The sequence below is a fragment of the Miscanthus floridulus genome, chromosome 16, assembly GCF_019320115.1.
Source record: "Miscanthus floridulus cultivar M001 chromosome 16, ASM1932011v1, whole genome shotgun sequence".
NCBI lineage: Eukaryota > Viridiplantae > Streptophyta > Magnoliopsida > Poales > Poaceae > Miscanthus > Miscanthus floridulus.
The window spans coordinates 119,382,565-119,452,340 of NC_089595.1; the positions used below are offsets into that span (position 1 = coordinate 119,382,565).

At 46.9% G+C, this 69,776-nt stretch overlaps 5 protein-coding genes, 1 long non-coding RNA gene and 1 pseudogene across 14 annotated transcripts in view; 2 read left to right on the forward strand and 5 right to left on the reverse strand.

The window, feature by feature from the left end:
* The window catches only part of LOC136512361 (protein ANTAGONIST OF LIKE HETEROCHROMATIN PROTEIN 1-like), a 2,876-nt gene extending 1,866 nt beyond the window's left edge, over positions 1-1,010 (reverse strand). The window contains exon 1 of the mRNA XM_066506329.1: positions 1-1,010. This exon is cut by the window's left edge and continues 1,866 nt beyond it. Coding sequence (XP_066362426.1) covers positions 1-499 — 499 coding nt within the window. The 5' untranslated portion in view covers positions 500-1,010.
* A 1,026-nt stretch (positions 1,011-2,036) lies between these two features.
* Positions 2,037-6,044, reverse strand: LOC136511973 (V-type proton ATPase subunit C-like). The gene is made up of 11 exons (XM_066505976.1): positions 5,752-6,044; positions 5,599-5,667; positions 5,360-5,487; positions 5,175-5,274; positions 4,455-4,522; positions 4,133-4,274; positions 3,763-3,879; positions 3,535-3,660; positions 2,734-2,817; positions 2,577-2,656; positions 2,037-2,498 (listed from the first exon to the last, which is right to left on the reverse strand). The coding sequence occupies exons 1-11, from the start codon at positions 5,872-5,874 to the stop codon at positions 2,402-2,404; spliced, it is 1,134 nt and encodes a 377-aa protein (XP_066362073.1). The 5' UTR covers positions 5,875-6,044; the 3' UTR covers positions 2,037-2,401.
* Positions 6,045-22,832: 16,788 nt separating this feature from the next.
* On the reverse strand, positions 22,833-27,371 carry LOC136510035 (uncharacterized; annotated as a pseudogene).
* LOC136510036 (uncharacterized) lies at positions 24,583-27,264 on the forward strand. The gene is made up of 3 exons (XR_010772596.1): positions 24,583-24,705; positions 24,837-26,010; positions 26,670-27,264. It is a non-coding gene; the product is annotated as an uncharacterized lncRNA (long non-coding RNA).
* An 860-nt stretch (positions 27,372-28,231) lies between the features above and the next one.
* On the reverse strand, positions 28,232-29,883 carry LOC136510034 (uncharacterized). The gene is made up of 2 exons (XM_066504613.1): positions 29,692-29,883; positions 28,232-28,735 (listed from the first exon to the last, which is right to left on the reverse strand). Exons 1-2 carry the CDS (start codon positions 29,813-29,815, stop codon positions 28,449-28,451), a joined length of 411 nt encoding a protein of 136 aa, XP_066360710.1. The 5' UTR covers positions 29,816-29,883; the 3' UTR covers positions 28,232-28,448.
* Positions 29,884-31,429: 1,546 nt separating this feature from the next.
* On the reverse strand, positions 31,430-44,449 carry LOC136510032 (chromatin modification-related protein EAF1 B-like). Of its 8 annotated transcripts, none has more exons than XM_066504606.1 (22): positions 44,232-44,449; positions 43,483-43,676; positions 43,311-43,408; positions 41,815-43,222; positions 41,617-41,736; positions 41,239-41,493; positions 40,796-40,978; positions 40,559-40,639; positions 39,266-39,326; positions 38,597-39,189; positions 38,445-38,504; positions 38,295-38,352; positions 37,990-38,162; positions 37,080-37,118; positions 36,919-36,999; positions 36,452-36,589; positions 36,099-36,215; positions 35,135-35,235; positions 34,757-34,975; positions 34,271-34,670; positions 32,097-33,506; positions 31,430-31,889 (listed from the first exon to the last, which is right to left on the reverse strand). In XM_066504606.1, the coding sequence occupies exons 2-21, from the start codon at positions 43,648-43,650 to the stop codon at positions 32,166-32,168; spliced, it is 5,694 nt and encodes a 1,897-aa protein (XP_066360703.1). In that variant the 5' UTR covers positions 43,651-43,676; positions 44,232-44,449; the 3' UTR covers positions 31,430-31,889; positions 32,097-32,165. The 8 variants fall into 8 exon arrangements, with proteins under 8 accessions (XP_066360703.1, XP_066360707.1, XP_066360704.1 ...); XM_066504610.1 differs by having other exon boundaries at positions 38,298-38,352; positions 38,445-38,498; positions 43,483-43,748; XM_066504607.1 differs by having other exon boundaries at positions 38,298-38,352; positions 43,483-43,748.
* Positions 44,450-44,713: 264 nt separating this feature from the next.
* Positions 44,714-49,923, forward strand: LOC136513959 (uncharacterized). 2 transcript variants are annotated; one of them, XM_066507935.1, is made up of 5 exons: positions 44,714-45,235; positions 45,356-46,268; positions 46,348-47,903; positions 47,988-48,194; positions 49,531-49,923. In XM_066507935.1, the coding sequence occupies exons 1-5, from the start codon at positions 45,195-45,197 to the stop codon at positions 49,793-49,795; spliced, it is 2,982 nt and encodes a 993-aa protein (XP_066364032.1). In that variant the 5' UTR covers positions 44,714-45,194; the 3' UTR covers positions 49,796-49,923. The 2 variants fall into 2 exon arrangements, with proteins under 2 accessions (XP_066364032.1, XP_066364031.1); XM_066507934.1 differs by having other exon boundaries at positions 44,715-45,235; positions 49,528-49,922.
* Positions 49,924-69,776: the final 19,853 nt, after the last annotated feature.

A 69,776-nucleotide genomic window follows, 5' to 3' on the forward strand; every position in this document is an offset into this window, starting at 1 on the left:
CGGCGCGGAGCGCCGTGTCCTCCTTGGCCACGGCGGAGCCCAGCGCGTCGCAGAGCATCGCGAAGGTGGCGCGACCCATCCGGAAGGCGGCGCGGAAGTCCGCCTCCGGGTAGTCGGCGCTGCTGCACTGGTCCCACCACGCGCGCGACCGGTCCTTCACCCACAGCCGCCGCTGCTGGTGCGGGCCGTGGCCGTTGCCCGCGGCGGCGGCGGCGGGCGCGGACAACGACGAAGACCCTGGTCCTCCTCCTCCGCCGCGGCCCCCGCCGGTCACCTCCTCCTCCTCCTCCTCTTCTTCGTCGTCGTCCTGTCCCGCCTGCTGGCGAGGCCGGCTGAGCTGGAAGAGGGGGAGCTCCGGGCGCGGGGCGTCGTTGACGTCCAGGGAGGTGAGCACGCTGGTGGCGGGCCTCCTCTTGTTGCTGGCCTGTCCGTCGGCGGCGTCCCCCTCGTCGCCGCCGCGCTTACGGCGCCGGCTCGTCGTCGTCGTCGTCTTGGGCATCGCGGCCTGCTGGAAATTGGAATTCGGAAGGGGGGATGGGATTGGGTTCGGAAGGGAGGAGGAGGTGGAAGTGGTCGGCGTCTCCGCTCCGGACCGCAGCAGGTAACGGGTAGGAAGGAGCTAGGAGGAGCAGGAGTTGGAGAGGAGAGGACCGACCGCGTCTGGCCTGGCTGGGGTCGGAGCGGAGCGGGTTGGGTTAGGTGGGTGTGAGCGCGCGCGAGGAGGAAGAGGAGCAGCAGGCGCACGGGGACATCGCTGTCGGCCCGAGCGAGACTAGTGTGGAAGGGGGGAACTGGGGAAGCTGAGGCTTCCTTGGAGTTGGAGCGTGAGGACGCTTTCTGGTTTTGGAGCGTGCGACGGCGACGGCGACGGCGACGACGAGGGGTGCCCCGTGCCCGTGCGTGCATGGGTGTAAACGCCCGGACGCCGCGGCGGCGCGGCGACGACGGCTGGCAGTGGCATCCAGTGAGTTACTGCTTCCTCCTCTTCTCTTCTCTACTCTTGGAAGAAATCGGGCAATGAATTGAAATTCGGGTTGCGGGCGGCTGAGCTGGAAGAGTATCTTATCCATCAAGTTCTTCCCCAATTTCAGAGGAGACAAGTGGACGGCGTTGCCGGTTTCAACAATTGCACCCCAGCAGTCCTTCTGTCCTTGCCAATGCCAGCTCCTGATGACATCTTCACAATTTATGACCAACAAAACAAAACAAAACAAAGCACACAGAAAATATGTATAAGGTTTGTTTTGTCAATCAGAACCGATCTGGAACACAAAAATTTCACATGAAACCGGCAGAAATCCCATAGAACTTAGGCGGTGTTTAAATTCAGGAAGTAAAGTTTTAGGATGTCACAACGGTGCCACATCGAGTATTCAGATAGTAATAATAAAATAAATTATAGATGTCCTCAGTAATCCGCGAGACAAATTTATTAAACCTAATTAACCCGTCATTAACACATGTTACGATAGCACCACATTGTCAAATTACGGACTAATTAGATTTAAAAAATTAGTCATAATCTGTGCAATTAAATATTTTTTAGTCTATATTTAATACTCCATGTACGTGTCAAACATCCGATGTAATAGTGAGTACGCTTTAGGGAGAGGAACTAAACAACGCCTTAGTTCAGTTTCAGTCATGCGCTCCAAACACGGGCTACGAGCAACTCATAGCCTGTTCAGTTGGCTGGTTCGTATCGTTACTGGTTCGTGAAGAAGTACTGCTGGCTGATTTACATGAGAGAAAAATACTATTCAATTGAAAATTTAAGATCGTTTACGAGAGGCCGCAGCCAAACGAGCCACCCAGTTTCGTGTGGCTTTCATGCGCATCCTTTGGAAACAGGACAAGCAGGCTCTCATTCGCAGCTGTTATTCCAAGGGATGGCCGGTAGGCAGCAGCAAGTCACTCTCCAGAACCAGAATGTTTTAAAACACATTCCAAGGGAAAAAGCGTCTGCGCCACAAACCCAGAGCCTAGCTAGTTCCATATTCCTTTTTTTTTCATCTGAGAAACATACCAGTACTTCGCAATCCAAATTTGAGTTAACTTATTTCACATGGGTTTTATTGTAAATAAATATAAATCCAGTAGCCAACTGCTACAGACACATGTTATCCACAAAGGCTTTTTACAAGGCACTTCCAAGGTGCAATACTGCAAGGAAATAGGTGGTCCAGAGAGCGGAGCCGCCCTTCTTCAGCCATTCCATAGGTTCCTCAAAAACTACATTATTGATCGGCTGATCTCTCTGATGTGAATTACAGGATCACATGAACCGATAAATCAACAAAGAATTGGCGTATCGCAAGTAATATACATGATCATTTCGCTTGGTTTCAACAGCTGCTTCGGAATATTGCCTGGGCCACAGACGGCTAGGCACATACTGGTCTCAGACAAAATTTATGGTGAAAGAGACGTAAGGGTGCGCCTCTGTTTCACCTCCCAGACCGGCGACGCCTACATCGTCTTCGGATTTCCAATAAAGACTGCGTTTCAAATGTTGTGTTAGTGGAAAACATGTGACTCAAAATCCAATGGACCGCAACCCAAAACACTGAATTTACCTATAGGCATTGCCACAGAGCTCCTCTAAGATGCTCCTTACTTTCTTCTCACTCTTTGTAGATGGTGCAAGAACAGCAGACTGATACAAAACATATGATCAGACAAGAAATGGAAGTATAATATTCACCATAATAAACAACCGTCTCAGCGAATTACCAGGAATGATGGAGGGAGACCATATCTAAGGATGCTCTCTACAAAGACACGAACAGCACAGAAGTGCATCCAGGAACTGAATACCTGTACCATAATAATTGCAATTCACAAGCAAGAAATGAGATACGAGTACGAGAGAGAAAGAAGGCAAAACAAATTCAGCAAACCTAACCACACCAAGAAAGCATTTGATTCAAAAATACTACAGTCATGTCTACTGAAGCAACCATCAACGACATGTGCCTGACCAATATTAAAAACCTAGCCAAGGCTCAGTAAAATTAAGAGTTTCACGACCCTAAAAACAACAAAAAGCAGGATAGCAGTTTTTCTGCTTCACTGACTTTCCAAGAATTAGAGTTCCATATCCTGCACAGCTTATAATAACATAATAAGGCCAATTCATAGCTTTAACTAACAAATGGCGATGCATCCTAATCTGACTTAAAACACTGTGATCAATGCGTTACCACCATACGAATTTTTCCATAAATAACAAGGTTGTACCGGTGAAATATTAACATAAAGCAAAAACCAGTTCCAGCATGCCACAGAGTCAGGACTCACAACAAATGTCCTTACTTAAAATTTCAAATAAGAGAAACCTATCAATTCTAATGCAAATGAAGACAATAATGACAGGAAACATTAACGGCATAATGGCTTTCCATAGAAACATGGCCTAAAATTTCCATTCAATATTAGTGACACTTACAGCAGAAACGTAACCAATAGAATCTTTAAGGAAACAAAATACAGTCGTTGTTAGGACCACTAGATTATGTAGGAAAAGACAAGTACCTCGCTGTAGCTGGCATAGCACCATTGAAGAAGAGTGGTCCTCATAGCTTCTTGGTCTTGCAGTAGCTTCTCCATCTCCTGCTTCCGACTTTCCTGTGCTTCAGGACTGTACTCAAAATCACGGACCTGGAATCAAATGACATAAAACTTAGTGGATGACAAAAGACTAAAGCAGGATAACCAGATTTAATGTAAAGTGTAAACAAAAGACTCTCAAGGAAACCTTACCTGAAAACCCTTCTCGCGGGCACGGACCTTAAAGTTGTCAACAACCTTAGCAAATAGTGTCACAGTGTAGAGAGCATATTCGTTATCTTCATAGAGCTTTTTAGATGACCTAGGTACCTATAAAATTATCAGTTAGCTCATATGAATGGGGCAGTCAAATCAAGTATGAATATAACCATATAAGGAAATCAAGGACATAATTTAGACAACCTTGACAGATTTTAATTAAAGTAAAATTCTCCTAAGGATAGTTAAAAACATTATTCAATTCTCTTCAAAAGGAAAGTTATAAGAAAAATATGTCAATTTGGGAGGTTCTAACAAGCAGAAAGCATGATAAATGAAGAACACAGTAAAAATTTAACCTTACCACAAATGTGTCAAATGTCTCATAGCTTGACAACCAGTCTTTTTGGGAGTACTTGGGAACAATCGCAAGAAGGGTCACAAGATGTTCCGAGGTGATCATATCCTCCGGTTTTACCAGATTGGAAAGATCACGAACCGCTAAGCTTTCACACAATAAAAAGACAAACTAATTAGTATAGGAAAAGCAACAGATGAAATGAATATATCATTCAGTTCCGCTCTCCTGTTCCTTTTACAATAAACAAGAAAGAAAATGCGTAATGGTCTTGGCATCAAGCACTTCCTCTAGGGTCTGCACACACAAGTATGACAATGCAATTTACCTCCCACTTTGCTTTCTGTTGATTGCACTAAGCTGGCTCCTTACATTATTATATTCCGCTGCTCGAACCTGGGGAAGAGAGTATTTTTTTTAGAAGTTGTGAATTAAAAATAAAGCATATAAGTTATTGACGAGATGTATCAGTACAATAAAAACGAAAGTCATAGAATTGAGGGCAAAGATAAAACCACAGCCAGAGAACCAAATGGTATTTTAGCTGAGAAACACGATTTTTCTTTGTCCTGAGTCCTGACAAAATCTGGGATCAATGGTTTCTCGTCACTTTGCATCCTAGTGGTTCCGTAATTCTGTATCAGAAGCATGTGACAACTCTATGCTAGGACAAGTGGCAGTAGATCTAATAGTCAAACAAACAGTGGTTAGAACAATGTAGTGATAACGGTAAATTGACATGAAAGCAAGCAAAATCCCCTAGAATGCACTGTCAACTGTACTGAGCTCCTTTGAAATTTACACGTTTGGGAAACAAGTATAAACATGGCATCTTATTACACATATATGAGTATGGTTGTATATATTTCAGTTGTGATGAAGTCTGAAGAGCAACCTTAGCTCCTAAATCCCAACCAACAGTAGTAAATAAACTATCCGCGAGTCTAGCTAATGAATTGACGTTGCTATACCAGCGACAAATTGGGGTAGGCCAGGACAGGACACAAAAAAGGATAAGCAAAGAGGAGACTAAGACGTGCAAACAGACCTTCATATCATCCTCAATCTTGGCAACCTGTGACTGAATGCTGCCGACAATCTCCTTGAGCGGAGACATTGTGGGGTACTTGCCCTCATCCCACACGAACCTGCACGCGCAGCCAACACAGAAGCTTTTAAGCTAAACAGAACATTCATCCGATCGGCTGGGCAGTATATTAGTTTGCAGCAGACCTAGTGAGGTAGGTGTCGACGGGGACGCCATCGACGGTGAGGGTCCCACTCTCGACCCCTCCGGCGCGCTCGAGGTCCTCGATCTGCCTCCGGATCTTGTGCGACACGCCCTCCACGAAGACATTGGACTGCAGGCAGGGTATAGATAGCATTGAATCAGAGGCTAGTGCTCGGGGCAGCATAAGGGAGAGGGAAAAAGAAAGGAGATCGAGATCGTGCGGGAAGCGAAGGCGGGGGACCTTGACGAGGTCGTCGCTGAGGGCGAGGAGCGAGTCAAGGGTGCCGACGCGGAGATCCGGGACGTTGAACTGCGCGGACAGCGGAGACGGTGAGGCGACGCGAGATTAAATTCCGGCGGGAAGAGGGGGGAGGGGTCGGAGAGGATCTCTTACGCGGTAGAGCGGAGTGTCGAAGGAGTGGCGGGAGATAGAGTCCTGGAGGCGCGACCACAGGGAGCTGGCGGTGGCGCCGGGCGACTGCACGGGCAGCGACACGATCCAGTAGCGTGTCGCCATGGGCGCCGGCGGTGAGGATCGGGGGAGGAGGCGGTGGTTTGGTTCGTGTGATCTGGCTGACGCAGGAGCTCGGTTCCGACCCGCGGCTTCGCGATGGAGATGGCTCTGCTGCACCCGCACGGATCAGGATTCAGAGGAGCAGGACAAGTCGGCTTCTGTCATGTGGGGCCCATATGTCGGTCGCTGAAGTAATTTTCTTTTATTTCTCTTGCGAGTAGTGCTACTAGCCAAGATCATTAAAAAAAATCCGTGAGAAAATCTCTCCCGAAATATTTCATCATTAAGAAGAAATATCAATCATAGCGTCAAGAATCCCGGCATGTTCTCAAAATTCGTAATTAGCGCACTTTCTAGGTCACCCGTCTTAAATTCACGTCATCTGGTAAAAAACATTTTACATTACATATGCAACGCCAGCGTCAACATCTGTGTCATCACTCATCAGCCCATCAAGCCACACTTGTCAATGCCTAGATCGCCAAAATTTAGATCAAAACAGTTGTCGGGGATCTAATACCGGGGTACCCCAGAAGGTGGAACCAAAAACCACCGAACGTTAAAAACTTCTGGACGCACAAGAGCACCGTTTCGTCCCTTGTTCGAATGACAGGGGTTTGGTTCCGCCTCGCCCGACGCCTTTTTGAGATAGCTCTGCCTCGCCCGAGGGCTCAGGGTTAGTCTCCGTCTCGCCCGACGCCTTTGAGGTGGCTCGGCCTCGCCCGAGGGCTCAGGGCTAGACTCCGTCTCGCCCGACGCCTTTGAGGTGGCTCTACCTCGCCCGAGGGCTCAGGGCTAGACTCCGTCTCGCCTGACACCTTTGAGGTGGCTCTGCCTCGCCCAAGGGCTCAGGGCTAGTCTCCGTCTCGCCCGACGCCTTTAGGGCAGGCTCGGTCTCGCCCGAGGGCTGAGGGATAGATTCCGCCTCGCCCGACCCCGGAGGGGCAGGGACGGTCTCGCCCTAGAGATGGGGATTGGTCTCCATTTCGCCCGACGACAAGGAACGAGCCTCACCCTGCTCCATATCTAAAGACCGGATTCATCTTACCTGACAACTTCTCCCCGTTCCCTCAAGATGATAGGTACAGGGCAGGACAAGACGTTTGGGTCAACCGTGGCTCCAAGGACCATACCCTGCGCCCTGGTAGGAAAAGTACTGCCAGGGGATGACAGGACATGTGCTTTAGACCCTTCCTGGCGCCGTAGAGCCCGAAAGGTTGTACAGGTGCGTGCTCCTCGCCCTGTAGAGTTGTAGGCGCCGCCTTCAGCCCTGGGACACGGAACCCGACGAAGATATACGACAACCGCTATGCTCCAGAAAAGGATTTACTATCTCCACGCACGACGGACATTCCGTCACCACGCTATGGATCCGAGGGAGCGGCACCCACTTCCCGACCCCTCAGGTCCGCCAAGTCAGAAGGCCTTGACCACAGCGTCGCTCCGGACCCTGACCCCTCGTCCCTCCGACGAAGACTCACAGGAACCAGAAGGCGTGCGGAGCAAGGCTGGGAGAGGCCAATAAGTCAAAATCACTGTACTACAGCCCATACCCTGCGCAGGGCAGCATTCTGTAATCAACCTGACATTCTACAGAGACATCGACAGTATTGTAGGCGCTTATCTTCCTTCGTACTCATCAGAATGAAGGACCAGGCCAGGCAGACGTGAGCCACAAGACTAAATAGAGTATACATCCTAAACCCTCACCCTTGTAAAAGCCAGCCCCTTCCTCTATAAAAGGGGATGCGCTTCCTCCATCAAAGGGGACGGACTTTGAACCGAACAGGAAGACACACATACACATAGTCAAGTTGCTACGAAGCTCTTGACCTCCTTTCAACCCTTCCATCAGAGACTTGGGACCAGTCCCTCTCTCGATCGTTTGTACCCCTTACTACAGACCGTTCACGATGCTAATAACACGAGCAGCAACAAACTAGACGTAGGGACATTCGGCCCGAACCAGTATAAATCTTGTATCCTTTAGCGCACCATCTGAGCCTAACGTGCATTACTATAAATTTACTTGCCGGTACTCGTACAAAACATCGATAGTTGGCGCGCTAAGTAGGGGTGCTTGCGCGTTCTAGAAAAGGCCTCGGATGGCCACCCACGCAATCAGTTGGGCCTCGGGCGCACACGTGCGTTTCGGCGACCAAGATTTCATCATCACACTAGGAGGAGAGCTGGCACTGACTCACACAGCCGCCCCGTCTCTCCCTTCCATCGACCTCAGCCGTCTTAGGCTTGAGGGCCCGTCGGGCAACCCCCTTGGACCCCAGTCATCAAGTGAGGCCTCGCACAACGTCACCCTATGTCCAGAAGGTCCCATACGGAGCGCCTCGACAGCGTTTCTGTTCGGTCTCCGCAACGCTGCGGCAACCGCTGGCCACCATCCGGCACTACGTGCAGTTCAGTCACCCACGGACATCGAGTTCGTGGGGGCGATTGAGCATGATACGCAGACCCTCTACGGGCTCCTCAACGAGGAACCAGGATCGTTCTCCAGCTCGGATTCCAGTAGAGGGAGCCACCACCCTTCCCGGGAATGCTTCATGACGCAGACCCCCAAGGGTCACGTCGAAAGTATCTCCAGGGAAGAGGTTACCCCTACGAACAACCCTGATGGCAGATCCGGGGAAGAGACGACAGCCCCATCTCGCCTAAGGATGGAGCAGCCGAGGACTCGTCAGCAAGAGATCGATGAGGCCGGGCAAGGGCTCGTCCGGGAGTACGCGGACATCAATCGCGAGATTGAACGCCTCAAAGACGGGGGCGCACGTGCGCCACAGCCCGCACCGTACACCAAAGGATCCTCACCGACGATGGGACCCTACCTCACTTTGCCCGAGCCAGCCAGAACATCGCCGCAGCAACCGCCTTGCTGCATGGCCTTCCGGAGGCCGCGACAGCCGAAGATCGCCGGGCCCACAGGGAGATTCGCGTGTTGCTTGAGCGTGCGGCGGCGCAGCAGGCGGAAAGTTTGTTGTCTCGACGACGCGAACCCGACACCAGCCAGCGCACGCCCTCAATGCGTCCCACCAGGGACGCGTCTGTTCACCAAACACCGCCAGCCAGCAGGCAGCCCTCCGCCGTCCCAGTACATCAATGCCTCAGCCATGGCCGCGGTGTACGCAAAATCATTGACGCTCGGAAACGCGCCTATGGCGACGATGGAGAAGCAGCACGCCGTGGCTACCATCCCCGATGTGGCGGACGCTACGATAGCAACGAAGACCGAAGCTCGAGCCCTGGCCTGCCAGGTCCTTAGGCCTTCGGTCGGCACATCCTCAATGCCGCATTCCCCCTAAGGTATCGACCGCCTACCAACATCCCTAAATATTCTGGCAAAACAAATCTTGGGCTTTGGCTCGAAGACTATCGGCTTGCATGTCAGGCCAGTGGGGCGAGTGATGACAATTTCATTATTCGCAATCTCCCGCTGTTCTGGGCCGATTCGGCGCGAGCATGGCTGGAGCACCTACCGTCCAATGCTATTCAGAGTTGGGCGGATCTGGCGGAGATCTTCGTGGGCAACTTCCAGGGCACGTACAAACACCCTAAAAACCCATGGGACCTCAAGAACTACCGCCAGAAGGCCGATGAAACCCTTCGCGGGTACATTCGGCGCTTCTCTTGGTAGTGCAATGAGCTCCCTAACGTCGCCAACGCCGACGTGATAGGAGCCTTTCTGTTCGAAACAACCTGCGAATCCCTAGTCCACAAGCTAGGATGCAGGGGCCCGCAGACTACCAAAGAACTCCTGGACATCGCCACCAGTCACGCCTCTGGGGAGGAGGCGGTCGGAGCCATCTTTGATCGCTCCGACGGAAAGATGAGGCGGGACGAGGACGCCGGTGAAGGCGCTTCCAACCGTCCCGCCAAAAAGAAAAATAAGAAGCAACGGCACGATAACTCGCTCGTGGCCGCTACCGACCGCAAAGGTGGTCGGAAGCCCGCGGAGGGCACTCCGAACCACTTCGAGAAAATGCTCAAGGGGCCATGCCCAAACCACGCCTTCCCAGCCAAGCATCTATACAAGGATTGCAGCCTCATGCGCAAATACTTGGCCGGGGGCCTCAACAAAGGGGAGCAGGGGAAGGAACCTGTTCCCGCCACAGACGATGCAGAGGAGAAGGACGACGCCTTCCCAACACCGACCGGCGCCCTCATGATCTTCGGAGGATCAACGGTCTACGACTCCAAGCATCGCCAGAAGCTCGCATGCCGCAAGGTCTATACAGCCGGACTGGCCACGCCAGCCTTCCTCCGGTGGTCGGAATCCGCCATAACCTTCGACCGGACCGACCATCCGGATGCCGTCCCACATCCGGGAAGGTACCCGCTTGTCGTCGATCCGATCGTCGGACCTAAGCGGCTCACGAAAGTACTGATGGACGGAGGCAGCGGCCTCAACATCATGTACGCCAAGACGCTCGACGAGATGGGCGTCGATCGAATGAACCTCCGCCCCATCCGAGCGCCTTTCCATGGGTCGTGCCTGGTAGGCAGGCCATGCCACTGGGGCAGATTGATCTGCCTGTCACTTTCGGGGATCGGTCCAATTACCGGACCGAGACCCTCACCTTCGACGTAGTGGGGTTCCCGGGAACTTTCCACGCCATCCTGGGACGACCATGCTACGTGAAGTTCATGGCCGTCCCCAATTATACGTACCTTAAGCTAAAGATGCTGGGTCCCCGTGGGGTCATTACCATCGGCACCTCCTTCCAGCGCGCTTACGAGTGCGAAGTCGAATGCTGTGGACACGCATCCGCAGTCATCGCCTCTGAAGAGCTCGCCACCCTCAGGGAAGAGGTCGTTGAAGAGGCACCCGACGCGAAGAAATCAACCGGGTCATTCGAATCGGCAGAAGGCTCCAGGGAGGTCCTCTTGGACCCCAGCAGCTCCGAGGGCAAAAAAGTCCGTATCGGGACTGCGCTCTCCTCCGAATAGGAAAGAGCGCTCGTCGACTTCCTCCGCGACAACAAAGACATCTTTGCGTGGAAACCCTCGGATATGCCAGGCATCTCGAGGGAGGTCACTGAGCATACTCTCCAGATCCTCCCGGGCTCCAAGCCGGTAAAGCAACGCCTACGCCGCTTTGACGAGGAGAAATGCAGGGCCATCGGCGAGGAGATAGCCAAACTGTTGGCCGCAGGATTCATTAAGGAAGTATACCACCCAGAGTGGTTAGCGAATCCCGTCCTTGTGCAAAAAAAGAGTGGAAAATAGAGAATGTGTATCGATTATACCGGCCTCAACAAAGCGTGTCCAAAGGATCCGTTTCCTTTGCCACGAATAGACCAAATAGTCGATTCCACCTCAGGGTGCGAAACCCTCTGCTTCCTTGACGCATACTCCGGTTACCACCAAATCGCGATGAAAGAGTCCAACCAGCTCGCGACATCTTTTATCACCCCCTTCGGATCATTTTGCTACATTTCGATGCCTTTCGGTCTAAAGAATGCTGGGGCAACGTACCAGCATTGTATGCTCAGTTGCTTCAGAGACCTCATCGGGCGAACCGTTGAGGCCTATGTCGACGACGTCGTAGTCAAATCCAAATGAGCTAACCACCATGTCGCCGACCTTGAGCAAACCTTTGCGAAACTCCGGGCAAATGGCATCAAACTCAATCCTAAAAAATGTGTTTTCGGGGTCCCAAGGGGCATGCTGCTCGGTTTTATCGTCTCCGAGCGTGGCATCGAAGCCAACCCGGAGAAAATATCAGCCATCACAAGGATGGGCCCGATTCAAAACATAAAGGGGGTTCAACGGATCACAGGGTGCCTTGCCGCTCTCAGCCGATTCATTTCATGCCTCGGCGAACGAGGACTCCCCCTTTATCGACGCCTAAAGAAATCTGATCGCTTCGAGTGGACAACCGAGGCTCAGGAAGCGCTTGACATGGTTAAACGATTTTTTACTAAACCTCCGGTCCTAGTTCCTCCATGCAACGGAGAATCCCTCCTACTATATATATCGGCCACCACCCAAGTGGTCAGCTGTGCCTTAGTGGTAGAACGAGAGGAGGAGGGGCACGCCTTCAAGGTGCAGCGCCCTGTATATTTCATCAGCGAGGTGTTATCCAACTCCAAAGCTCGCTACTCCCAAATCTAGAAACTCCTCTACACCATCCTCATCACCAAGAGAAAGTTGTGCCACTACTTTGAGTCACACCCCGTGACAGTAGTAACGTCGTTCCCCCTCGGTGAGGTTGTCAGTAGCCATGACGCTATGGGAAGAACCGCAAAGTGGGCACTCGAGCTGATGGATCAGGGCATTTCTTATGCCCCCCGAACAGCGATCAAATCTCAGGTACTGGCTGACTTCATCGCGGAGTGGACCGAGGTCCAGATGCCACCAGCACCCATCGATCAAGAGTACTAGACAATGTACTTCGACGGATCGCTGATGAAGAAGGGCGTCGGAGCAGGACTAGTCTTTATATCTCCCCTCGGGGTCCACATGAGGTACATGGTTCGGTTCCATTTCCCCTCATCAAATAATACTGCAGAATATGAAGCGCTCGTCAACGGCCTACGAATCGCCATCGAGCTGGGCATCCGATGCCTTGACGTTAGAGGTGACTCCCAGCTGGTCGTCAACCAGGTCATGAAGGAGTCAAGCTGCCACGACGCCAAGATGGAGGCATACTGTCAAGAGGTCCGACGGCTGGAGGACAAATTCGATGGCCTTGAACTCAATCACATCCCAAGGCGCCTCAACGAAGTAGCCGACATGCTTGCGAAAGCAGCATCTAGCCGAGAGCCATTCCTGGCAGGCGTCTTTGCCAACGACCAACACAAACCCTTGGTACACTACATGGGGTCAGAACAAGCCGACGATGGCCCATCTAGTTCGACCCCAGGGGCCGATCCTCCAACCGCTCCGCCCGACCCCGAGGTCATGGAGCTCAAAGAGGACCCAGCAGCGGAGTCCGACCCGCCCGATGACTAGAGAACGCTGTACCTTGACTACCTCCTCCACGACATACTACCGGCAGACAAGACAGAAGCCCGACAGCTCACACGACGCACCAAGTCCTTCGTTCTTGTAGAGGGCGACCTCTACAAACGGAGTCACATCGGGATTCTACAACTCTGTATCCCTGGCGAACAGGGAAACTCCTGCTGGGCGACATCCATGGTGGAGTCTGCGGTCATCATGCCACACCAAGAACTTTGGTTGGGAATGCATTCCGACAAGGTTTCTACTGGCCCACCACAGTAGCCGATGTCGAGCAAATTGTATGCACCTACGAGGGGTGCCAGTACTACGCTCGGCAAACACACCTCCCGGCCCAGGCTCTCTAGATGATCCCCATCACGTGGCCCTTCGCGGTCTGGGGGCTCGACCTGGTTGGGCCACTCAAAAAGGCGCTCGGGGGCTTCACCCACCTACTTGTCACCATAGACAAGTTTACAAAATGGATTGAAGCTCGACCAATATCCATGATCAAATCCGAGCAAGCGGTGCTGTTCTTCTTCGACATCACCCATCGCTTTAGAGTACCGAACTCCATCATCACAGACAATGGCACGTAGTTCACCGGTAGGAAATTTGTACGATTCTGTGATGAACAACACATCCAAATCGATTGGGCAGCCGTTGCACACCCCCGAACGAACGGGCAAGTCGAGCGCACAAACGGCATGCTCCTTCAGGGCCTCAAACCTAGAATTTTTAACTGGTTGAACAAGTTCGGCGCGCGCTGGCTCGCTGAGCTCCCGGCCGTGCTCTAGAGCCTAAGGACAACTCCTAGCTGGGCCATCGGCTACACACCCTTCTTCATGGTGTACGGTTCCGAGGCCATTCTTCCAACGGACCTTGACCATGGAGCGCCAAGAATTAGAGCATACGACGAACAAGGAGCCGAGGCATCCCACCAAGACGCCATGGACCAGCTAGAAGAAGCCTGCGACGTCGCCCTCCTCCGTTCGGCTAAGTACCAGCAGGCGTTGCGACGGTACCACAACCGACGGGTGCGGGGTCGAGCCTTCAACGTCGGAGACCTCATCCTCCGTCTTGTGCAGAGCAACAAGGACCGCCACAAACTCTCCCCGCCCTGGGAAGGGCCCTATGTCATCGCGGAAGTACTTCGCCCAGGTGCCTACCGGTTGAAAACCATCAACGGCGAGGTCTTCAACAACGCCTGGAACATCGAGCAGCTACGTCGTTTCTATCCTTAAAATAAGCTTACACTCTTCCTTATCAGATTTTGTCATAACAAAACCCCGATCCTTAGTGACTTCTGACCCCTGCAAATCATGAGGGGTCAGACCTCACTCGGGGGCTGGCATGTCATCATAACATATGACATACGTAATACAAGTATTACGCTTGCAAAAACCTCCTGTGTTATGGTTATAAACATTCTCTAAGTTTTCCATTCCTCTCATAAACGAGTCCTAAGGGCTAAGATTTTGGGAACCAATTCTGAATACGACTGGTAGGACTGCGGGACACCCACGCCCCAGCGGCTGCAACCTCTTTGCTCACCAGCTCAATCAGAATTAGTTCGCCCACGTTCCTAGGTTCTTATGACTTAGACCGTGAGTAGGGTCGGAAAGCACTAGAATCATTTCTACCAAAAGGAGAAAGATAAAAAATTGCTTGCCATAAGCAAAAGATGTAAATTTGTTCATTTTTTGCACAAATTCATCACTTACAAAGCGATTTCATTAAAAAAGGAACAATATACTTGTAAATTCAGAGGACTGTTTACTTGGGGGCTTCCCCACAAAGTTATTCAATTATAGTCTCTACTTAGCTCTACTACGAGTACTACCGCGGTCGCCATGCCACGCTCTCCATCGGCGACGCCCGGGGCATGTACACGGGCCAGCTCATCTACTGCGGTCGCCGCGCCACGCTCTCCATCGGAGACGCTCGGGGCGTGTACACGGGCCAGCTCGTCTACTACGGTCGCCACGCATGCTCTCCATCGGCGACGCTCGGGGCATGTACACAGGCTAGCTCATCTACTACGGTCGCCGTGCCGCGCTCTCCATCAGTGACATCCAGATATCTCGCCGCTTCGCAGGATCCTCGAAGGCGCCACCATCTGCAATGCCTCCGCTGGGGCATCTGGGGACTACGCCATCATCCCCAGCCATAACCCTGACAACGGCGTATGGGCAGGAAACGCCTCCCGCCAAAGGAGGAGCACAGCGGACGACGGCGTAGTCGATGACGTACGACGCCCACCGGCGCCTCTTCTCCTTCGGCAGTAGCGACTCCTCAGCAAGGGCGGCACACACCATCTCATCTACATTGGATAACCTTCGGCTCGACATCACGCTCTAGATTCACGAGCGAATCTGTAAGTTTTCTCTCTCTCTGGCATTACTCTTCCTCACTCAGGAACCACCGCGACACACGGACGCATTCGGCAGAAAGGAAGAAGAAGGAGAGATAGCGGCTCGGAGGCAGAAGAGGAGGTGGGATGAGAACTCCCCTCCCCCTCCCTATTTAAAGAGGAGGCGCTGTAGCTAAGGAAAGGTGAAATGTTGGACAAAAAATCCTCTCTATTCCCCTCTTTAAATACGGAATCAATACTGATTGATACCTGAGGGGGCACGCCGGAACTGATGGGACGCGCCCCGGTCGACGAGGCGTCCCCCTTGGTCAAACTGAACACTGCCTGGGTATGGTCCGCCACTGACCCGCTCCGGACGTGGCAATTAAGGCGCCCACATAGGCAGACAACCCTTCGCCTCCCCATGCAGGACCACGGGACGATCCGACGACAGGACCTTTCGGATCTCCTGGGCCGGCCATCTGGCCTAGAAGAGACGACGAACGAACGCCCAAAGAAAGATAAGCATCTCTGCCTTCTTACTTTACGTGTTAAAAATTCATTCTTGGGCTTCCGACCCCGTCAAACGGTAGGAATACGAACATCAATCGGGGGCTGCGGAGGATGTCTACCAATCTAGACTTCCTCCTCACCTGACCCCCTCCGTACACTTGAAACTAAGAATGCGAAATACGGGCATAAAACTTTGAGTAAAAACTGGACGAACTAGCAGACCCTACGCCTCGGTAGCTATGGTGTTTCTATTCATCAAAAAAATCATGCTCAACGCCCCTCGCGTCTCCAGCTTCAACGTCTGCCTTCTCAAAAAGGGTTCGGAGGGGTCCGCCTATAGAGTCTCTCCCAAAGGAGAAGCTGTCAGGTTGCCCAAGTTAATTAAACGGCTCGGATCACCACCGAGATACAAAAAACAAAGAATAGCGATTCTTATGCAGGTTACTCCAACCTCATCGCAAACATCAGGGTCCGAACCCCGCACGGACACATCTGGTAGGAGCTTTTTGTCACTCATACCACCAAGGTAACGTTACCGAGCCTTCATTTCGATTATATTATACATATGCAAAACATCCCAACGCTTCATGTTGCATCACGAAACGGCCGTCGCCTCATTCGATATAGGCGACCACAGGCCGAGGTTCGAAGGTCGGTCCGTGAAGGGCTCGAGGCCGCCTCATGCCAAACAGAGCTAGGGAGAAATAACCGAGACAAGCCCCAGCGGCCCTGCCCGACTCCGCTCAGAAGCGGACAAGGACATCTCGACCTTTTCTCGTTCGATTCTAACCCCAAGCCAAACCCACAGAATCTCCATCAAGGAGAGGCCATCGGGCCACCTGAGCCTATCGAACGGCTCGGGCATCTGCCAGGAGGCGGGTTAAGAAGTTGTGGAGTGCCACCAGAGGGCTCTGCCGACCCCATCAGCAAATGATGGACCCGGATTCCACACGAATGTACCCGTTAGTGAGCTCGTTGAGCGCGATACTCGAGCCGTCGAGGCAAGTGTCGTTTACTCAGTCCCTTCGATTGCGAAAATCAAGGATGGGGTAACACGCAAATTACGGCCGACCCCTATCAGACCCTGACAAGGCCTGGGGGCTCGAGCTAATCAATACAGGGACACAGGTTCGAAGGTCCCACCTTGTCGAGCCCATAGAATCCCCGGTTGGGGATTTCTGTTGGAAGACAGGGCGGGGAATATTGCAATGTCATCCAAGGACTTCGTCGACCCTGTCACCAAAACCACAGTTCCGATCTCCAGTAACCCCCGACCCCAGCAAATGCAGGGGGTCGGACCTTACTCGGGGGCTGGTTAAGGTATGGCTACCTTCCTTTCTTTCTTTCGAAACAATCTCCTCGCATCATGACCAGCGGCATGATTCGGGGAAACAGATTGGTAAGATCACAAAAAATCAAACAAAACGAAACTACGACGCAAAATCGTGAAACCGTGTCCAGACTCAAAAAATACCGACACTTGTCCACATATTACATATAAGTTGTTCTCAAAATTGTTCGACTAACTACTCCCGCGAAGGGAGAACCATCTCTTTCAGATTATCCGCCAGGTTTTTCACAAGGGGAGCAACCATCTTCTCCATTTCCTCCAGCTCATCATCCTCGTAGGTGGATGGGAAGCCTTCGCTCATCACGTTCAGGTTGATTTCCTTCTCGTAATGAGCATGGACGATGGTGAAGGCCTGGGTGATCCCGGCGTGAAAGGCGCTCTTCTCAAGCTGGCCCACCCGAGCCGTGATACCTGCGGCACGAGCCGCGAGCGGGCTGGTCTCCACCGGCTCCGTCACCTTTAGGGCATTGAGGACCACCCCGACCGTAACTTGCAGAAGATCATGCTCATCGCTCTCAACCTGAAGGGCCCTTCATGCATAGGCAGCCTCTTTTTCTAGCTTGACAGAGACGTTTTCGGCGCTCAACCTTCGGCTCACCGCGTCACTAAGCTCTGCCCGGAGAGAGCGGACCACCTCGACGTCCTCGTCCACCTTCTGCTGAAGGGCCATGGCCCTACTCTCGGCCTTCCACCGGAGGTCCCGCTCCATCTCCAGCTCCTTCAGGACTTCGCCGGCCTTCTCATTAGCCGTAGCATTCCCCTACAGCAGCTCATCTTGCTCCTTTTGGAGCCTGGCGATCTCCTCCCCATCCAGCTTGGACCTCGCCAACAAATCCTCGAACATCCCGTGGGCCTCCTCCGCGTCTTGACGCGCCTGGGCCTCCCACTCCTGGGCAGTAGCAAGCTGTGCGGCCATGTCTGCTCGCAGCCGGGCCTCCTCGGAGAGGCGATCCCACTCCGCCTTCTGCTCACAGAGGAATTGGGATTTATTCTGGCTACGAGCAACAAGAACCTGAAGAGGAAGAAGACTGGAATCAGAAATGCGAAAACACAAAAACATGCGGAGAAAGAAGGAAATCAAGCGAATACCTGGGTAGTAGGAACGACAATTTCACGCAGGGCTCCTCTGGCCTGGTCTAGGGCCTCCAGCATGGTCGAAATTCCGATATCAAGACCCTCCCACTCCATGCTCTCAGAACGATCATCGAGCGAGAACAGAGCTGACGTCGGGTCCTGGGCGGCCATCCACTGAAGCGGTGGCTCCCCCCCGCACAGGGGAGCGACTTCCTCCTGACAAAGGGGCCGGGGGCGGCTCCCTCCTGACCCTGTGTGGCACCACCGCCACACTCGAGGACCCTCCTCCGTCTGGGCCGCTTCGTACGCCACGGGCGGATCCACCTGGGCCCCTGGTGGCGCGGATTGCACTATGCCCTCGAGCGCCACCACGACCGCGCCTGGCTGATCCTGGCTTGGCGTGGTCATGACCACCTCCACCGGTGGTATGCGCCCCTCGGCCGGCTGTTCCATGTCCGCCATGGAGGAGGCCGCCCGCTTAGTAACCTCCGCGGGCATGGGAGCCACCACGGACGCTGTCGGGTCGGCCAACGCGGCCCCGACATCGGCACCACTCCTGTCCGAAATAGGGGTGACTCCAGGTGACGCCATCTGTCCTGCTTGAATGGCGAGGCTCTTCTTGGGTGCCAGCCCTAGGGGGTGACCCGTCCGCAAGAACCTGCACAAAGGTATTAATCATTAGATCAAAATAGAAATGGAAAAAGGATGAAAACAGGGGAATCAGCAGCTCACGTTGACGTCCTCGGCCGGCGGAAGCGTTTTGGGGATGGATCCCCAAATCCCTGCCCCGACTCATCTGGACGGGACCATTTCGAGCCTACCCCCTGCTCCAGGGCAGGGAGGCTTACCTCGTGGGGCACGGCACCAGACCCGCTCCCCTCCATCGTCTCATGGGGCGCGGCACCAGACCCGCTCCCCTCCATCGTCTCATGGGGCGCGACACTAGACCCGCTCCCCTCCATTGTCTCATGGGGCGCGGCACTAGAGCCACTCCCCTCCCCCATCGCTTCGGGGTCGACAGCGGTAGGCCTGCTTTCCTCCACCCACTGGTCCTCGGCCGGCACGCCGTACAAAGCGGCAGACTCGCCAGCCTCCACCGACCTCATCGATTCACTTCCCTCCGTGTGGAAAGGGAAGGGTCCCTACACAGATGGGTGGCCACTTGTCAGCGTGTCCTCGTCCTCCAGGACGTCCCAATCCACGCCGATGGCTACCTCGTCGTCATCATCATCGTCGTCGTCTTCATCCTCACTGCTCACATCCTCTCCCCGATCTCGTGCCTCCTGCTTCAGTCGCTTCACCTTCTTCATCTGCTCTCTTGCTTTCTTGTTCTGCTCAGCCGTGAGTCGATTCACCACCACCACGGCCTTGTCCTTGGGCAGCGGAACCGGACTGTCCTTGAAGACTAGCCCCCTCGACTGGTTCCAACGCCACAAAGGCGAGTATCAAAAAATAGAGATTCAGAAAAAAGAAAAAAGCACGAGAGAAGAAGGCTTACGAATTCGAAGAACCCAGACTCTAGCCGCATTGGGGGATGTCCGGGCACCGGATACACGATGTCGAGGACCCTGCCGGTGGAATCCTTCGTCGGCTCTGTCGCCTCCTTAATGCGCTGCGCCACTTCCGAGTAAGGGAGCGCCTCGTCAACGAGCACCGTCCCTTCGAACGACATCCCGGGCATCATCCGATGTAGGGGAAGCATGCGCGCCATCAGTGGCGCCACCCTCCTCGCATGATAGGCGCCGATAATCCCCATCCCCTTTACACCCCGATCCTTCAGGGCTTGGAGGGCGGAGAGAAGGTCGGAGAGGTGTTTCTTGTCTTTGGACTGGATGCCCTAGCTCCACGACTCCAGAGCATCTACAATAAGGCGTCCAGTGTACCTCGGAAGGGTGGCACTCACATCATCCCTAACATAAAACCACTGCGAGTGCCATCCCTTGTTGGATGTTGCCAGACGCATGTATGGGTAACCCCTCGACCAGGTATGGCGCAGATGAATGCTGGCACATCCCATCGGCGCGTTCACATCTTTCCCCCCAATCTTCCTCTTCGACAAACTAATGTTAAAGAAATATCGCCACAGATCAAAATGGGGATCGATCCCTAGGAAACCCTCGCACAGGGCAACAAACGCTGCCATGTGTTGAATCCCATTGGGAGTTAGATGCTACAGCTCCACCTCGTAATAATCCAGTAGCCCCCGAAGGAATCTATGCGCGGGTACCACGAATCCCCGCTCATGAAAGATGGCGAAAGAGACAACATACCCTTTGGGCGGCACCGGCTCACCCTCGTCGCTAGGTAGCAGCCACTCCTGGACGACGGACAGTGGGCGGAGAAGGCCACGGCGGACGAGGCCCTCCAAACGCCATGAGGTGGTGCTAGATCTGCCCCACAACTCCATTAAAGCAATGAGGGAAGAGGGTAGGCGCAAGCTTGACGGCGGCTGCAACACGAGCGCAAGCTGGTCGATGGTGATGATACGGGCGTAGGAGGCTAGGGCGATTGGCGGCGGATGTTTCAGAACGCAAAGGCAGGGGAGCAAAATACAGAACCTTGGGGGCGAACCCCATGGTTTTATAGGGGGCGACGGACGCGAGAAGGGCAACCGTCCGCCTCGATCACCGGGCCTGCCATGAACGCCACCGCGTCACGTCGTGGGACACGCGCCCGTAGTCCCTATCCTCTCATCCCAAAAATCACGGTGGACGGTTCACCTTCCCCAGGCGAATCCGGACTCTTTACCCACCTGAGAAACGCGAGCCACGAAGGCCCTTTTTTCTCTTTGGCCCACCTAGGGCCCAGAAGCTCGGCGGCCGGCCCAACTAAGGAAGGATCCACGAACGATCCGAAATCAAGGGCAGAAGCACCAATTAGGTCAGCCCTGAATGAGTTCCTCGTGAACGAATGCCACAACCCTCTCGTAAAAACATCCAGTTGACGAAAAACTAAGTCCTTCAGCCTTACCCACGAAGGGACCGATACAACCCCCTGGGCGACTCTACTCGAATCATCCGGGGGCTCGGTGGCTACACCCATCGGGTGCGCTCGCGCGCACCCTTCGGCAAAGTAACTTCGACGAAATCAAAAAACACCCTCTAGGTGGTTCTGCTCGAATCACCTAGAGACTCGGGGGCTACTGTCGGGGACCTAACACCAGGGTACCCTAGAAGGTGGAACCAAAAACCACCGAATGTTAAAAACTTCTGGACGCACAAGAGCGCCGTTTCGTCCCTTGTTCGAATGACAGGGGTTTGGCTCCGCCTCGCCCGATGCCTTTTTGAGATAGCTCTACCTCGCCCGAGGGCTCAGGGTTAGTCTCCGTCTCGCCCGATGCCTTTGAGGTGGCTCGGCCTCGCCCGAGGGCTCAGGGCTAGACTCCGTCTCGCCCGACGCCTTTGAGGTGGCTCTGCCTCGCCCGAGGGCTCAGGGCTAGACCCCGTCTCACCCGACGCCTTTGAGGTGGCTCTGCCTCACCCAAGGGCTCAGGGCTAGTCTCCATCTCGCCCGACGCCTTTAGGGCGGGCTCGGTCTCGCCTGAGGGCTGAGGGATAGATTTTGCCTCGCCCGACCCTGGAGGGGCAGGGACGGTCTCGCCCTAGAGATAGGGATTGGTCTCCGTTTTGCCCGACAGCAAGGAACGAGCCTCACCCTGCTCCATATCTGAAGACCAGATTCATCTTACCTGACAACTTCTCCCCGTTCCCTCAAGATGATAGGTACAGGGCAGGACAAGACGTTTGGGTCAACCGTGGCTCCAAGGACCATACCCTGCGCCCTGGCAGGAAAAGTACTGCCAGGGGATGACGGGACAGGTGCTTTAGACCTTTCCGGGCGCCGCAGAGCCCGAAAGGTTGTACAGGTGCGTGCTCCTCGCCCTGTAGAGTTGTAGGCGCCGCCTTTAGCCCTAGGACACGGAACCCGACGAAGATATACGACAACCGCTACGCTCCAGAAAAGGATTTACTATCTCCACGCACGACGGACATTTCGTCACCACGCTATGGACCCGAGGGAGCGGCACCCACTTCCCGACCCCTCAGGTCCGCCAAGTCAGAAGGCCTTGACCACGACGTCGCTCCGGACCCCGACCCCTCGTCCCTCCGACGAAGACTCACAGGAACCAGAAGACGTGCGGAGCAAGGCTAGGAGAGGCCAATAAGTCAAAATCACTGTACTACAGCCCATACCCTGCGCAGGGCAGCATTCTATAATCAATCTGACATTCTACAGAGACATCGACAGTATTGTAGGCGCTTATCTTCCTTCGTACTCATCAGAATGAAGGACCAGGCCAGGCAGACGTGAGCCACAAGACTAAATAGAGTATACATCCTAAACCCTCACCCTTGTAAAAGCCAGCCCCTTCCTCTATAAAAGGGGATGCGCTTCCTCCATCAAAGGGGACGGACTTTGAACCGAACAGGAAGACACACATACACATAGTCAAGTTGCTACGAAGCTCTTGACCTCCTTTCAACCCTTCCATCAGAGACTTGGGACCAGTCCCTCTCTCAATCGTTTGTACCCCTTACTACAGACCGTTCACGGTGCTAATAACACGAGCAGCAACAAACTGGACGTAGGGACATTCGGCCCGAACCAGTATAAATCTTGTGTCCTTTAGCGCACCATCCGAGCCTAACGCGCATTACTATAAATTTACTTGCCGGTGCTCGTACAAAACACCGACAACAGTAAAACAGTGCGCTTCATTTCTTTGCCAATGTGTTAGCCAAGCATGCGTCCAATAATATAGTTTTCGTTACTGAACTGGAAATCATTTCATTGTTAATAATAAACCGAGAATAATAATAGGAGTTAGCGTTGAGGTGAAAACCACAAATCATTTTCTCTTAACTTCGTGCACGTCGAATAACTAAAAACCTCAACGCTTTGTGCAACCTAACTCAAAAGTCATGACAAACATAATTTGACATTTTAAAAATCGCCACACATAAGTATGTTTTTTTTTACCAAATTAGCGGTACCATTTCCAAAATTTGAATCATGTGTTGCACTCAAAACTTTACAATTATATAGCTAATGTACTAATGTGAGTAGTAATGTGAGCTCTGTATGCAAAATCTGGCCATCGTCCTCCTAGGTATACGCCCTATTCGCTTGGCTTATAAGTCATACTTTTTCATCCAACGAACAGTATTTTTCTCTCACAACAAATCAGCCAACAGTACTTTCAGTCATGGCTTATCAGCCAAACGAACAGGGCAATCGAAATTTGCAGTAAAAAAAAGATAAATTAATGGCAGCGGCACTGCTTGACACAAAGATTTTCATCTGTTGTTGAAGAACATAGCCCCGCAAGCTATCACCACAATTGCAGCACGCACTCCCTGCGCACATCAGATAACATTCATAATGAGTACAAGTTCATCATCTTTTCCTGGCTAAAACTAACAGCAAACTCTATCAGAAACAAACTTCCCAGGACTCGCCTGATTTATCAGCCACCCGTTTATCATCGGGAAACCACCGCTTTGAGTTTGAGCAGCGGCAATGGATTCGTCGCTTTTGTTCTGCTTCACAAATTAGACACCAGGTCACAAAAGTTAGGAGCAAACTTCTCAGTAATAAGTAATAACACTAACATGACAGTTACTTCCATACCTCTTGGATATCTTCCTGTACATGCTGGTTTTTGCCAGTGTGTTGGATATGAGCAAGCGAGTTCAGAAGCTCAAGCTCAAGGAGGTCTTTTAGTTGTTTGCTCGCGCTTGTGACACAAATGTGTGGGTGTATCCAGGTGCTTGATGTTGCAACCAGATAGTTCAAGGGACGCTCAACGTAGTCTCTTGAGTGCATCTGCTCCGCCGAATAGGAGGGACCAATGGAGCGCTGATGCTTTGCTTGGGGTCTCCTCTTAGTTCTGATCAGCTCGTTTTCTCTCAGATTTTGCTTGCTTGCTCCGTCTCGACTACCAGATCTACGGCTTCTTCTGCTTTCAGTTGTTTTTGGCATCCCAGTTTGTACAGGTGCCCTCGTTTTTATACGCTGAGACGAAACGGTTTTTCTAATTTGAAGCTTTATGACCATCATTAAAAGGGATGACTGTTTTGCCTGCCTGCGCGCTGCCTGAGTCGGTGGGTGTGGGTGATACACCAGTTTCAGAACTACGGCTTCTTTTGCTTTCGGTAGTTTTTGGCATCCCAGTTTGTACAGGTGCACTCGTTTTTATATGCTGAGACGAAACGGTTTTCCCTGACCTGTAATTTGAAGCTTTATGATCATCAAAAGGGATGACTGTTTTGCCTGCCTGTGTGCTGCCTGAGTCGGTGGGTGTGGGTGATACATCAGTTTCTGAAATGATACCCTGCAGGTCCAGGGAGGACAGAGTTACCATATACGTATTTCACATCAACCAATCATATTTGGCTAACACTACTAGAGACAACAGATGGCATGTTCCTGATAAATGAAGGTGATTTGTTTTAAAATGTTTGGAGGAAAAACAAACCTGTGGGGTGGTGCCTTCAAAGGTACTTATCATCTTCCTCACCGAACTACTTGATTGCTCTCTGGTATAGTGTTCCCTTTCTTGGAGCCACTGGGATCTTCCAAGCTTAAGGCTCCGTTCGTTTAGAGCAAATCCGGTCCTGGAAGCATTCCGGCTGTGCAATGCTTATATAAACTTTAGTAATGAATCCGGCCAGGAATGTTTCCTGGCGGTCAATCTCCGGGAACCGAACGGGGCCTAAGGTGTCTCTAACACCCCTTTGCAGCAACGAGTCTCTTGAGGCCTTCTTAAACCGTGGATCCACATTTATTCCAGATAACACAGCCCTCTCTTGCAAATCATCCAGTGACAAACTCTTCCGACGCTTAGATCGTTCAGCTCCTTTGCTTTGAATGTTGGAAATCTTCTCTATGAGCCGTTTAGACAATGGGCTGTCTAACAAGTTTGGAAGTTGTCGATACGAACTAGAAAACAGAATTACCAATATTCTCCATATCAACTATGCACTCGATTAGTTACTACATTTAACATTCCATTTATTTGAAGAGTGAGGCATGCACTAACATATTGATGGATCATATGCAAACAGTTAAATGGCTAAACCACTAAGTTTCTAATGAAATCCACACTGACACCACATGTGTGGGCCACTGTTCTACTTGAAGCCTGTGTACAACATCAAGGGAATTCAAAGAAATACTAACAGATGGACCTTATGTTATTAGCCTATTTGGAGACAAATGAACACCATGACACCACATCTAGTCTGATTAGTCTATAACATGAAAGCATATCGTTTGTGCAACAGATCTCCAACTGGTTGCTTGCAACTAACAAAAATGAAAATGTGACCAACCTAGGAGGAACTGGGCGATTTTTCATTATTAACAAAGAAATAAGATACCCAAGTTCGAGTAGAAGAGGACTTGAACCTGCACCCAACCAGTTGAGCTAGGTTCACTTTCTGTTGCTTGCGTCTAACATAAGACACAATTTGAATAAGCAAACATTCACAACCATAATTTTAGACTTTTCCTAGTGAGGTGGGCTTCTCTTAGTGTTTTAGCATTCAAAATTTAGTATAAATTTTCCCTACTAAATGCCTCCTAGTGAGATTCACATGTGCTATGAGTAGTGGTAGGGTTTTATTACTACTTAAAAACACTAGGAGAAGTCCACCATTTTGGTAGTGATTACTAGTTTACCTGGAAAATTGAGTTCATTGCCATCCCCAAGCAGCTCTTGCTGTTTCCTTTTCATTGCAGAATTTCTCTAAATAAATAGTACAAGACAAGTTATATACATTACTTTATATTATTGAAATTATCAAGAAATTTGCCCCTGGAATTTTAACAAGGCATCCCAGAAGGAGCCATCTTACCATTTCTTGGATTCGCTTGCGGTCATCATCATTGAGTAAGAACTGAACCTGAAGAATTATTTTCCCTCTGTTGGGGTTTAGTCCCACATCGTGTAGCGATGGTGGGGGAGCACAACATATAAGGCGGGAGAACCCTCACCTATCAGGCTAGTCTTTTGGGTTGAGTAAGCCCAAGACCTTATATGTTGTAGCTCCGGTGGACCTGGGACCTGTGGGAGCGCAGGCTCGTGGTAACGAGCCGGGCCGGCTGTAAGCCAGCTCCAAGATCGTGAACTCGGTGGTCACCACCGGTTCCAACAATTGGTATCAGAGCCCATGGTCAGAAAAAGCTAAATCCGATAAAAATCTCGAGCATCACATATGGCGGGGGCACCCCGATGTGGGACTAAGGGGGAGATTGTTGGGGTTTAGTCCCACATCGTGTAGCGATGGTGGGGGAGCACAACATATAAGGCGGGAGAACCCTCACCTATCAGGCTAGTCTTTTGGGTTGAGTAAGCCCAAGACCTTATATGTTGTAGCTCCGGTGGACCTGAGACCTGTGGGAGCGCAGGCTCGTGGTAACGAGCCGGGCCGGCTGTAAGCCAGCTCCAAGATCGTGAACTCGGTGGTCACCACCGGTTCCAACACCCTCCACTATCAAGAGTAAATACTGCACCATAGTTCCTGACTCCACAATTGCTTTTGTCTTCAGCTCTGTGGTGATTTTGAAAACATATAAATCAATAGATGTTGGTAAGTACAAAAAGAACGGTGAATAACCAGCTAAAAAAACCTGATTTCGATATCAATTCCTTGCCTGCATTGTACAGCATTATTACCATACTCTCCCGAAGTGATGTAACAGGGCTGCACACCACACATATATTTGGTTGTGATGAAAATAAATGAATGATGCACTAGTCAAATATCAATTAATGGAATATATGAAAATGAGCTTACAAAGATAAATCATCTTGTTCTATGTTCCCACTGTATTCTCTTTTGCCCACAGCGACTGCATCGAAAATGTATTTTACATATAATACAGAAAATTAGCAAATGGAAAGCAAAACGAGGAAAGAAAGTAGAATTCGGAGATTCAAACCTTGCAAGAACAGAGGGGTGATGACTGGTGGTTGAGTGGCTACATAGTAAAAAGGAAAATGGAAAAAGAAAAGGAGCACAATCAGTTCTTGCTTCCAACAGAACAATACGAGAATTTTTTTTAGATTTTCAAGTAAAACATAGTTATGAATGATAGGACAAGAAATTGCCTGATATGTGGACGCTTCCAGGCATTCTTTTCTGAATTCCTGCTTGGTGCTGCACAGAAGCCCTACAATACTAATCTTCTAGAGCATAGAGAAGGAGATACACCAGCTAGTGGATGTTGTTTGGGCAAGCTGGACCTGTGGCTGGCTATCCATAGCCACTGGGTCTATTGGGACCACAGGAAGAGTTAAAGTTTGGCTCCTTCTGTTGCTATCAAAAGACATACACCCAAAAATTGTGAAGAGAACACCACATGGTTTGCATTAAGTGGTTAAGAATATTCTGAATAGGATTGGGGCCCAGTTGCAGTCTCAGCAATATGTTACATGGCATTCGATGGGCTTACTCATCACCTGAGAACCACAGAACATAAATGTCAACAGAACAAATCGCGGATGGAACAAAATAATTTCACACAGAAGTTTTTTTTCTTTTCACACAAAAGCTAAAAGACAAGTTTTATAGGACGGCGATTAGGACGGCGATTAGACCTGCTACGTTGTATGTTGCAGAATGTTGGCCTATGAAAAGACAACATGTTCAATAGATAAGTGTCGCGAAAATACGTATGTTGCGTTGAATTTACGGTCATACGAGAAGGGAAACGATGATATACGTGATAGCTTAGGGGTAGCACCAATTGAAGAAAAAGCTTGTCCAACACTGGTTGAGATGGTTTGGACATGTCTAACGGAGACCTCCAGAGGCACCGGTACGTAGTGGAATCCTAGGTAGAAGAAGACCGAAGTTGACTTGGGTAGAAACAATAAAAAGAGACTTGAAATGATAAAATATACCAAAAGACTTAGCCTTAGATAGGAGTGCTTGAAAAACAGCTATTCACGTGCCTGAACCTTGATTGCTTCAGCTGAGTTTTAACTCTAGCCTACCCCAATTTATTTGAGACTTAAAGGCTTTGTTGGTTTTTTTTTCCTTTTTTAGTCTTGAAGAATCTCTAGAACCAATGCACACAATACTAGTTTGCATCCACACAACCTTTGGATCGAGGAGGCTAAATCATGGAGACAGAAGTTTACAAGATAGCACAGTACTGTGTCTGTTCGGTTGGCTGGTTCGTATCGTTGCTGGTTCGTGAATAAGTACTGCTGACTAGTTTGTGTGAGAGAAAAATACTATTTCGGCTGGAAATTTACGATCGTTTACGACAAGCCACAGCCAAACGAACAGGCTGAAAAGATCCAAAAGACAACCGGTGAGCTCATAAGCTTGGGAGGGATCCTGCTCGGATGAACTCCTTGAGAAGGGCCTTCTCCTCATCAAGTTTCTTCTTCTCGGCAGCATTGCGTGGCTTGATCTTCCGCTTCTCTTCCAGCATCCATTTGTAGAGCTTGCGCTGGTCATCTTCAGGGATTGGTGGGAGCTCCTTTCTGGGCACAGAGACTGGTTCGGCAGGCTTCCCAGCAGTTGCAGCAGATGCAGTAGCAGGATCAGTGGTTGAGTCCTTCTTTCCTGAGTCCTTTTTGTAGCTCCGCACGAGTACATAAGCTACATGTTATAGAAAGAATTCAGTAAACCAACCCATCTAAAGATTTGATTTGAGCAAGCAGCCAAGCACAACCTTCAGAACTGGAAACAACAGCATCCCAGCACTTAAGTCTAGTGCATATTTATCCCTTTGATGAAAGAAACATGCTGGCGTAATCATGAACAAAACATCTGCGCGTTCATAATTGGCGAGTGTAACCCAAGACCTGAGTCATGTTTTTGTCAGATCAATTGAAAGCATTTGAGCCACATTTGGAACACCAGATAACACCACTACGATCAGGTTTCTGTTTGTGGAAAAAAATGGAGTATGATCGGCCCACTATATACGTTGCTATGCTAAACACATCCCCTTCAATTATGGTTGCATCTCATTTTTACAGGTTCTTCATTGCTTTCTACTGTACCATATTGTAAGCAGAAAGAAAGCTCAGCCTACACTGTAGGGGGTAACCAACGCTAACTGCTGATTGATTATGAAGCCAAGTAACTAGAAAAGTGATTCTGGTACATAATTAAGTGGGTGGAGTAGCAACCACATGCGAAAATCGAAGTCGCTAGCAGGAACTTGCTGGGTCAAAACTCAAAATGTAGAATCAGCCACTACAGCCAGCAAGTAGAGCACCAGTCAATAAAAAAAAAGAAACCAGGAGAGCAGCTCGTAATCCATAACGCCTAAGCACGTTGCTGCTTTTCTCACTAGAATTGGATCCAAAATAAGATCTCACAAGCGGATCTTAGATAGAGCAGACTCCGAGGACAATTACGCAGCGGCACTCAAACCTAGTCAGACTGGCACGGGCAAACACCAAACGGGTGGGATTGCTCCTAACACGGCATCTTATGGGTACCAAACAGCGAGAAATCGCGGGATGCAACCCAAATCTAGTGACCCCAAAGCGAAGCGAACTGATGAGCGAGGGAGGGAGGGGGAGGGGGAGTGGAGGCAAGCTGACCTCCGACAAAGAGGTTGGCAGCTAGGAGGAAAGGGAGCATGCGGCGCATGAAGCCCTTCCTCGCCTCGGGCGGCGGCGGAGGTGGGGGCGGTCCGGCGGGCTTGGGCTTGCCGTGGGCGGCCATCCGGTGGAGAGTACACCTTCTGTGTTCGGGGCGAGGGCGACCGCCGAAACCAAAGCAATCTCCCTCTATCAAAATATTCTAAGGAATTATACTTCTACCTCTGTAAAAACAGCTCACTTCGTCTTAAAAAAAAGCAATTCTACTTAAAAAAAGTAATTATACCAAAGCAATTCCAAGGAACTCTCTATGTCCTTCCTTCCTAATTTATAGAAATAGATAGTTTGGTAAAAAAAAACCGTCAAACAACATTTTAAATTGGATCTCTAAATATAGATATCCTCTATTACGGATTTCTCGATATTCAAAGATAGAGAGCAAGGATGACTACGTAGAGTGTGCTCAAAAGTTAGAAAAGTTATTGAAATACAAAGGTATAAAAATCAATTTCTACTCTACCAAATGGTGTTGGGAATTCTCTTCCATGAGTCTTTTTTAAATTAAGTCTCTAGAATTGAGTACAGTTCTACGTGCACTCTTCATTAAAGTATCTAAAATTTGACAGTATTCATGTTTTTGACACTAAAAATAAGTATTACTATAAGATATATCTCTTGAAAAATCTAACAATGCCTATTTGATATTATAAATGTTGATATTTTTTATATATGTTTATATAGTTAATTAAACTTAAGATATTCTAATTTAGCATTGTGCTAGAATTGTATTCTTTTCAAGACGAAGTGTCAACCACATACCAACGGTGTTTTCGAGTCATGCCATGCCATATTATAGATATGATAACTTTAGAAACTATACATACTCCTGGCTACCTATGTAAAAAAAGTATCTGTCATATTTGACTTTGCATGATCTCCTATGTATCGATGAGAGTGAGTGTGCCATTTTTTTCATCCAATCCCAGAAACAAAAAGAGAAAACTTGCGGGCGGCCGCACAGTCTGGGGGTAGCTGCGTGGGCAAGGACCTCCCGGCGGCGCAGGGGCGGCCACGCGAGCACCTCTTGACAGCATGAGCGAGGAGGCCGCCGACAACGCAAGCGATGAGAAACGCGGCCGCTCGAAGCGTCAAAGGAAGAAAAGCCGGAAACCGTAGATTAGGAGGGTTTTTTTATATAAAAGAAAAGATTAACACATGGGTCCCACCAAACAGTGCCTAATAACGGTGTTAAACACAGCGCCCATCATATTTCTTTTCATCCCCTCTACCAAACAGGAAGCATCCTGTCCCTGCAACCAAATAGATAATAGGAACCTGTGCCGAGTCCGACCCAAACTAAGCCCTCGTTTAGTCGGATGAATTTGGATTTTGGGGCTACTGTAGCACGTTCGTTTTTATTTGGCAAATAGTGTTCAAACATGGACTAATTAGGCTCAAAACGTTCGTCTCACAATTTCCCACCAAACTGTACAATTAGTTTTTATTTTCGTCTACATTTAATGCTCCATGCACGGGCCGCAAACATTCGACGTGACAGGTACTATAGCAACTTTTTGGACTTTGGGGTCCAACTAAACAAGGCGTAAAGGGAAGAAGACGTTGGAAGAGGGAAAGCTAAGTAAGGTCACGTAAAGGAGCGGACACTGAGCCGATAGAGTCGTTTGCAGGATTATAAACCAGCAACCGAGCGAAAGAAAAGTGCAAGAACGCACTCAACTGAATGTCAAGGACTACATCCATTCGCTGGAGCCCTGCCTCACTCGTCGCTAGAACGAACTGAGCGCCTGAGCCTCTAATTCTGTTTCGATTAAGAATGAGCAACACCTTACTTGTTATAAAAGCACTAGCACATGCAGCACTATTTATATACATACAATAGATAAAAACAATCCTGACTGACTTGCCGAATCTAGAAGCATGGACCTAATGCCAGAGATATACGAATGGGCTGGGCCCAGTTTCTGGGTTACAAACAATCCAACCACCACCACCACCACCTCCACCTATATATCTTCTACATTCTACTAGACTGCAACCTATCCCAGCTTCAGAAGGTAGGGCCTAAAATGAGACACGAACAATTAATTACCTAATCTACCTGACATTAAGGTGAGTACAGTTAGCTAGCTCCAAGTAAGATTAAGCACTGTCGTCCACAGCTTCCAAGGCACGGACACCTACCACCACCAGATCAAAACATCACAAGATTAGCAAGCAAAATCGCAAGAGTTAGTGACTCAAAATGTGCTCCTAATGGTTTCAAAAGTTTAACCTGCAGCTCCAAACCCTTAATATGCCCTCTTACTGACAAAGAACACTAGTGCTTAATGTGCAAGAAGGTGGATCGAAAATGAAACAAACAAAAAACAATGGAAATCACGTACCTGTACAGTAACTTTACAATGGAAAGAAACCTTACTATCTGAAACCGACAAACCCGAAATAATTAATGATCAGCCAGGCCCAGAATTTGGAGGAGCATATACACTGCCTTGAACAACTGGTCTCTGCTGATGCTGAGACTGCAATTGCTCTCTGGCTTGTTGGTTCCACTGGCCACCAACACCATGAGCCTGTATAGGGAAGCCACCTGAAACTTGCCTTTGCAGCATGTCTTGGCTAGATGATGGCAACAACGTTTCGTACCCAAAAGATGTATCTTGAGGAGAGCTAAGCAGATTAGACGATGAGGTAGCTGAAGTCTGATTGAGTGATGTCTCACGCTTCTGCTGGTTCACAGATGCCAGTACAGGGCTGCACGAATCTGCACTTTGTGGCATGGATGTTGTAACCATCTGATTGTGTCGGACCTGACCAACATGCAAGTCTATCCTACAGTCAGAGTTCATTTGGCGGTTCTGTTGCCCCATTGCTCTCTCAATGCTGTTCTGTGATGGATTAATCTGCCGCTGCTGCAGTTGAGTGGTCAATGGCGATTTGGAATGATGTAGAGGTTGTTGCAAAGCTAACAGGGTCTGACTTGAAGAACCCTGCATTAAGCCTTGGTTACCAAGGTCTGCCACCTTTGGTGACTGAGGCAATGAAGTGACTAGCCTAGGTTGATTCCCAGGTTGAGGCATTGACGGTGTTGGTGCTGTATTAGCAGGGAAAAGTCCTTGGCCATGTTGCACCAGTTTTTCAGACACATGGTTCTTTGACAGAGTACAAGCAGCATTGGATGGTGTGCTGTCAATTGGAGTCTGGGGCATCATGTTTCCTCGTCCTAAGCTCTTCATAAGCTTAGCTTGTTGACTACCATGGTTCCTTTGTGACTGATTTTGTCTAGACTGCTGTTGTCCCTGTTGTTTCTTCTGCTTCTGTTGTGTAGTAGTGGCAGGTTGGTTGGGAGATGAAGAGCTATCCGGCAGATTTTGTGCCGCTTGCTGTTGCTGATGTTGTGGTTTTGAATAAGGGACTGGATTGGCAGACGAGGCTTGGTTCTGCTGCAATATTTGAGTACTATTCTGCACATTGGGTACTGCACTAGCTCCAGAAAGATCACTATGCTGTTGAGGTGCCATATGTTGTTGCATTTGTCTTTCTTTAGCCAAGTGCACAGCATATGCCTGCTGTTGTGAGCTTGAATTAGTTCCCTGGATCTGAGAATGGTGTGGATTCCCAAACATGTGTAACGACTGTGACATCTGATGTGGCCGTTGGGGTTGCTGAACAGGTGAAGAACTCGACAATGATGGATTCACGCTGCTAAACTGGACAGTGGCTTGGCCACTTCCCTGTGAAACTGGCATGTCGAACTCTGACATCTGCCTATGCTCTTCCATACCCTGACCAGGCTACAAGAAAATTTACTATCAGCAACGGCACCAATTTTTCATTAAAGACTGCTTCTCTATAGGCGTAGACGCGTAGTTATTAAAAGCTTGATGCAAGAGTTGAACCACCATTGAATTCAACTTGTACAACAGACAAGTAATCCCTCCCTAGCTATGATGGCATTTCAGAGTGTGTGAAGATTTTTTTTTTCCAGTTTCGGCAGGTAACACAAACAAAAGTATAAAGAACATCAATCAAATGAAACAGCCAATAAACAAAATCTCAAACAGAGAAATGAAACAGCAATCCAATAACAAAAGAAGGGCAGTAAATTGCTAGAAAAAAACATATACTCCCTCCGTTCCAAATTGTAAGTTATTTTGGCTTTTCTAGATTCATAGATTTTGCTACACACCTAAATATACACTATGTCTAGATATATAGTAAAAGCTATGTATCTGGAAAAGTCGGAACGACTTACGATTTGGAATGGAGGGAGTAGCTTGTAAACCACTATTTTGGATTAGCAATGGATACTTTACTATCTTATTAGCAACAAACTTTTTCCTTGAAAATACTAGAAAGGCCTATACGCCTTTTTTGGTTTACATAAGTACAGCTAGTTGACTTTGTGCAGTAATAAATAGCAAGTCACACTCAAGCTGAGCATAAAACAGCAAAGTGTGGCAGAGATGGTGAAGATAGTGGTTAAAAGTATCACCATTCAGCAGTTTCATGCATTTGAGGCAATTTATAAGCATATGAAATGTAAATAGCAACTCACACGAAATGTTTGCATAGGATCACGTGGCCTCGAGATTAAATTGCCAGGACCAGATATGGCTCCAGGATGGACACTTACTGCACTGAGCACACCTTGCTCACTGTTGGGCAACAGATTTCCAGACGGAACTGCATTTAGCATTGCTGGTGAACTAATCCTTGTAAAGCCTGCCCTGGCACCAGGCATACCTTGATTTAGTCCTGCCACCATTCCCGTACGAGGGGCAGAAGGCATCATACGGGCACCTGCACCACAATCAACCCCGGAAGGAATAGTTCCAGGAGCAGAAACTCCAGGCTGATGAAGATTTCTGCCATTGACCATCTGATTATATTGAATCTTTGGTTGTTCGTCACCCTGTAAAGAGGTAGGTCTGGGAACACCATATTTCTGAGCATCCCTATACCAGAAATGGCATGGAGAATAACATTATATACGAACTCTACAACATAGTCCAGTTAACACCTCTAGGTATAGATCATTTACCTAGGACTATTCAATGTTGAAGGTGACGGTGAATTGCTGCCCAAAACCATAGCACGAGAACCTGGTAACCTGGAATTCAGATTTGAAGTAGGAGTAGAAGGACCAACAGAACCCTGATGGTTCGGCAGTGTTATCCCATTTGTATGAGAACCTGGGTACACACTGCCAGGTGTAATTGAATCAAGATTTGGACTTGTTACATCACAGAGATCAATGGGCCTGTTTAAGTTTAGACAAAAAATATAAAGACGATGTTTAGATGCTGGTTAATGGGTCTGGAGTTGTAACAGAAACTATATAGCACATAAAGGTGACATATTTCAGATATGTCCACAGAAATGAAATTCAAAGCCGTAGTTCAAGTTGGCAATTACATACGTCAAAGTGCCCCCAGAAATTTTGTTCAGACATGCTTGTGAAAGTGCGATAACATGGGAACCATGTGGCTGCATGATTGGCTTGAGCTCCTGGCGATTGCCCTTCATGAAAAGAAAAGACAAGGCATAACCATAAGAGATAGTATCGATACAGTAAAAATTGTTTGCAGCAGGATGTCAAAAATACATCATTCTCAAAGGTGATTGGAACTAATGAGAGAACCTAACCCAGAGAAACGATCCATCACCACACCACATTACCAAATAGAGTATCAGAAAAAGGAGAATACTGTAGCATTTTCGTTTTTATTTGACAATTAGTGTTCAATCATGGACCAATTAGGCTCAAAACGTTCGTCTCGCGATTTCCAACCAAACTGTGCAATTAGTTTTTTTTTCGTCTACATTTAATGCTCCATGCACGTATCGCAAGATTCGATGTGATGGCTACTGTAGAACGTTTTTGGGAATTTGGGTTTGGAACTAAACGCGCACTTTGCCTATCCAAACTCTTTCTTGAAGTTTGCATTTATTTTTCTTGTGCCCCACGCGGGCACATGTAAAACTGTGTTTCATCGCTATGGCAAGCTGAAATCCCTATTGATTCTATGTACTGGCAACTGGCAATAAACCTTATTATCCTTCAATAAAGCGGGGTAGAAACCAGTTGCAGTTCTGTTACTGGAGCCAAAAGCTAGTAGTTTTATGGAAGAGTCATCAGAAATTGTAGTTCCTTGTTACAATGTCACATAAGTTCTAATTTTGCGAAATTAACTGTGTTAGGAACTCCCATACTGAAACACCAAGTTACATCGACATGCATAGCTTCTATAACAAGTACTCAATTTCACCCAAAAAAAAAATCCTAAACTTCTGCAAGTGAGCTATAATAAAAACAAATGTGCAGCAAAATTTACCAATCCTCCATTATAAACATAATCAGAAAGATAAGAGAAAATAATAACCTGTCTATGTCTGGCATGCCCTTGTTGCATGAGTACTATAATTTTTTCAAAATGTGCCTTAAGATTCTCTTTGTCAAATGGTCCTTGAAGTCGCTCAAATAATTGCCTTGCGCTGCCCTGGTGAACATATAAATACCAATGTCAAGAATTTTAAGAGACTCAAGAGTCTGTAATGCACACCTCCAAATAAGTCTGAGATTACAATGGTGTTAATAAAAGCAGACTCGATTTTTAAGGAAAGTATGGCAGGAACTAAAAATGAAAGGTTGAATGTTACATCTGTGTGAGTTGCACCCCACATACATGACAGGCAGTAAAGAGTACCCACAAAACAAGGTGGTGGGAGAACATGCCTTTGGAATGCCCGGCAATGTATTATGGTAATGCTGAGATGAACCGGAGTCATCTGCACTGTCACCACAATCACCAGAGCTTCTATCCACAAGAACCTTGTGGCGCTCCTTGCACTCTTTAGGCTGCCTATGTACACACTGCAGAGAGAAATAAAACACAAAAAAAGCCGAAGATTCAATTTGGTGAATAAGACAAATGGTGACCAAATTATCATGATAAAAAAATAATGCCACAGGAAACATTAGAGAATATATGGGAAAAAGTAGCACCTTAGCTACTGCAAACAAGGCACACATATAAGTACATAACGGAAACAAACATACTAAGTGCTATTAACTGGGCTACAACCAGAAAACATGTAGAACGTAGGTCTTGTAAGTAAAAAGATGAGCATATTGCATGTCTAAGTGACATGACAAAGCATGTTACATAGCAAAAGGTCCGTTTATCGCAGAAAAAAAAAAACCTTGAACTGCACGATGCTGTTGATTGCATCACTAACTAGTTCCCAGTTTTCACCCATATCATGGACAAGGACAACAAGTGCCTGAAATATTTAAGATATTTAGACATCACCACAAATCACAGTCAAGAATAAATATATAATAACTTCAAGCACAAAAGAACCTGATCCTCGAAGCTTGACCATCCACCAGAAGATGTCATCTGCCAAAAGCACAAAACATTTTGATAAGCATACTAGCAAATTATGGGAAAGATTACCCTCTCCTATCATGCAATGATACACAATTCGCCTACTTGTGAAAAAAAATATGGGAAAGAAGATTCTACTTGTGAAGCATGTGGTGTCCAAACAATATGATGCTTGAATGTACACAATACAAGTGAAACCTTAACAGAAACAATTCTAATGATTCTGATGCAATAATCCAACCACGTGCCCACAATAAAAAAAAAACAAAATAAAAGGGAGAAAAAGAAGGGTTAGAAAGAATGTGTCACAAATTCATCTACCAACACTTCAAATGATTAGACTACACTATGAAATGCGCTGAGTAGCATCAATCTGGTGCTCCCCATTAAATAAATGGAAAACCAAAGAGCATAGAAAACAAAAATTCACTTGAGACCACAGAAGAGGGGTTAGAAACAGCTTGCAATAATTCAACCAATTCTTAGCTATAAAAGGTAAGATGAGGCAGCAGCAAAATTTTCTGAGCACGTAGTCTTTCTTACCCTAGTCTATCCACAAGTTTCATCAGCAATCCATTTCTAAATCTTCCTAGTTTCCCCATTATACACCTATAACTGCATGAGCCTGACTAGGCCAGTCAAGAACACGCATTGACAAAAGTTGCTTACTGCTCTATACCAGTAGTAGGACCACAGAACCTAGCAAATGGACTATATATATAATTCCTACCATTATGTTGGCACATAGGGATCAAATAAAGAGGAAACACAGTTGACAAAAGGTTCAATCCAGTATACGTGACATCTGGCATGGTTACAAACTACAAAGGTAATGACCAACAAAGAGAGAAGCTTATGACTCTAATCTAAGGAATGCTAATACCTTTAGTGCTTTGCATTTTCTCCCACGATCCCTATTAGCAATGAACTTTATCAATCTAGCAGGATTTGCCATGTTGCTCATCTGTGACGCAACAGGAGAAGCTTCTTGTGAAATATCTATCCCTTGCTTCCCTATTTTAAGCTTCTTAGAAGCATGTTGACCACCATATGCAACTATGGATAAAATCAAAACACAAAATGGTCAGAGCCATTTGTCATCTCCCAAATAATATCAAGAGCATGTAGCTAGTCCATATATGGCGTAGGTGAAACATGCACTATATATAAAAATGAGGATGAAGCTACCACTGTTTCCATTTGAATCATATTGGTGGACATCTGCTCTCTTCTTGAGATATTCCTTCTAACAGAAATTTTGAAGGGAAAAAAGTTAGGGCTAACAGCCAATATATCATCATTAATATCAACAGAGGGGGGGGGGGGGGGAGATTGAACCTGCTCATATTTATTAACCAAGTCAACTTGCATTCTTGGATCATAAGTACGGCCCTGCAACTTTAGGAGAATAAATTTGCATCAAGGAAACATTGGAAATACCAGCAGTAAGTCAGTAACAGGGGAGCGCCAATGAAGCTTGAGAAATTAACCTTTATGGAAGTTGGAACATATGAATTGGAATTGGCTGCATTTTGAGCAATTTTGTATCCTGAGTTCTTCATCTTTTTCTTCTTGATGGCTTTAGTGCACATTTCGCCAGCATCATAAGGCAGTTGTCTATCAGAATCAACTGTAGATTCAAAATCTGTGTTCCTCCATGCCAAAGACCCTCCATGCAACGAACTTTGATCCTCTTGGTAGGAGTTTGTGTCACCACTTGAAACATCTGTCTTACTTGTGACTTGGGGTGGTCCACTAGCACCAGCATGAAATGGGCTTACAACTCGTTGCCTGGCAGCTGTGCGGGTGCGCTTCGGAGGAATTGCAAGGAAAGAAGTAGGTCTTTTGCCATTCGATAACAATGGTTGGTTCCTTGACTTGCTTTCCATGCATGGTTCATAAGGCACATAGGTACCAATTTCATATGGCCTTGCAATGCTAATCCTTTGAGGCATTACGTGTTTCTTCTTGTGTACCATATTCGATACGAAACCACCATCATATGCTTTAGGAGAAAGATAAGTACACGTCTCACCTTCATCCTCCTCATATGCATTCTTCTCCTGGGGCAAATCTGAACAAACTGTGTAGAAGTTAGAACAGATATGAATTAAGTGCATAACAACATATAACATATTTAAGGTTCTGATACATTTTACCTGCAACAGAATCACACACAGATGCTTCATAGTCATCGTTGAGTTCAGCATTGCCAGCTTCCTGAAATTAGTAACTAGTAAATATGTTTTACAAAAGAAATGCTAAATGGTGAATATAGATACGAAAAGTAAAACAGTGCTCCAGTGCTGTTGAAGGTGCTAACTACTACTCCGTCCAAATATGATCAGCGCACTTGTTTGCATCACCAAGACCAAGAAGTAAAAAAAACATAGGTCAAGGGGAGTCAGCGTGGTTGCTTGTAAGGGACCGGTTCAAAAAGGGGGAGAGACCTCTCTTTGACTTCGTCGTAAAGTAAGGGCCCACCAAACCCTGGAAAGCAGGCAGGAACTTCCCACGCGCTCGCTTCTTTGGTGGCCGCAGACTTATCTGCACTGTTACAGACCAAGGAGAGGGGCACACGACCCGTGCAGCACCAGGGCTCGAACCCAGGCAGGGAGCGCCGCACCTGGGTACCCTACCACCGCGCTATCAGCGCGTCTGCGACCAAGGAGAAGTAAAACTCCCACAGCGATCCATTTATTCCGCATCGATTTAGTCGGTGCTTTGTTGCATGCATGCATGCAGATTGAATGTGTTGTGCGAAGGAGAAGGGCAGCAGCTGATTAGCCACACATTAACTCCGCATGCAAGACAAAGGGGTGCTAGAGTCGTAACCTAGAAAAGGAAGCATGTGCGACAGCAACAAACCGTTACATGCAGTTCCTTTTTGGGAATCTATTTTTTGGTAACACGCACATCAAAGCTGGACTTAGGAAGTAAAAAGTAAATAGTACATGAAGAAAATGTCTAAAAATGAAGTCGTTAATAGATAAAAAGATGGTGGTTTTGTTGGGTCAGGTCATGGTATGATGTACAAGGCATGTTTGTTTCCAATATGAGAGAGAGAGAGAGAGTTATGTGTGTATGTGTCGTGGGTGTGTTGTAAATTATTTATCTCCTCCTTAATGCAATGATACGCAGCTCTGCGTATTCAAGGGGAAAAAAAGAAATGCCTAAAAAACAAAGAGGTAAATTTGGCCAGAAATCTTCCATACAGTGCACAAAAAGCAGCTCAGGTTATTTTGCTTATAGAACAGCAGGAAAATTGAAAATCTTTAAGTAACTAAAGTAAGCTAAACTGCCTTAACTCCTTCGCTAGGTGTTTACACATAAACTTGCCAGTCCACCTTGTGGTTCAACAATTTAACAGAAGTCCCATAAGGGAAGCTAAAGGGAGGAACCAAACTGTGATCACTAAAGTCTTGGGAAGTGTACATAACGCTTCTCTGTACCTTGTGATACACAAAAAGAGATTCCAGAGACTCCCTGTATGCCAGCACTGCCCCAGGTGCTACTGTATAGAAGAGACTTTCCTGAAAATTGAGAAAATATCAGAATACGATTCCATAGCTATTTGTGCATGTCCCCAGATGGCAAACTAGAGGACCTGTTTCCATGAGTGCTCATCAGGGTAAATAATGAAAGTTAAGGAAATCAGTCATAAAACACAAAATGTTTCGATGATTTACTTCTGAGAGATGATCAGACACTTTCAAGATTCCAAAGTCATTCAGCCTGTCAGGAGTTGGTGGGGCTTCAGGCAACACATGAAAATCAGATGTTCTACTGTTATATTCAAGAAATCGAACTGCATAATCATGAATCTGTGACCGTTGCTGGCTGGATTCTTTGGCTTCCAGTGAGTTGTGACCCTATACAGATACATGGAGATTACAACAATAAATCAAATGGTAAAAAAATAGTGTCTACCAGTTAAACTGGCAGGGCTAAAAAGTAACTGATGAGTAATTCGATCCTCCACTTTCTACTGAACCGAAATACCGAAACCGAAGTGACAAAACCCTTCAATACATTGGCATTCAAAATTTGAATATATGTGATGGAATGTACACAATTACAAAATAACCCATGAGAAAAGGTTATTCTAGAGTACTTTCATACTTCTACTCACCTGTTCTTTTCCAGCTTTGATTCCAGAAGGATCTGTCTCCTCCAGCATAGTTGAATTGTGTTGCATCATTTTAGCTGTCCTGTCAGCAGTCTGTAAAGCCTCAGCTGAACGCCAGAAACTCATGATAGCTTTTGCAATGATTTTTATAACAGCTTTCTGCTTTTTCAGAATGCTTGCTTCTTCAAACTTGGCACGACCATCAGAAGCAATCCAATGGCACAGCTGAGCTGCAGCCACATTTTTCCAAAGTCGTTCCTATTTTACAGAGACAACATATCAAAGAAACGAAGTAAGACTATGCACATTAGCCAAGGTAGTAATTAGATTAACATATTTACAAGTGTGACGAAGAAATATGGAGATAACTTGCGAAAGTACCTGCATGAAATCATTAGCCATCCAAGCCATCTCCTCAAGAACAAAATCCCAGTGGCTCTTTCTCCTCTTCTCTAAAGCAATGTTACAGGGAGATCGTTGACCAGCCTTTTTAATATTTACCTGAGCAAAGTTATTCTCTCAGAAACAAGAACATGCCAGAGAAGGAGAAATATATATATATATATAAACAAACTATACCTCTATAACACGAGCGTTTTTAAGAATAGAATCTTCATAAGCCTTCTTTTCCATCTTATTCAAGTTCTCCTCAGATTTTTTAATCTCACTCTCCACATTAGATTCATCATTTTTTGGTGAAGACAAGGCATCAGGCAACTTAATGCCTACAGAAATAGGATGTGCAGAGTTTGAATTCCCAACATAGCTATTTTTCCTAACCAAAACTGGACTTTCCTCAATGTTCATGCAGCGGCCAGAAGGCAAGCACTCTGTGTCTTTCTGTGCAACTATTGCACTGTTACAAACTTCCATTTCATCTTTCACACGAGGAATATTACTGGCTTCAGGTTGTACAAGATTGGAACTTTCCTTCAAAGAAGTAGGCCTGCTGAAATCTACGGATATGCCACTTCCTTTGAGAACCATGTTAGAATGTCTACTATTATCTAGGTCTTCATGAGAATCAATCTTCCCTGCAACAAGATTGATGTCCCCATCTGCATGCTCATCAATAATATTCACGGTGCCTTCGCAAGATGGGCCCACTACATCTTTGTGTGAAATAGAAGCTTCTACAACACAAGCAGGAACTGTCCTGTTGTTATCAAGTTCCCCTTCATGGATATGGGCCATACATTCATCCAGGTGTCCATCATCAGCCTTTTCGTCGACAGCACATGACTCTTTCTCATCATATGTAGATGCACTAGAATAGCATGGCCTTATAACAACTTTTAAATTGGTATCAGGGGTTTCTGCAGATGCAACTTCAGCAGCAATCTCATCACACCCAACAAGGAGATGGTCATGATTTGCGTCATTTGATGACAAATCTTTAGCTTTGCTATTATTGCCAGCTTCGTTTACTTCGTCATTCACAACACATTCACTTTCAAGAATGGTTTGAATCCCATCCAGCTTCATTGCTGCCTGGAAATCAGAAGATGTATTCTTTGGTGCATTGTCATGGTTAGATCCAGACTGTTTTACACTAGAAACGGACAATACACCATCATCACCTGCATTGTTTTTTTGTGCTACAACCTTATCATCTTTTGGCTCATAGACTTTAGCAGGGATCGTAGAAGATCTAATAGATGTGACATTCCCACTCTCCCTACTTGGCTTTGACCTATTGCGCCGAACATATGCCTGGCTTTTGACACCAAGGCGTGACAAACCAGAAGCAGCAGGCTTTTTCGCATTTTTGTGACCATCACTGGGCAATGACTGCTTGGGTTGGGCTGCATTTAATCTTTTGGTTCCTCTTTTTACAACCTTTTCTTCAGCAATGTCGTTGTTACCTCCGCACAAAAGCATAAGATTGTCTGCTGTGTTGATTTCGTGGCACCGTGAACCTCCTGGTTTGTCGGTACTCTCGACTGAATCTCCAAGAGGTGATGCAGAAAAACTACGTTTAGCGTCACTGCAAATGAAGGCAAACAAATGGCTCCTAAGTGACATTATGATTTTGATAACTGCAATGAAATGATACATCAGGAAGCAACCATTACCTTATCACAGTTTGTGCTTCTATTTGATTTGTGAGAGAAGCGGAGTGTACACTGACTGTTTCTAGATGTACAAAATTGAAATCCAATGGGTTGCCTCCCTGCAATAAATAGAAGTAAGTAGGTACAGTGAAGGCAGAAATATAATCTAAGAGACAACATGACGCGGGCATACTTTCTCTAGAAATTCCAACTCTCTCCTACGCTCGTCGCAAACACCAGACTCCTGCCTGAGCTCCTCCTGAGCTTTCTCAATGGCCATACTGCATGGTGAAGATTTGGTGCCGACACCAACACCATAATCCATAATTCCACCCATCGAGCACGGCTCCGCATTCACCATTGAAGAAAAGCAGAAGCATGCATCGCCTGCACGTCACCGAAAGCGGCAGTTCATTCTGACGGCAGCAGCAAACAGATGTATCCTTCCAGCGCGAACCACTGAAAGCAAAATCCGAAAGAAACAACACAAAAGACAGGCATAAACAAAGGACGAGAAGAAAAGGTTACACAACAACATTTTAATTAATGGTAATATAAGGCGCATTCAAAAGCCTGCGTTCTGACAGTACACCTGAGCGCGGAAAAGGGAGTGCTGCTTGCAATAGGCCATTGCCAATTTGGCATAGGGCAGCATCACAATGCATGTATGGAGGTTACATTTAGGCATGTGGTTATCATCATGCAAGCACACTTATCCACAGCTGACTGATGGAGCATCCCATGGACACCAACGAGACTAAAAATGAAGCAGGGGTCATCACCTCCAGCCTAGGCCAGAGCTTCCCCTGACAGGAGTGGCTCAGTCAGTGGGCACGCTCCAGCCTCGTATAACCATTGCCCACACAACCCAACAACGCCTCAGGCGACCCTGGGGCGCCGAATTGGGCCTAAAAACGGCGTGTGAAGGAGGATGACACGTACCTCGAGTAATCACCGGCGCACGGACCTAGGGTTAGGGTTTGGGCAGAGGAGGGCGGGCAGCCACGGAGGGGGTGCAGACGGGTCGCGGGGGCACTGGGGAAGTCTGCCGGAGGATTGTGCAGCGGAGGAGGCCCGCGAGGCGGCCGCCAGAGGTGGCCGTGGCGCCGGTGGGGTGGGGTGGGGCGGGGCGTGGAGGCGGGAAGGAGCGCGAGGAGAGGGAAGCAGTTCAGGCCCTGTGCCTGTGCGTTGTTGTCCGGGCGGGGCGGGCGGGTGCCGAGGCCCGAGGGGTCCGCGCCGCTGTCCGCTCGCGCTCGCCCTCGCCTCGTCTCGTCTCGACCCGATCGCTCTTGTGTCGGACTTTCGGCTCCACTCTCTGCGTCTTCTCTTAGAGACTTTTCCCTACAAGCCATTATAAAAGTTTCTAATTCCTTCTCTGCCACTGAAATTTTGGCTGCCCCTCCTCAGTCCTTCGCGCAAAGTTTTCTGGTCGTGTGTGCCACTTCCGTCAGGTTACAGAGTGACGACCGGTAATGGAGGGATAGGAAGACCTTTTTGCCCCTATGTTCAGTTAAGTCCCACGAAAAACACCAGAGTCTGCCGACGGTCCTCATTTCTCGTCCTCTCTCGAGCTCCTCTCTCTCTCAAAACCCTAGCCGAAGGAACCAAGGCGGCGGCGAGAAGGGGCGGCGGTGACCAAGCACACGTGAGGAGGGGGTCTCATGGGGTAGGGATCAAGTGGTTGACCCACTGGATCCAAGGCCGCGTGCAGCGGGGGCCTTGGTTGAGGGTGACCGCGAGATCCAACCAAGGCGGCGACGAGAAGAGGCGGCGGTGACCAAGCAGATCTGCACACGTGAGGAGGGGATCTCATGGGGTAGGGATCAAGAGGTTGACCCACTGGATCCAAGGCCGCGTGCAGCAGGGGCCTTGGTTGAGGGTGACCGCGAGATCCAAGGAGTCGCCATGGTGGAGCCGGAGGTGCGCCCGGCGTGGCTTTCAGACGGGTAAGCTGTTGTCTTCTTCTTCTCTTGTTGTCCTCCATTGTCATGCACTTAGCCTAAGAGATTGTAGGTGCTTAGTTTGTTGCCGTAGATATGCCTTAATCGATGGGTGTTCGTATGTAGGATGGACCCCAAAACGAGCTACAGATTAGAAATAAGGATCGTTGCGACAAATTCTCGATGCCGTTGGTTTAGCATAAGCACAGTTGTAGATGCTGACACAACCAATTTCAAGGATTTGGTCGAAGACATTGTGGATAAGTACCCTTGTGGTTATGGTGACATTGTTGACATGTTCTACTACTGTGGTGAAACCAAGTCCAACATCAAAGTCAGCAGTGACCATGATTTAGTTACTATGTTTTCAAAAAATGCTAGTGCCAAGACCTGCTTGTTGACCTTTGCTTACCATCCTATGGGTACTGATACACCAGTCATTCCACTATGGCATGATTTAGCTGAAATGCCTAACTCCTCTATGCAAGCCTGTAACCTAGCTGAGCCTACACCAGCACCAACCCAAACACAAGCTTCCACTCAAACACAAGCTTCCTCTCAAACGGCAACAACCACTGATGATGACAACTACCTAAACAATCCTGAGCCACAGAATGAGCACGTGGGTGTGGATGAGGAGGGCATGTACATAGAATTAGAGCCACGGACCAAGGGTACTGATGCATTTGAGGAGGATGTACCTGTTTCTGACTCTGAATGGGAATCTGATTCTGATGATGATGATGATGATGATGACTATGAGGAGGATGAGGCAGATGAAATGGTCAAAGATAAAGTTCCACTTAGTAATCCTGAAATAGTGTATGACAAAAATGACCCACCAATGACAGTAGGCAGCATCTATGAAAATATGTCTTGTTTTAGGTTGGCTTTGGCTACACATGCAATCAGAAATGAGTTTGAGTTTAACATAGAGAAGAGTGATCCAGGGAGGTACAGGGTCTACTGCAGTGCCAAAATTGATGGATGTAGGTGGAGGATTCTTGCATCTACAGGTGCAGACAAGACAACAGTGAAGGTAACTCTTGCCATCTTGCTTTTTTTGTTGATTTACTTATAAGAGATCTCTACTTATAATTGGTGTGACATATTTGCAGGTGAAGAAGAACCCATATCCTCATGACTGTCAGAGCACAAGAAGAGGTGGTAAAGTGAAGTGTGCAACCAAGTTTTGGGTTTGTGAAAAGGTGAAGGACTGGGTATTTGAGGATCCCAAGGTGTCAGCTATGGAGCTACAGAAGAGGATCAAGGATAAATTCAAGGTGGTTGTGCCTTACAAGAGAGTATATAATGGTAAGGAACTAGCCCACAGCCAATTATTTGGAGATTGGAGGTCCAGTTTTGACAATTTGTATAGGTTCAAGTTGCAAATTGAGGAATCTTGTCCAGGTAGCTTTGTAGTTATTGATCATCATACCATTAATAACAAGATTAGGTTCAATAGACTGTTCTTTGCCATGAAGCCATGTATTGATGGGTTTCTTCAAGGCTGTAGGCCATACTTGTCAGTTGATAGTACATTTCTCACGGGCAAGTTTAGAGGTCAGCTATGTGTAGCCTGTGCAGTAGATGGGCACAATTGGATGTATCCAGTTGCAGTTGGAGTCATAGATTCAGAAACAAATGAGAATTGGATATGGTTCATGGAGAGACTGAGAGATGTTATAGGGAGGCCACCAGGTCTGACCTTCTGTACTGATTGTGGTCAAGCAGTGATGGCCGGTGTGAGTGAGGTATTTCCTAATGCAGAGCACAGAGAGTGTATGTGGCATCTTGTTCAAAATTTTAAGAAAAGGTTCCATGGACAGGTGTTTGATGATCATTTGTGGGCATCATCTTACAGTTGGAACTCATACCTTTTTGAGAAACACTGGTCAGCAATGGCAGCAGCTAAGCCAGCAGCTATGGTTTATCTACAGCAGAACCATAAGAAGCTATGGACCAGAAGTCAATTTGGAGTCACATGTAAGATAGACTATGTCACAAATAATTTAGCTGAGAGCTTCAACAACTGGATCAAAGGTGAAAAAGGCAGGAATTTGGATGACTTGCTTGATACAATCAGACAAAAGTTATTAATCAAATGGAACCACAGAAGGAAGATTGCAAGGCAGATGCAGGACAAGATACTTCCACACATTGTGGACAAGCTGAAGGAGCAAAGCAGAAACCTAGATATTGATGTCATAACTAGCGGCGATGGTATTGCAGAGTTGTGTGCAAGAGGAGGATCAAGCTTCAGATTTGTTGTGAATTTGGAACAAAGGACTTGCACTTGTAGGGCTTGGCAGGTTTCAGGCCTACCATGTAAGCATGCACTGGCCTACATCACTAGCATAAGAGGAGAGAAAATTGAAGACCATGTGGACAACTACTACTCAGTGCAGAAGTTCAGGTCAGCTTATGAGGGTATCATCCCTGCCATTCCTGATAAGTCCATGTGGCCCAAATCTGATCATGGCTTCTTCATGCATCCACCTCTTCTCAAATCAACTGCTGGTAGAAGGAAGACAAGGTTCAGAGGAGCTGCTGAAGGTGGCAACAAAGGCAATAAAGGCAGGCACCAGTGCCCTATTTGCCATGAATATGGGCATCACTGGTACACTTGTAAAGATGGAGATCCTGCAGACATTGCAGCAATGCTTGCTGATAGGTGAGATTCTTTGTTTCAGATTTTTGTGTTGGGTTGTATGTGACATACTTAGCAGCTATGACAGTTTGTATTTATCTACTGCAGGGGACCACCTAAAAGGAAGAAGAAAAAGGCAACCCCAGCCTCAACTGAAACAAGCATTGTTCCTGTTCCTACCAGAATGGTGTTCCCTGATTTGCCCCCTGGTACAACTGCCACAACTGAAGCAACTGCTGGAAATAAGAGGAAAACAACATCAGCAGGTTCTAAGAAATCAAAGAGCTCATCCTCTGCCTCAGCAGCTTCAATCAGGTACAACTATCACATATACCTGATCAATGTAGTATCATCAGATAGCAAATGTCCTGTTAGATGCCTGTTTACCATGTTGATCCAATGCATAACTCGGGAATATATTTGTTGAATCAGTGCTAAAATAATTTGCTGGATTCAGTGTCACACTCTGAGACAATAATTCATCCATCTGAGGAGCCAACAAGTCTAACAATATTTAAAAATCAGATACTGTGGTGTATTTGCACTTAGATAAAACTGAAATCATCCAACTCCATAAACTTGCACTTGAAAAAAGAATCCGAAGAGTAATCTTTTAAATTAGCTTTGACATAGTCCAGTGATATCCTGAAGTGCTTTTCTTCCAGATTGGCCCTGGTTAGGTAATATCTCTCGGTAATCATTTTCTTCTGCAATGTCATTGTCTTCATCAATTCGGAAGCATAAAAGCTCAGGAATTGAACCCATATGCTCTGAAAGGGGTCAATGGATTTTCACCATTATCCTGTTTGTTGGCAGCATTTGAGAAACATGACGCTACAACATCAGAAGTAATGAAAGAACCCTTATGTCCCAATCCACTTGAACCAAAAATATCTGTTATTCTGCCATCAATACTTACACTGTGTTGTCTTCCATCATCATTAAACAAACAGTTTGCAGCTTTCCCTGACATAGTTGTCTGACGCATGCCACTTACTGTGCTCATCTTATATTTATTAGAGGTATCAGAATTAAATGTACCAAATTGTCTGGAATCATGAACGCTCCCAAATGTACTTTCTTCAGTAGTTGAGCTATCCAATGGAAGAGAAAAATCAAAGCTCTCAAATTGTGGCATTGCATCATTAAATTCCACAGAGTCATCATCCTTTTGCCTTGGGGTAGTATCATCAGATAGCAAATGTCCTATTAGATCTTCACTTCTAAATTTCCTATCAACTTCCACGCCAGAGTTCCAAAATGGAGAAGAACTGAAACACATACCTCTTGACTGTAGAGTTCCATAGAGCTGCTAGCCAATGGAGAACTTGCAGCAACATCAAAAATATTTTGTAACTGTGCTTGATAGTTTTGGAGGTCCATTTCTTCAATTACATTCCTGCTGCTGATACCATTACTAAAATTAGGTGATAAAACCTTTGCACTAGAAGAGTTATAGAGAGCAACCTCAGATAGGCTGAACCTATCTCCTTCAACTCCTTTTCAGAATATTTTATTTTTGTGGCTAGTTGCTTTAGTCCAGATTATCTGACAGAAGCTTCATCTCATCTAGTTTAGCTTTTTATCTGGTACTGCTTTTACTCCTAAGCAAACCAAGGCACTAACCCAATACTTTTTTTTGCTTTAGAAGATCTGGAACAGGCTCCAACCAGCCAGAAACTGGAAGCCAGCCTGTGCCTTTGAGCATTGTGTTCCCTGCTAGCTTGGAGCCAGAAACTGAGCATGTCAACACTGCTGACGATATGAACACAGCTGAGAACAAAGGGAGACCCAAGACAGCAGTGAATAAGAAAAGGAAGCTTAACAGTCCTGCTATGAATACAAGAGCCAAGGTATCTACAACTCCAGATAGTCCTGCTATGGGTACCAGAAGCAAAAGGAAGCTTGACATTTAGTTGTTGTCTGTGGGATGACTCAAAACTCCAGATATTTTGTAACTCATGTGTATGTGCTATGGGTACCATAACCTGCATTTTGTAAGACCAAAACAGTGGTCTGTGCATGACCAAAACAATGGTCTGCTCAATGTCATGACCAAAACAATGGTCTGGTCTATGTCATGACTGGTTTGTGAAATGATGTTATTGTTTGTGAAATTTTCGTAACTGGTTTGTCAAATTTGTTGTTCTGGTTTCTGAATGAGATCTCTTTCTGAATCTGTGTTAACTTGTTTGTCAAATTTGTGGCGTCAAGGGCAAGTGAAAAATTCTGCTCCTGACGCCTGGACACAGGGGCAAAAAGGTCTTCCTATCCCTCCATTACGGGCCGTCACTCTGTAACCTGACGGAAGTGGCACACACGACCAGAAAACTTTGCGCGAAGGACTGAGGAGGGGCAGCCAAAATTTCAGTGGCAGAGAAGGAATTAGAAACTTTTATAATGGCTTGTAGGGAAAAGTCTCCTTCTCTTAAGACAGTTGCTACAGTACATCCAACCAGCGGCTATTTAAAAAAACACACTCTTCTCTGTTCCTGAACAATAGCTTTTCTAAAATTGGAATAAGTTAAACTTTTTGTGTCTAACTAAAGTTATAGAAAAAACATAAATATTTATGACACTAAATAAATACATTATAAAAAATACTATTTATGATGTATCTAATGATACTAACTTAATGCCATAAAGTTTTGGCACTTTTTTCTAAAAAAGAGGAGCGGTTGTTCCCGGTGCCTAGGACTCTTTTTGGCGTCTCGGGCGGTTGTGGCGTTGGGATCGTCCTGTGTAATTCGTCTCTTCTTCTTCCTTCCACTTCTCGATCCAAGTCCATCGCTGGGTTTGGAGTGTAGGATTTCCTCTGCTGATCGGTTTTCACACTCTGATCGTCTCCTGCTGTGTCCACTTAAGAACCAAAAGCTTAGTTTGCTAGCCGGTTGTCTATGCCTCCCGGTGGAAGATCCCAGCGCGGTGGGGGTTCGTCCCCTCACCGGCGAGGATGGACGACGTTAAGGGGATGTTGAAGAGTATGCAACTGCCGGAGGAGGAGAGGAAAAGCGTTAAGATTGGGTCTGAGATGGGGGTTGGTGGCAATGATTGACAACCGCAGGTGGTGGCAAGGTTGTTCTCAGAAAAGCGACTCCGCCCGGAAGTTCTTGAGCAAACTATGGGATGGATTTGGTGCCCAGCAAGAGGGATTACGTTCAAGGATGCTGGAGACAATGTGTTCTTGATTTCTTTCAACCAGGCGGCGGGGAAGCGAAAGGCACTGAAGGATGGCCCATGGATGATCTCGAAGGAGCTGTTGGTGCTGGCGGACTTTGATAAAACATAATCTTTGGAGGAGATCGATTTCTCCTATACCCCAATATGGATTCGGGTGGAACGCCTGCCCCTTGGTCTGATGAACAGAGCGGCATTGAGGACTATTGGCAATGATATTGGTGAGTTCCTGGAGGTTGATGATGGTGGTGGTGAGATGGCGGCTGGTAGATCACTCTGCCTCAAAGTCCGAATTGACATCCGAAAGCCGTTACGAAGAGGGATCATTACTGATTTGGGGGAAGACGGAGGTGAGCAGTGGTGTCCCATTTCTTATGAACACTTGCCTGATTTTTGTTTACATCTGTGGAGTGATTGGGCATGTTGATCGTGCTTGCTGTAAGAAGTTGGGAAAGGATGAACCTGCACCATATTCCAAGGTGTTGACACAAAATATGGCGTTCTGATCAACATATAGCAAGCCGAAAGATCTGAGTGGAACGAGACCAGAGATCTGCTTGGCTTCAATACAGAACCAGCCGATTCTAAAAACCCAACGACGTGCCAGTTAATTTGACCTGTAATTGACAAGGAGAGAATCTTATCAGTAATTTAAGGTGGAACGTGTTGGTGTTGCACCAAAGAGTTTCAAATATATGGCTAGATCGCCGATTCAACGAGGCTATCGACTAAATAGTCGATATCCAGCATATCTATGAAACGAAGGTCTTTAAATCAAGGATTATCGGCTAATATTAAAGGATAATGATACGAATTAAAATAACCGATACTCATGGAACATTAGAAAGCATCATCGGCTAAATGGAACATGATTGATATAAAGCGTCGAGCCGATAAATTTGATGAAAAGAGTATAACACGTGAACAAATCGACTGTCTAATATAAATGAATCTATAAATAGTTTTGAGTCTAATCTATTATCATCAACAGTGAGGTTCGATCATATCGATGCAGCTATGATAATGATAATAAACTAAAGCCAAAGAATCTATAAAACTATCTATACATTGATAGATTTATGAAAACATGCTATATGCGTGAGGGTATAGGCAAATCAGCTAAAATACCTAATGCAGTCATAGCAAACAAACATAGTACATATCTTGATCATGAACAAGACCACTAATCGATAATTTCTAATCTAAAGTCTTACCAGTGAGGTTCGATCGGATCGATGCAGCTATGGTAGTGTCATTAGATTAGATCTTATTAACTAATGAGTTTGTTCAAGATTAAAATATGTCTTTGGATGCATACTATGTTTGACTGGAATAGAGATAAAATAGCCGATCTAGCGGAATTAAGCCATCAATTATAAGATTTAAAGCATGACCAGATCAAATGATGACCAATTAAGATGATATGATGCTGATCTATCTCTATCACAATCGGATAATTTTGTTCTAATTAATAAAACATTAATTATAGCAAGATCGATAACTGATGAATCAACCAAAAACAGTAAGGAAAATCTTACTAATCTTAGTAGATTCGATAACTGGTGATATTGTATTAAACAACAAGTTATTTAACACAAGATCGATAACTTTGATCTCTATTATGATTCGTAAGAGATCAATCAGCTGATGCGGTCTTACAAACTATGATATAGATCGATAACTAACTTATATTATGGCTCATAAAAGATCAATCAGCTGATGCAGCTTTACAAGCATAATACAAGTCGTGACAGTACTCACAAGCAAGCTGGAGGTCGATCAGTCGATGCAGCCCTATTTGCTGAAGAACTCGTCGTGATCTATAATACTTCTACTCCTAATTCGATGACGAAAGCCAGAAAGATTGTATTGATTGAATGTTTATGTCCCTTTTTTACAATAACCAGGGTCTAATATTTATACCCAGAACCTAAACATGAATTCTACCAAAATACAACTCATTACAATTCTTAGAAAAAAAGAAAACTTCCTAACTTAATAATAACTTAGACCCCAATTTTTCTTATTCGTAGAGTCCGACACATCTCCCTGGCGCCACTCAAGTATAGTTCATTGACGCCGTCTGCTGACATCATTCATAAAATAGCTGATTCTGACATTACATCTAAATCAGCTGATACCAATTCTCATCTAATCGATTCCTTGATGACACAATCCTAGAAACTTCGAGTTCCCGCGTTCTTCTTTACAAATTTTGGTGTAAACACATGTCCCCCAATTTTGGAATAAAAATAATTTTATTCTAAAATTTCTATTCATCTGTTCCCCGTGTTGCAATCGCTCATTCCAAAATAAACGCATGGCTCTTGACTTCTGAAGCCAAATTTTATATAATACCCCAACAGTATCAATTCCAATTCGCTCGGCCTGCTTATTTTTCCCTTCTTTCTCGAACAAACTTCAATAGCCAAAGCTGTCACCGCCAAAGTCTTAACCTTAGCAAATCCTCTGCTCTACCAAGCTACCGTTCAAGTAACCTTCCTCAGATTCAGATCTATTTTGGCTATAATGGCAACTAGCAATCACATTCCCGAGGTATGCCTTCAAACTTCTGTCTTTCAAGTGTTAGTCGCTACTCTGTATTTTTCTTTTTCTTAAATTCATCCCAACTGGTTTCTAGGAAATGAGGAATGAAATTCTGATTCCATCAGCTGTTGTTCCTAATGCCTATTATCTCGGACCCATGGGTGACCCTGATCCATCCAATTTCATCAATTAAGAAACAATCGAATCTCCTTCAAACAATCTGTAATAGATTTGTCTTCTTGGAACACCAAAACTCCTTTTAGAAACTAGCCCAAAATGCCTAAGGGATGGAGGGATTGGTTCCATAGGGTATCAGCGAAAAAGGCTTGAGATTGAGAAATTTATGACTTGAATCAATGCCTGACACTCTCACTATCTGGAATGGAGAGGAATGACTTACTTCTGATTTCTATATCTTACTTTTGGTCCAACACTTTGAATGCTTTTATTTTTTGTCATAGTCCAATGACCATCACTTTGACTGATATTTACATGTTGACCGGCCTTAGAATAATAGGATCAATGCAACCCTATGATTTTTTAAGTGCAAGGTCCAAGAAATTAGCCAAAATATCAGACTACATAGGATGGACAAACTATATTCTGAACCATATTAGAGATGGATCGACTGTTGATGAAAGAGAGCATGTAGCTTTCCTGAACATGTGGTTGGAAAAATTCATCATTTGTGGGTCATCTTATGGACCAACTTATAATCACAAATACATGGCAGAATGTCTAGCAGCCGGGAATGAAATCTCCCTTAAAAAATATTTGTTGGGATCTGCTTATCACCTGATGCACCAAGTGTATGTTCAATTATTAAAAGATGAACCAATGCATACTATTAGTGGCCCTTGGTGGTTAATACAATTGTGGCTAAATGTATATATGTATAAAATTGCAAGACCTAATCTTAGGAATATGAGCTTCCCTTCTTTCAACTTTGCTAAAGATTATAAAGGAAAAGAAGGAAGAACTCGACAGTGTACGAGTTATGGTGAAGCTGTATCAACCATAACAATTGTTGTTGATATAGGCCACCTTTTCAAGAAAATTTTCAGAGGGTTTGATGCAAATATCTTGACTTGGCTGCCTTGTGATGAGGATGAAGACAATGAACTAGTTCTACCAGTCAAATTTTGATTTGAAATAGGTTGCTCAGATGAAACAGCTGCTGCAATTTTTAGTTGTATTATCAAACCTTATGTACTGGTTCTGTGTTGAAGCCAAGCAGATCTCTGGTCTCGTTCCACTCAGATCTTTCAGCTTGTTGTGTGTTGATCACATCATCACATTTTTGTGTCAACATACTTTTTGGTATGCCCGGTGGGACCACAATCGTCATGGCAGTTCACAATATCAAGGACATTCTTATGGTACATTATGAAGACTTGCCTACTAAGGATACATATGTCATTGGTAAAGCTATAGAGGAGTTTCAGAACAAGTGTTTGTTGTCATACACCAAAACATGTGACAATAAAGTTATTCAAAAATATTCACTGTCGAGAGTTTTGATGCATGGACAGTCAGATACAGACGAAGATGATGATAGACGTTTCTTTGTAGAAGATGTCAACAAATCTGTTCATGATGCAATGCTGAATCATAATACAACTTTCTTAAATACACTCCATAATACCATGAAGGAGGTGTTTCATGGATTTCCACTTGATCAGGTTGGATCGGCTTATTACAATATTCCACATCCATCGACTCAGGGGACTAATCAAGCCGGTACTAGCCACCAAGAAGCAGCACCTGCTAAGAGTGATGATGCTCAGGCAATTCATAATTCATCTGAGCAAATTCAGGGTGCTACTACTAATCAAATGCAATATAATCCTGGATCATCAGTACAGTATGTGCAACAGCCAATAGGGCAAGTTTAGAATCAAATGGTTAATTTTAGTACATCAGTCCAAATACCACTATTGGCTCAAAAAATAACACCATCGGTTCAAATGATTCATAGAGATATAGATCCTAATATTTTCAATCTGAGATTTCAAGCAGTAAATCAGCAAGGGGCTCAATAGATAGAGATCCCACAAGAATATCATCATGGTTCAAATTATAATACTCTCGATATGATTCCAAATCTAGGATATCAAGGCACTCAGAATTTCAATCTACAGATGGGTTAGCAGTTGCCAAGAAATTCAAACTCAAATGCTAATGAATTGTTACTCAGAGTAACCAAAATAATGAAAAATCAGTTTAGTTTAAAACCAAAAGGGCACACCTTTTCGTACAAACGTCCATATCCAGAGTGGTATGATTTAGTGGCCCTTCCTACGAATTACAAGCTTCTAGGATTTGTTAAGTTTACTGGTCAAGATAGCACAAGTATAATAGAATATGTCAGTCGATATCTTACTCAATTGGGTGAAGCCTCTATTGAGGAAGCGCATCGAGTTCATTTCTTCTCTTTGTCCCTGTCAGAACCAACTTTCACTTGGTTTTCATCACTAGCAGTTAATTCTATTGCCAATTGGAGTGATCTTGAAAAGAAATTTCATGCATATTTCTATACTGGGATAGGGGAAAGAAAGATCATAGATTTGACAACTATAAAACAAAGAGCTAACGAATCGGGTGTTGAGTTCCTTTAGAGGTTCCAAGAAATAAGAAACTTATGCTTTTCGTTGAATTTGACTAATGATCAGCTAGTTGTATTGGTTGTTCAAGGAATATTGTCGACATGGAGGAAAAAGTTGTTTGGGCAAGAATTTGACAATTTAGGTTAGTTGGCTCAATGGGTGGTAGCACTTAATAGCTAATTCCAGAATATGCGTAGAGATACTCGATTCTAGAAGAATGCTGCAATCGCTGAAGCTTATAATCCATATTTAGTCGATGAGGATGATGAAGAAGAGGAAATTTCTGCAGCTAATTGAAATTGGGGTAAAAAGACAGTAATGGTTCTAAATCCTTGGGGAAAAGAAGTTGAAGAAAGTATATGATTTTGATGTTACAAAAGCAGATAAACTTTTTGATTTCTTGCTTGAGATGGGACAAATTAAACTGCTTGCCAATCATGTTATATTACCTCCCGATCAGTTGAAGAATAAGAAGTTCTACAAGTACCATAATACTACTTCTCATACTACTAATGATTGCATGATTTTTCGGCAGCATATTTAGAGGGCTATTCAACAAGGGAAGCTTAAATTTGACACAGCTCAGAAATTGAAAGTTGATGATAATCCTTTCCCAAAGGAACAAAACATGGTTGATGCTAAGTTGTTTAAAGGGAAAGTTAAAGTTTTAACATCAGACAGAGCAAGAGAAACTGGAATAGTTGATCTGGAGATTCAAATATCGCCTAATGAGTATAGAGAAATCAAAAGGCGTCGTGACCAACAAAAGAGCCGATATGAGCAGAGAGAAATGTCGAGAGATGGTGTGATGATACCACGTGTTACAGCTCGAATTCTGTTGAATAAGTGGCAACGACAGAAGGAGAAAGATTATCAGCGCTGGTTAGAAGAGAAGGAATATCAATGTCAACAACAAGAAGAGAGATATGAAAGAGAACAAGCTGAGTCATATTGGAATTACCCTTTCTTCAGACATAGTTGGAACGAAGGTTTGAGATTGCCTACTAAAAATAATTGCCTAGAATATAGCGAACAATATTGGGAGTTTAGGCAATCTTAAGTCAACCGCCAAAATATCCATAATCGAATTGAATATCAACATAATGATGTGGATCGGCGCTTAAAAAGTAGAAGCATTCATGATCGGCTTGGAAAGCTAGTTGTTGATCAGAACTGGACCGATTATGAAGAAGAAGATGATGAAGAGTATGTTTGGCAGGAAGGACAGTGGTGTCCAGGAGGTTTAACAAGAAATTAGAAGAGGAGAGTAGAATGCATAAGGAGCAGAGAATTAGAACAAGCTCCAAAATCTAAACCGCAAGTATGGCGTGCTAAATAAATAGCCGATAAGGGTCAACCATCGGCTAATATTCAAATGGTTTTTTTTTACCATCTGAATTTAAAGCTTCAGCAGATCAAGAAGTTTATTTGGATTTTGACGAATCGGAGTATGAAGAGATGGCAGCCCAGTTGATATTGATACAACAAGCTATATTTGATAAACCAATTAAGCATCGGCATTTGAAGGTTTTATACGTGAAAGGTTTTGTCGATGGGAAGCCGATGAGTAAAATGTTAGTTGATGGATGTGCTTCTATTAATCTGATGCCTAATACTACTTTTCATAAGCTTGGTAAAGGACTAGAAGATCTGATTGAGACTGACATGATGCTTAAGGATTTTGGGGCTAATGCGTCCAAGACCAAGGGGGCAATAAATGTTGAATTGACAATTAGAAGCAAGACTTTGCTCACAATATTATTTGTCATTGATGGAAAGGGCTCATACAGTTTACTCCTTGGTCGTGATTGGATTCATGCCAATTATTGTGTACCATCAACTATGCATCAATGTTTGATTCAGTGGCATGGAGACAATATTGAGCTAGTTCATGCTGATGATTCTGTAAGTATAGCAATAGCTGATCCAATGTATTGGGAACTAGAAGATTTTGAGTGTTTTTCTGGGAAGCAATGAGAAGGAGGCTTCATTAGGATCAATGATGAAGGCCAACAGCCGATCCGAGCAGTCGACTCTGAAAGTTTGTTTTAATGGATAATCCAATAGATGGTATAGATGGTAAATTAAGACATGGCTTTACGTCAGCTGATGAGTTAGAAGAAATAGATATTGGTCCTAGAGATAGGCCTAGGCTGACATATGTGAGTGCTAAATTAAAACCTAAGTATAATCAAGAATTGATAGATTTGTTAAAGGAGTTGAAAGATTGTTTTGCTTGAGAATATTATGAAATGCTTGGTTTAGATCGGTCAATTATTGAGCATCGGTTGCTAATCAAACCTAGATATTGGCCATTTAAATAAGCTCCAAGGAGATTTAATCCAAATATTCTTCATGACATTAAGAAGGAGACTGAAAGACTACTAGAAGCAAAATTTATTCAACCTTGCTGATATGCAGAGTGGATATCGAGTGTAGTCCCTATGTATAAGAAAAATGGGAAGTTGAGAGTATGTATTGATTTCAGAGATTTGAACAAGGCTACACCGATGTATGGTTATCTGATGCCAATAGCCGATATGTTGGTAGATGCAGTGGCCGAGCATAAGGTAATTAGTTTTATGGATGGTAATGCAGGTTATAATCAAATTTTTATGGCTGAGGAAGACATAGCAAAAACAGCCTTTAGGTGCCCCGGCGCAATTGGCTTATTTGAATGGGTTGTAATGACTTTTGGATTGAAGAATGCTGGTGCAACTTATCATAGGGCAATGAATGATATTTTCTATAAGTTGATCGGCAAGATTGTTGAAATCTATATTGATGATGTGGTGGTGAAATCCAAAGGGTACAAAGAACATCTGGCTGATCTACGGGAGACTTTGAAGTGCATAAGAAAACATGGTTTAAAGATGAATCCTAATAAGTGTGCCTTTGGAGTGTCAGCTGGACAATTTTTGGGTTTTATGGTCCATGAGAGAGGAATTGAGATTGATCAAAAAAGTATGAAAGCAATTGATGAGGCAGTACCTCCAACTAATAAAACGGAATTACAATCTCTGCTTGGTAAGATTAATTTCATCAGAAGATTTATTTCAAATATATCAGAAAAGATTCTGCCATTTTCTCCTTTGTTGAAGTTGAAAAATGATCAAGAATTTAAATGGGGTGACGTGCAACAAAAAGCGTTTGAGGAGATAAAAGAGTATATGAAATATCCACCTATGCTGGTTCTTCCTTAGCAAGATAAGCCTTTTAAGTTGTACGTGTCGCCCGATAGCCAAACGATTGGATCAGCCTTGATGCAAGAGTTTGAAGGAAAGAAACAGGTTGTTTTCTATTTAAGTAGAAGACTTTTAGATCCAGAAACAAGATATTTCCCTATTGAAAAGTTATGCTTATGCTTGTATTTCTGCTGCACTAAATTATGACATTATTTATTATCGGTTGAGTGTACTGTTGTGTCTAAAGCTGATGTGATCGAACACATGTTGTCAATGTCGATATTAAATGGGAGAATGAGAAAGTGGATTCTTGCATTATCAGAATTTGATTTGAGGTATGAATCGGCTAAATCAGTCAAAAGGCAAGTGATGGCCGATTTTATTACTCAACATCATAAACCAAGTATCAGCTATGTGAAACCTATGCCTTGACATTATTCTTTGATGGATCATCGTGCAAGCAAGGGGGTAGCATTGGTATTGTTATTATTTCGCCTCGGGGGGCAAGTTTTGAGTTTACCTTTCAAACCAAACCAATGACCACCAATAATCAAGCAGAGTATGAAGTTATTCTTAAGGGACTTCAACTTCTTCAGGAAGTAAAGGCTGAGTCAATTGAAATATTTGGAGATTCACAGCTGGTTATTAATCAGTTGATCAGCCTATATGAATGTAAAGATGATATTCTGAGGGGTTACCTTGATGAATGTCAAAAGTTACTTGAGGGGTTTCCTCTTACTTCCCTGCAGCATATTCCAAGAGCACAAAATTAGGAGGCCAATCGATTAGCCCAGAGTGCATCAGGCTATCGGATGTTCTAGGAGATTTTAAGCAGTGAAACTTTGGCTAATGATTGGAGAGTAGAGATAGCCGATTTCCTCAAGAATCCATCACAAAAGGTTACCAGAAAATTGAGATATAAATTGACTAAGTATGTTTTGTTGGATAATCAGTTGTATTACAAAACAATTGATGGAGTTTTGCTTAAATGTTTAAGTCAAGAAGAAGCAAGAGTATTGATTCGAGAAGTACATGAAGGAATATGTGGAGCTCATCAATCGGCTTATAAAATGAAATGGGTTATTCGTAGGTCTAGATATTTCTGGCCGACAATATTAGAAGATTGTTTTGAATATTACAAGGGGTGTCAGGATTGTCAGTGTTTTGGTAATGTTTAGAAATCTCCTACATCAGCTATGAACCCAATAATTAAGCCATGGCCATTCCGAGGCTAGGGAATTAATTTGATTGGCCAGATTTTTCCACCTTCAAGTAGAGGGCACAAGTTTGTATTGATAGCAACAGATTATTTTACTAAGTGGGTTGAGGCGATTCCTTTGAAAACTGTAACTTCAATGAATATGGTTGATTTTGTTAAGGAACATATTGTTTATTGTTTTGTGATTCCTCAAACTATTACTACTGATCAAGGAATAATGTTCACATTAGAGAAATTTAGAGATTTTGCTGTCAGTATGGGAATTAAATTAGTAAATTCTTCTCCTTATTATGATCAAACTAATGGCCAGGCAGAGGCATCCAATCAATTAAATGAAGCATTGTGGGCATATAGGATGGCTTGCCATGGATCGATTAATGAAGCATTGTGGGCATATAGGACGGCTTGCCATGGATCGATTAAATCATCACCTTATGAGTTAGTATATGGGCATAATGCGGTTCTTCCTTGGGAGATTCAGATTGGATCAAGACGTGTTACATTGCAAAATGATTTGACAGCCGAAGTCTATAAAAACCTTATGATGGATGATTTAGAGGACTTAAATTATCATCGGCTACGTGCTCTTGAAAATATTGAGGCCAACAAATTAAGGGTTGCAAGGCATTATAATAAAAAGGTCAAGAACAAATAGTTTTGTGAAAGAGAGTTAGTTTGGAAAGTAAGATTGTTGATTGGATCTAAAGACAGCAGGTTTGGCAAATGGTCGCCTAATTGGGACGGTCCTTATCGGATTAAATGGTGTGTGCCTGGCAATGCTTATATTTTGGAAATGCTAAAAGGGGGAGAGGAATTTGATAGAGCAATCAATGGAAAATTCCTAAAGAAGTATTATTCTAGCGTTTGGATTAATACTTGATAGCCAATTTGTTTAGTCGTAAGCTCTAATAGCCGGTACCAGGAGGGTATCACCTTTAGTTCAAAAATCAGCCCTAAGGGGAAAAGTCGATACGATATGTATCGCCTATAGTGTAAACACACACACAAAGTGTCGGTACAGAAAGTGACCAACTAGTGAATATTTGTAGTTTTGCCGTACATTGTGATCGGAGGTGGCATAGAACTCAATGACACAGGGTTTATACTGGTTCAGGCAACGTGCCCTACGTCCAGTTTGAGTCGGTCGATGACTTTATTCCTGAGCCTAGGTGCTCGAAGTCTATAGTGGGGTTACAAACAAGATGGAGAAAGATGGGGTGTACAAGAGGTCTGATCGGCTCTGGTCGGAAGGGCCGAGAGCGACAGGAGCTCCGCTATGAGCTAAGTGTTCAAGCGTGTGCTTGAGGTCCGAACCTAGCGGTTCTGTGGTTGTGAGCTAGTGAACTTGATCGATCTAATGAATCTAGAGGGACTGAGCTTGAATCAACTTGGGTTAACTTGGCCTATTGGGAGAGAGCACATCCCCTTTTATAGATGAAGGGGCTAGCCTTACAATTGAGAGGGAGAGAGTATGAATGCTTCTAAGCCTTGTTGTCCACGCCGACGGGTGCCGGATAATGGTAGGCGCCCACAACACTGTTGATGTCACTATAGAATGTTAGATGCATGCGGGAGGTTACGTCGTCTTGTTCGAGTATGACAGATATCGGTATCTGCTATACTATCGATGCTAGAGGCATGTGAGGGGTTTTCACCATGTTTGCTCGGTACGGTAATTCCAGCGCCCACAACACTATCGATGCCCAGAGGCATGTGGGGGGAGCCTTACTGTATGGGAGTCAATGGCGCCCACAATACTATAGGGAAAATGTCGGCGCCTATAATACTGTGTGTGTGTCAGGGTGGTTGCAGAGTACTGTTCCTGCAGGCGTATAGGGTATGGTCCATGGTATCGTGGTTTGACTTGTGTGCCCTGGCTTGCTTTCTCCGTTTGTCCCCTGGTCCTTTCCGAGCGGGCATCCCCGGTCAGATGGCCCCAGTCGGCTCTAGTCGCGCTAGTTGGAGAAGAGTGGTGAGTAGGGTTTTCACGAACCCTGGTCAAAGATGCGGGGTCGGAGTCAGAAGTAGTGTTTGGGCCAGGCCTTCCGATCAGAGAGGCCGTCTGGAGGTGGCTGGAGTCCAAAGTGAGCGCTCGAGTCGGAGAGGTGGCCGAAGTAGTCGACGAGCGGGTGTTGTTCCTCTTCGGCCAGACCTTCCGGTCGGTGACTGGACTGCCCTTTTGGCCTGTTGTTTTTAGATTCTTGGACCGGCCCATGAGTTGCGTGCTGTCTGCTTGGGCCGAGCCTTGGCATGGAAGCCGGTCCCCGAGGGACCTTGGGTTTATGAACCTGACAGGAGCCCCCTGAGCCCCCAGGGGATTTGGGCAGAATCATCTAGGGGATTTTTGCCTTGACGGCGGATGCGCGCAAGCGCACCCGCGGGTGTAGCCCTTGGGCGGTTCGGGCAGAACCGTCTAGGGGGTTTTCCGTTTCACCAGCGGGGGAGGTTTTTTGCTTTGTCGGCGGGTGCACGCGAGCGCACCCGTGCGTGTAGCCCCTGAGCCCCTGGGCGGTTCGGGCGGAACCATCTAGGGGTTGTTCGGTAGCGGGCGTGTGTGCGTATTTTTAGTTGAGATGGATTATCAACCAGGGCGTCGTTGTGTAGCCATGGTGCTTAGTCGTTTTAGAGATTTGGGTGATATGGAGCTTGCGGATCCTAGCATCGATGCGCGCCATATGATCGGGTGAGGCAGTTAGTTTAGTTAGTTTGGGAGGGTGAGCCGGAGGTCATAGATCCTGATGGGGCGAGATCGAGGTCGTAGACCTAGGTTTGTTTGGAGCGCAGTCGGAGCATAGCTGAATGAGGTGTGATTAGGGTCATAGACCCATGTAGTTTTTGGAGCGTAGTTGGAGCGTAGCTGGATGGAGCGAAATTGGGGTCACAGACCCAGGCGTTTGGAGTGTAGTCGGAAGTGTAGCCGGATGGGGTGAGATTGGGGTCACAGACCCGGGTGGTTGGAGCGTAGTCGGAGCATAGCCGGATGGGGCGAGATCGGGGTCACAGACCTGGGCGTTTGGAGCGTAGTCGGAAGTGGTGAGTTCGGGTCGTAGACCTAGGCTTTTTGTGTCTTAAGCCCGCAAACCTTGTTGGGCCTTAGTAGGGGTCGGTGTGAGTTGTGTGCGTTACCCCATCCTTGGTTCCTCACAACCGAAGGGGCTGAGTTTTGTCACTTGTCCCAATCGCTCGGGCTCGAGTGACGTGCTCGGTGAGTTCGCTAACGGGTATGATCGAGCGGAATCTGGGTCCATCATTCATAATGGGGTCGGCATAGCCCTCTTGTGACATTCCACTGCTCCTTTACCTGCAACCCGGCAGATGCTTGGGTCGTTCTGAAGACCGACACGGGTGGCCTAACGGCCTCCCCTCGATGGAGATTCTATGGGCTTGGCGAGAGGTTCAGGATCGAACAAGAAGGTTGAGATGACCTAGTCTACTAGACTAGGCGAGGGCCGCATGGGGCTCATCTACATTTTTCTCCTCTGGCTCTGTTGGTTGCTCATGTTGAATGAGGCAACCGCCGCTTCGTGACACAACATGGAGCGTTATGATGCATTTCGCTACACGTGCGATGCTTAGTTCCCGAGCCCCTGGGTGGTTCAGGGCTTGAATCGTCTGGGAGGCATGGGCGTATGGAATGAATGCGCGTATGGATGTATAAAATAATTTTTAAAGGAATAGTGGGGGTTGTTAGTGTTTATCTTGATGACTCGAGTGACGGGGTTTGGAGAGCTCTAGTCGGAAATGTCTGACCGAGACCCGTGCTCGTCGTTCGTGACGGAGTCAGCATGGCCTATATGGGGCATCCCTTTGCTCCTTACCTATCTCTCGGTGTTTATCCTGAGTGACTCGATTGACTCAGGGGGCCGATGGTCTCTCCCGATAGAGATCTTGTTTTGGGTTGTTCTAGGTCTGGCCTCGGGAAGCAGGGAGCCGCTCGCGTGCGGTGGCACTTTGGTTCTTGTGCCCGGTGTGCGGTAGTGGTTGGTCGTGTGGTAGTGGTGGGCCATGCCCAGGCCATGTCCCATCTGATCGAGAGCCGTTCCATTGGGCAGTGCACGTCTCATCGGTCAGGGCACATCTCATCTGCATTAAATGGGAAAGAGAGAGAGAGTTTCTCGCTCTGCCGTTTTGCCTTCCCCGATCAGCGCGCCCTTCCCTAACTGATGTTCCCTTTTCCTTATGTAGGAGAAGGGGAGGGTTTTTGCCCCGTTCTTTTGCCTGTTCCTCATTTGCCTCCTCCTTTCCTCTTCCTTCTTGCCGTGAGTGTTCCTTGAGAGCCGCGGTGGTTTCTAGGAAATAAAGGGGAGAGAGCGAGGGAGGAGAGAAGAACTCACCAATCCTTTTGCGATCCTGGAGTGAAATGTGGGACTAGAGGTCGTCCACTGTGAGGGAGTTGATGTTGAAGGCCTTTGTTGGGAAGGGCTCCTGCCATCGAAGAAGGTGGCGCACTACAGGGTTCCTGAGAGGGAGGAGTTCTCGCAACCTCGGCCTAGCGAGGTGGTGTCCTTTCTTACCTTCCATGAGTGCGGGTTAGGGTACCCCACGCACTGGTTCCTGCATGGGCTCCTCAATGAGTAGGGTCTGGAGCTACAGCACCTTAATCCAAAGGGGGTGCTGCACATCGCCGGCTTCGTCACCGTCTACGAGGCTTTCCTCAAGATGGAGCCGCACATGGATTTCTTCCGGCGGCTATTCTCTAGGAGAGCCTTGACGGTGGGGAATTCGGCTGAGATCGTGCCGGTGGGGGGTTTCACCCTGCTGAGGAAATCGAGCGCGGGAGGCTCATATCCCACGTACCTCCCCTGCGACTCCAACCGAGGGTGGCATGGGGAGTGGTTTTACATCAGGAATCTGGCGGAGGCGCCGTTCCCGGCGTTCACCGGCGAGAGGTCGGAGAAGCAGGATAGTTGGTCATGGGGTTGCGCCTGTAAAGAGAGGAAGAAGGTGGAGGTCATCAAGGAGGAGCTCCGAAAGCTTGTGCGGCACGGTCTTGATGGGGTGCGGGTGTTCCACACCCTCTACCGCCGCCAGGTCATGCCATTGGCAGAGAGGAGTGGCCAATGTGGTTGTACAGCGGCCCATTGGACCCAGACTATGCATTGCTGGAGGATCTATCGGACGACGAGGTCTGGAGTCGCCTTGGCCGGGTGCTGCAGTTGAAGCCCAATAAGAGGGTCGAAGGGAAGCCCGCGCCTGTCAATTCCGTGATCGTGTCCAGGCTGGTATGCTCCCTTCTCCTTAACCCATACTTCTTCCTTTGCTTTTCCTATTTTTTTGATTTGGAGCCACACATTCCGCAAGGGCTTGGAGTTTACAAGTCCCGGCCGCACCTTCCCAAGGGTCCAAAGGGTGCGGCCCGGCAGGCCACTCAGAAGGAGATGGCAGACGTCAGGAAGAAGAAGAAGGCCGAGGTGGTTCATTGGAAGTATAAGAAGGAGAAGGAGGTTGCCCGGTGCATGAAGGCCGGGGAGAGGAAGAGCGACGTTGAGTCCGAGCTTGAGTCAGAGGATCCCACAAATGTGGATGACATGGTTTTCTCCGAGGAGGAGGAAAGTCGGGAGGTCATTGTGACCTCGGCGGAGCGTCGTGACCCTATGGCGACGTCCGCCGGTGATGAGCAGGAGGCCGCACGACACGTGGTGGTTCCTGTGCCGAGGAAGCATGCGACGAGCATGGACGCCATCGGTGAACGGGAGGCAAAGCAAACGCTGTCACCACACCCCTTGGTGGTGTCGTCGGTCCTGCCCCCGCCTACCGTGGATGTGGCCGAGCAAACCGGGAGGTTTGAGGAGCGGACTAGCGCTAGTGGATGCTCCGCCCGCTGCTCTAGTCGGGGAGTCCTGAGCCGAGGGTCCCAGCGACCGGCAGGCCAAGAAGGAGCCGGTTAGGAGGACTCCACCGCCGGCTGAAGTGAGGGGCGTGGGTCATAGCCTGGGAATGGTCCTAGCCCTATAGGCCCACTAACGCCGGGCTCTACCTTTAGAGTCATTCCGCTCACCTCCCGGTATGTTTTCCTTTGTTTCTTTTCAATCTTTTGCTGTTTGAGTCTTTTTGGAGTGTGACTTACCTACACCCTCTATCAGTGGTCGAGTGATGACGGGGTTGAGCATCGCCCCAACTTCCATGCAGGAGGCCCACCCTGTAGCGTCTCACAGCGAGCGGTGGGGGTAACAGGGTGGCAGCGGCGAGCCCTTCCCTTATGAGGGTGGTTGCTGCTACAGTGGCAGCGGCGGCGGTGGCATTGGCGGCGATTCCAATGCCAACGGTGGAGGTCACGTCGGAGGTAACCCTTATGGCCCCTCCTCCATCAGCTATGGTGGAAGAGGAGAGGGAGACTGAGCTCCCTGCCTCACCGGGTGGAGGGCTGCACAGCTCACCTTCATGGTCGGAGTGGAAGGCGCCAGGGGGAGACGTGGCTGGGGCGGAGTCAGAATGCCCAGCGATGGCCCATGCCACCAAGGTGGTGGACATCCCGTCTGACGATGAGGCTGATGACATGGAGGAGCCACTGGTGTCATCGTGGGAGCTGGCGGTGGTTCCATCGGAGGCTAGGCCCTCCGACGGGCTGCCGGAGGGTGACTTGGAGTGGCCCTGCCCCGAGGACCCGGTAAAGGTGCGGTTTGTCCTTCGGGATTTGTAGGAGCGTCAGCTCTGGGACATCCTTGGGGAGCAATGACATGCCGTAGTGTCCAAACTTGCCAACCTATCCGCGAAGCTCGAGGACGCCTAGGAGCGGGTTAAGTCCGCCCAGTAGTTAGTCAAGGTCGATCTGTAGCTTGCCGTGGAGGTGAGCTTCCCATACTTGCACTTGACCTCTGCATCTTTTGTTGGTTGCCTCAGCATGCTTGTTTTTCATAGAGTCTAAAGGGGATGTCGTCTCGCAAGTCTCGCTTCCTCCAAATGGAGCACGCCCGGGTGGCTGAGCTTGAGCGTCAGCTAGAGTCTGCTCGCCACGAGTCTCAGGACTGGGTGGCTGAGGTGACCGCGGTGCGGGCGGAGGGGCAGTGTGCAGTAGAGCGGGCGACCGCCGTCGAGCGAGGGCTCAAGGTGGCGAAGGCTCATCAGGCGGAGACTGAGGTGGGGTTGCGAATGTCCTTGGCGGAGATCGAGGTGGCACTCTAGAAATCCCTAGAGACCCTTGAGTTAGAGCGGAGCATCTTGGCATCGGAGAAGACCACCCTAGAGTCGGCACGGAAGGCCCTAGAGGCGGAGTAGAGGGCCCTAGAGGTGGAGCGGAAGTCTCGGTCAGAGGCAGACTAGGAAGTGCTCGCGCTTTAGGGCCAGGTGATGGGTATGGAGGAGGCAAGTGCCTAGCTATGTGAGCAGGTGGCCCGGCAAGCGGGGGAACTCTCCATCCTTGAGAACTTCCGCATCGGTATATACCTTTTCTATTTTTTGTTGTGTTGGTTTCTTCCTTCAGCCTGTTTCTAAGCTTGCCCTTGTTTTAGAGCTTGGCGGAAAGGTGAGGTTGCTGGAGCAGAACCTAGAGACGGTCAAGGCGACCTTCAACCGGAATGCAGAGGAGCTGGCCAAGTCTTGTGAAGAGCGACGTGCTCTTGAGGGAGATCTTGACCAGATCCATAATGTTGCCTAGCTCGTCATCTTGGAAGTCTTCGAGTCGGTGCCGAGCACTAGCGCGCCCGTCATCCAGCTGGCGGAGGTCCTAGATGTGGTCCAAGACCTTATCAGGAGCGGGCTGTTCTATGGAGCGTCGGTGGTGCTGACTTTGGTGGTGACGCACCACCCAAACCTGGACTTCACTACTATCTATAGTGGGTATGCTGAAGGCTTGAGCATGGAGGACATCCAATCGATCGGGGAGAGCTTGCTACCGCATGCTAGGTCGGTGGTAGAGCAAGTCTCTGCTGAGTGGGTGATGGACGTCTATCGTGAAGACATGGCCAGAAGCATGAATGGGGAGGACGCTACCCAGTCTACGGATGGTACAGAGTCTGGGTTGGAGGTGAATGTCGCCTCGGCTAAGACCGAGCCGAATGTCGTGCCACCAGGGAGTGAGCTGCCAGCGCCTTTGTCGATTGCACCGACAGCAAATGCCGCTGGGCCGGTCCAATACTTGTAAAATATAAGTAGTTTAGTGAGCATAAAAAGTTTAAGTTCATGGGGGAGCCCCTGTGTAAATGTTCATGTGTGCTTAATGACTGTGGTCTGTTTTGTTTTCTATAATGGAGTCACTTCGTCCGAGGAAGCTTGTTCCCCTTTTGTTCCTTAGTTTTTCCTTAGCATAATTTTGTTTTTTATTCTTTCTTTCTCGTACCTACCCATTTGTCCCGTAGGCTACGACCTTGGGAGCCCGGGGCATGGCCCGCGAGCCTCGACTGCTCGTAACCGTAGGAAAAGGCAGGGTGCGATCGGTCGGAATGTTTTAAAGCAAAGCTACGTAAGGCAAATTAAAGAAACAAACTATCCTTTTGGTTGGGTAGGAAGGAATTTCACCATATGATAGTAAACAAAATAGAGAGGTAGTAGTGTACCCTAGTGGAGTCCCTGAGCACCTCGGGTCGAAAAAGTGTTCGGGTCGGGGTGCTTTTATAGGAGCATACGTTAAGTAAACAATGGTAAGACTGAAACTTAGGGGAAAAAGCGACATAGTTGTTCCAAGCGTTCGAAGAGAAGGGTGTCGTTGTTGTCCTTCGGTCGGTAGGAGTCTGGTTGGATCACTTCGTCCTTAAGTCATCCAGATCCTTGCCTACTATGCCTCCTTTCTCGGTCATTGCTTCTTCGCCTTTTTCTTCCTTTGGCCTGCCAGCCTGCCGCAGAAGGCGCTTGAGGAGCTGACAGTCCATGTAGAGGTGTTTTACGGGGTAGTCATGGTTGGTGCTTGGGCTCTCCATGAGCTCATGGAAGTGGCCCAGAGGATCTTGCTAGGGCTGTGTGCCCACGTGATCAGCCGTGGCGTCAATCGTGGAGTTGGCCGGTCGGTGCTGGTCCTTTCTGTTCTTTTTTCCCCTCTGCGTGGAGGGGCCCTCGTCCTAATCCTGGTGCTTGGCCTTTCCTTTTCCCCAGCCTCCGTTGGAGCGTAGCGGGAGCAGCGCTCGCTGGAGGTTTTGGACATAGGTCCACAGTCCCAGGCCATCAGGGCTGGGACTCGGGTCGCTGCTGCGTGTGTCTCGGTTTGGCCCGAGCCACATGTAGACAGGTGGTC

Bases quoted from the DNA above. Each gene is read 5' to 3' on its own strand.
- LOC136511973 (XM_066505976.1), bottom strand. From the start codon at position 5,874: ATGGCGACACGCTACTGGATCGTGTCGCTGCCCGTGCAGTCGCCCGGC. The intron at 2,818-3,534 runs GTACTTGTCTTT...ATTATGGTACAG, and splicing joins GCTATGCCAGCTACAGCGAG to GTATTCAGTTCCTGGATGCA. The intron at 2,657-2,733 runs GTAATTCGCTGA...GTTTTGTATCAG, and splicing joins GTCTCCCTCCATCATTCCTG to TCTGCTGTTCTTGCACCATC.
- LOC136510034 (XM_066504613.1), bottom strand. From the start codon at position 29,815: ATGGCCGCCCACGGCAAGCCCAAGCCCGCCGGACCGCCCCCACCTCCG. The intron at 28,736-29,691 runs GTCAGCTTGCCT...TATAACATGTAG, and splicing joins TGCCAACCTCTTTGTCGGAG to CTTATGTACTCGTGCGGAGC.
- LOC136510032 (XM_066504606.1), bottom strand. From the start codon at position 43,650: ATGGTGAATGCGGAGCCGTGCTCGATGGGTGGAATTATGGATTATGGT. The intron at 41,737-41,814 runs GTATAGTTTGTT...AACTTTGCTCAG, and splicing joins AAAACGCTCGTGTTATAGAG to GTAAATATTAAAAAGGCTGG. The intron at 37,119-37,989 runs GTATTAGCATTC...TGCTTTTGGCAG, and splicing joins GAAAATGCAAAGCACTAAAG to ATGACATCTTCTGGTGGATG.
- LOC136513959 (XM_066507934.1), top strand. From the start codon at position 45,195: ATGGTGGAGCCGGAGGTGCGCCCGGCGTGGCTTTCAGACGG. The intron at 46,269-46,347 runs GTAACTCTTGCC...ACATATTTGCAG, and splicing joins CAGACAAGACAACAGTGAAG to GTGAAGAAGAACCCATATCC. The intron at 47,904-47,987 runs GTGAGATTCTTT...TATCTACTGCAG, and splicing joins GCAGCAATGCTTGCTGATAG to GGGACCACCTAAAAGGAAGA.